This window comes from Ylistrum balloti, unplaced genomic scaffold (assembly GCF_031769215.1).
Source record: "Ylistrum balloti isolate Yb309-2 unplaced genomic scaffold, AGI_CSIRO_Ybal_v1 Utg369622, whole genome shotgun sequence".
Classification (NCBI taxonomy): domain Eukaryota; kingdom Metazoa; phylum Mollusca; class Bivalvia; order Pectinida; family Pectinidae; genus Ylistrum; species Ylistrum balloti.
Genome location: NW_026781892.1, coordinates 251,991 through 324,079, shown reverse-complemented (window position 1 = coordinate 324,079; position 72,089 = coordinate 251,991). Strand labels below are relative to the sequence as shown.

The 72,089-nt window shown below is 37.1% G+C and overlaps 4 protein-coding genes across 5 annotated transcripts; 2 read left to right on the top strand and 2 right to left on the bottom strand.

Moving 5' to 3' along the window:
• Window positions 1–18,974: 18,974 nt before the first annotated feature.
• LOC132549906 (nucleoside hydrolase-like) lies at window positions 18,975–27,357 on the top strand. Its single transcript, XM_060213885.1, has 6 exons — window positions 18,975–19,010; window positions 22,764–22,971; window positions 23,675–23,849; window positions 24,475–24,591; window positions 25,598–25,734; window positions 26,866–27,357. Exons 2-6 carry the CDS (start codon window positions 22,783–22,785, stop codon window positions 27,199–27,201), a joined length of 954 nt encoding a protein of 317 aa, XP_060069868.1. The 5' UTR covers window positions 18,975–19,010; window positions 22,764–22,782; the 3' UTR covers window positions 27,202–27,357.
• A 1,033-nt stretch (window positions 27,358–28,390) lies between these two features.
• Window positions 28,391–37,095, bottom strand: LOC132550161 (L-proline trans-4-hydroxylase-like). Its single transcript, XM_060214179.1, has 9 exons — window positions 37,042–37,095; window positions 36,429–36,507; window positions 35,499–35,577; window positions 34,666–34,773; window positions 33,655–33,746; window positions 33,266–33,356; window positions 32,802–32,931; window positions 32,355–32,506; window positions 28,391–28,689 (listed from the first exon to the last, which is right to left on the bottom strand). Exons 1-9 carry the CDS (start codon window positions 37,055–37,057, stop codon window positions 28,570–28,572), a joined length of 867 nt encoding a protein of 288 aa, XP_060070162.1. The 5' UTR covers window positions 37,058–37,095; the 3' UTR covers window positions 28,391–28,569.
• Window positions 37,096–42,000: 4,905 nt separating this feature from the next.
• On the bottom strand, window positions 42,001–49,394 carry LOC132549981 (L-proline trans-4-hydroxylase-like). The gene is made up of 9 exons (XM_060213979.1): window positions 49,379–49,394; window positions 48,198–48,276; window positions 46,178–46,259; window positions 45,814–45,924; window positions 45,489–45,580; window positions 44,944–45,034; window positions 44,254–44,383; window positions 43,437–43,588; window positions 42,001–42,123 (listed from the first exon to the last, which is right to left on the bottom strand). Exons 1-9 carry the CDS (start codon window positions 49,392–49,394, stop codon window positions 42,001–42,003), a joined length of 876 nt encoding a protein of 291 aa, XP_060069962.1.
• Window positions 49,395–51,834: 2,440 nt separating this feature from the next.
• On the top strand, window positions 51,835–71,143 carry LOC132549937 (actin-related protein 5-like). 2 transcript variants are annotated; one of them, XM_060213925.1, is made up of 20 exons: window positions 51,835–51,845; window positions 53,663–53,789; window positions 55,523–55,617; window positions 55,784–55,888; window positions 57,675–57,786; window positions 58,245–58,340; window positions 58,526–58,719; window positions 59,782–59,898; window positions 60,170–60,274; window positions 60,470–60,550; window positions 61,442–61,567; window positions 61,740–61,895; window positions 62,440–62,523; window positions 63,833–63,941; window positions 64,521–64,594; window positions 66,720–66,814; window positions 67,565–67,648; window positions 68,068–68,185; window positions 68,839–68,950; window positions 69,947–71,143. In XM_060213925.1, exons 2-20 carry the CDS (start codon window positions 53,666–53,668, stop codon window positions 70,117–70,119), a joined length of 2,160 nt encoding a protein of 719 aa, XP_060069908.1. In that variant the 5' UTR covers window positions 51,835–51,845; window positions 53,663–53,665; the 3' UTR covers window positions 70,120–71,143. The 2 variants fall into 2 exon arrangements, with proteins under 2 accessions (XP_060069908.1, XP_060069916.1); XM_060213933.1 differs by lacking the exons at window positions 68,068–68,185; window positions 69,947–71,143 and having other exon boundaries at window positions 68,839–68,888.
• The last annotated feature ends 946 nt before the right edge of the window (window positions 71,144–72,089 follow it).

Genomic DNA, 72,089 nt, shown 5'->3' with positions numbered 1-72,089 from the left:
GACTGATAAAGAGCGGACATGCTTGCTCTGACCTTTTCTGTTTTTGACGTCACTATTAGATGTGTGTTTATGACGTCACCGGTTGTGCTGTGTGATCAAATGTAACGCTGATATGTTTATCTTTCGTTTGAATGTAAGAAAATCTGTTCTGATTTTTAAATTATACATGAGGGTTGGCGAGATAACAGCTTTTCATAATACTGCACAAGTGAACAAATAAAACGAGAGTTTGAAACTCGTACATAACACCATAATGATGTTATCTGTACCCGCACGGTTTGTCTGTGGTTTGTGGTACTGAGGAGTGATGTATTAACATTCAATATACGACCCCGTCGCTACAGTCGGAGTTAATCAACCGCTTCAATGTCAGCACGTTCTCTCCTACATCTAGTAGTTTATCTAATAAAAAACGTTTAAAATGATATATACATTTTCTATATTATCTGCCACAAAATATTTAAAGTTTATTTTACAAACAAAAATTTATTCATATTTACAAATCATAAAACATAAACGTATCTTAATTTTGTTTTATATATATATATATATATAGTTTATCCTCTTAATATGTAAACAAACCTATTGCTTACATTGTAAAATTAACCTGCATCATATAACACTGTAAAACTATAATACATATCTTTGGTAACATTGTCTTAATATAAAACAGTTACAATATTATTGTCTTACTATCAAACACATCTATGGTATTATTGTCTTACTATCAAACACATCTATGGTGATATTGTCTATACTATCAAACACATATATGGTATTATTGTCTTACTATCAAACACATCTATGGTATTATTGTCTTACTATCAAACACATCTATGGTATTATTGTCTTACTATCAAACACATCTATGGTATTATTGTCTTACTATCAAACACATCTAAGGTGATATTGTTTTACTATCAAACACATCTATGGTATTATTGTCTTACTATCAAACACATCTATGGTATTATTGTCTTACTATCAATCACATCTATGGTATTATTGTCTTACTATCAAACACATCTATGGTATTATTGTCTTACTATCAAACACATCTAAGGTGATATTGTCTTACTATCAAACACATCTATGGTATTACTGTCTTACTATCAAACACATCTATGGTATTATTGTCTTACTATCAAACATATCTATGGTAATATTGTCTTACTATCAAACACATCTATGGTAATATTGTCTTACTATCAAACACATCTATGGTATTATTGTCTTACTATCAAACACATCTATGGTATTATTGTCTTACTATCAAACACATCTATGGTAATATTGTCTTACTATCAAACACATATATGGTATTATTGTCTAATTGGAAACCACGTCTATAATAATATTATCTTTCTGCAAAACAAATATATAATAATTTTATATTCTATAATTAATATACATTAATATATGTGTCTGGTTTTAAAATAGATCTACAATCATTTCTATGTCTGTAAAACAAACATAAATTAATTTCATATTTTATAATTGATATACATTAATATATTATCTGATTTTAAATGAAAATACATTAAAAGAGTTTCGCTGTAAAATAAATCTACAATTACATTATTTCTATAGATTTATCAATTAACATTGTCTAACATCGTTAAATCTACTTACACTACTTTGATAGTACGTAATATAAATCAGAAAAAGTGTTGTCTAATTAAGTTAACTTCTTGTAAATATTTCCACTTAGCATCATCTTAATGAAACATAGCCTTTGAGTCTTACATAAACAGCGCACCTGTTGTCTGTATGAAGTGTACGAGCTACTGTTAGTGAATGTTATCTCACTGTTGTTGTTGTTATTTACCTGTCGTATTTCGTAATGTCACTAATTATCGCTGTTATCGCGTGATCAGTGTATTTTCTACCTTTTCTATTTGATCTTCAAATTTCAGAAATAATAATAATAAATCGATTCATTTTTAAAAGATACTTTTACTAAACCCAAGTTTTTTCTGTTTAATGGTATCTGTATATCTGTTGTTATTTACGGCAACAGCCTGTCTACGTTCATTTAGACTTTCCGGTGCTGTCCAATTTTGGAATGACACAAATATACATGAACGCAACAATTAAAATAATCATACAAATTTTGTTTTAATATTTACCAACAACTATTTTTTACGAAGTTTATAATGCAAACAGGATGATCAGGGTATCTAAAATACATATATATATACCGGTAATCGATTTCACACAATAGGTGTAACATCCCTGATACAACATCTTCCTGATCCAACCTCTGAGTCACGTCGTTCCTATCAATATTACAATAATAGAAACAGCATTAAGCTGGGACGGTAATTAATTATACGGGTCCCTGTTAAGTGAAAAATAACAAGATAATGTTATCTGAATTAAGTATGGAACCTGTAGCTGATGGTGTTCACCTGGCATTCGTGCTTTTACAACGATCAAACAAGACCGTCCTTACCTAACTATTATCTAAAAGTTGGATATATCGAACTGTCTTACACCCTCACGAAAATGTGTCCCCAGATGATCAGAACAAGTCATTTTGCACACTTATTGGCATTTTTACGAATGATATTTATCAATATAGAGTTTCACTAACGCTGAGATCTGGATTATCCCAATATTATCAACTACCATTAATAACCTGTTAATCGAGGCGCCGATGTCAACTTTCTCCCCGGCTTTGTTAACGTGTTAACATCAAAGAGCACAAACCTTTTGACTTCCATGTAATTTTCACCATTTTTAAACAAGATTAAAATCTAAATGCACTGATACACGAAACGAGGACTTTAAAATGTCTCTATAAAGATTTCTCTTGCAATGCGAATATCACATGAGAAAGACATGCTTTAAAAAGACCCAAGTTTTGTTTTACAAATTTAAAACAAGTTTTTTTACATGATGTATAAAAGATATCTGCGAATTTTAAAATTTGTCCTCAGAGAAAAAAATCTACAAGTTTATTCTTTGTTTTGTTTTGAATGACTTTTTGCCGTTAGCTGACGTTAGTCCCGTTCCTTAGATCTCGCGATAAGATGAATATTAGTCGGCTTTCACACGCGATGTGAGGGGCTAGAGGGGTGGGAACAATCGATCATAATGGGCAGGATTATCGCTATTTTAGTTCAATATTTGAATTGTATATATGAGCTCCAAAAATAACATTATCTAAAATAACACTCATTAAAGTGGATTAGGACAGTGATAACCTGATTTTCGTTAGGTCGGATTAGGACAGTGATAACCTGGTATTCGTTAGGTCGGATTAGGACAGTGATAACCTGGTACTCGTTAGGTCGGATTAGGACAGTGATAACCTGGTATTCGTTAGGTCGGATTAGGACAGTGATAACCTGGTATTCGTTAGGTCAGATTAGGAGAGTGATAACCTGGTATTCGTTAGGTCGGATTAGGACAGGGATAAGCTGGTATTCGTTAGGTCGGATTAGGACAGTGATAACCTGGTATTCGTTAGGTCGGATTAGGACAGTGATAACCTGGTATTCGTTAGAGTGGGTTAGGACTGTGACATTCCAGTATTCGTGCATTAGAGTTTATAGGTAAACTATTGAGGATTCGCTTGATACCATTTTATCGATAAATTCCTTACTTGGCTCTACTGTATCTGGTCAGAAATTTGCATTTATAATTGATATGGACTTGTGTGTACCATTTTACCTTATTCTTCATTGGATAAACAATTCATTTGAAATCAAAAGAACATGAGTTAGTCATAGCGTAAAATTCAAAATGAAGTTGATAATTATGAACTCCTCCGTCAAGACCCTTCAGAATGACAAACCTACACATCTCCCCTACCAAGAGATCATATTTGTTCTCTCCTTATTTATTTGGCGACCAAAATTTTCCCTCTATATCAAAAGCCCATCAAATTGTCTCCAAGTCTTTTTTTATGAACCGTTTTGATAGACATTTTGTTTGGGAAAAGAGGGAGAGTTATGATCGCGTGTCACGCTATGTCTTACTATGGGATAGGTCAACTCATAGCGCCGGCATATTCACGGTACGGACCGACTCAGATTCATCGATAGCGTACTCGGAACATGTATTCATCGTTTATAAATATTGTTGCACAGTTTTCACACAAAAGAAAAATCATGAAATGTAATTACACTGACAAACGCTGACATGCTGTGTACATGGACTTTATAGTCTAATATATACATTGTATTGGGGACATTGATAACCAATCAGGGTAGAATCACCATTATTTCGTGTTTAGTTTATAATACATGTGACACAAATTCCAGCAAAAACATAGCTTACGGGTCGTTATTTAATGTTTAGCGTTTTAATCAAACTTTATGCGAACTTATTTATGCATATAAATATCACGTTTTGGAATCGTCTCGGTAAGCATGCATCCCTAATATGCATTCATCTAGAGATAACACACTCCTATACAAAAAAACTTTCAATAAATTATCAATTCATGATGTTGCCCTGGTTTATTTTTAAAACTTAAAATGTTAAATATGTTTAAATGCTGGACACCAAAATAATCAGATTATGTTGATATTAACCGATCTATCTATGTTTATACTGATATCCTTTGATATGCTGTACTCGGTACTGTTTGTTATTGGATATTACCTATCTATAGCTTATATCGATGTTACTAGTATCGTGAAAAATCAATACACGTCATCATCAATAATCGATAGATAATTTCATCATTTTCTCTAAATATCAAACTAATAGAGACGTCCAGTTTAGTTATTTGTTCATTTAAGAACACAGTCGGATGTATGCCCCTCTCCATCATCATTGCAATAACGCTATTATTATCAATGCTGTAATTCCATTTCGTTTCTGTGGTTTCGAATATTTATTTATTTATTTATTTATTTATTTATTTATTTATCGCTCATTTATTCGTTCGTTCTTTCGTTTCTGTAGATAGCACATCCGAGTAATTTATTTATTTATTTATTTATCGTTCATTCGGCCAGTTGTCATTCGTTCATAACGGATCCAGTTGAGACACGTTGTTGATAATTATCTACTTAACAAAGACTGTTATCACTGAACATGTTTAAGATATGACGCCAAGAATTTCTAATTTGTTCATTCATGAAGTCAAAAAAACGCTAAGAAACCGAAGCGTGATATTTAACAGTTAGATGTGTTTGTTTCAGGGGTAAGGACTTGGCGACTATCAGGGTCGACAATTGTACTCCTGTCACTATCGATTTACTCTGGGCACCTTATCACTCAATCGCCATGTTTATTATTCCAAAGTCACTTTTTCCCTGTCACAGGTAGCAACATTTCTATATCGTCTTCAGACAGAGAAAACAGTATTATTGTCAGCCAAGATACACGTTTAAAACCAAATGGTAAGGAAAATTGTCTATAGTGAAGATACAAATTTAAATCCTTTACTACCGTAGACGCTTAACTAATTAAAATTTCAATTGGTGTTAACGGTGTCTCCAACACCGTCTGCTCTACAGATAGTTAAACAGTATTAAAGTGAAAATCTGTTGAGAGCTTTATTTTTTATCACTTTTCGTTATCTGGCATCATAAAAAACGAGATTGTTTTCTTTAAAAATGATTTTGAAAAACAATTTTATTCATGTGAATTTAGATTTAAGAAATTAGGTGCCGGGAAGACAAAAATGACCAGACTGTACTTTATACAAAAGAAAATAGTGATGAAATTAACAAACCGTAAACAGTAAGTAATCGAACGCTGAAAATGTGAATTTTCTAATAAAATCAAAATGTATGCAGGTATCAGTTGTTACTTTATCATGGAGTAATTCACCTATCGCTTGTATCTACACTCAACCAATCAGTGCATTCATTTTTACTGAGCAATTTTAGAACGTGTGATAATTGGAATAATCGGTGAAAGTAATGAAAGTAATCAGTAATAAAACTGCGTTGCTAATTACTAGGTTCGGTTGAAGACCCATTTAGAAGACTTCACTCTCGATGCCCCGTTTGTATGTGTCGAGATATACAAGATAAAAGTGGTTGGGGGTAATTTTACTGTAATCGCGTTTGTATTTCCCGTTATCGTCCATTATTAAATCTACATTATGTATAAAGCAGGTGAATGCTTCAGTGTTGGGGGTTTATGACATAATGTCAGTATGCAATTAAAATCATTATGTTCTTTTATATAAGGCACGAAAATATCCACTTTTAACGGTTTTTATTTCGTTTTTTTCACAAGGAGTTAAACGTCTTCCTTGAACCTAAACCAGATACTTTGTATTAAGTTTTTTGAGACAATCCAGTGCCTGTTTTGTCTTCTATACATAAAAGAAAGAAAACTTGAAAAAGAAAATTAACAGGAAAAAAATCCCTTAATCGCTAGCGTCATTACAGAAAATCTTGTATTTATATTATCTCTGTTTGTAACAGGTTGGTAAGCATCTAGTTCCGTTAACATAGTAATGACGTGTTGTAACTGATGACTACTTACCGAACCTAGTAATTAGTGGTCGGACACAATGCTTACCTCGATTACTTTTTCATGAATAGAATTTCGTAAAAAAAAATAATGATTAAATGAAAGAATCATAAATCATAATCGTTACCTTACTTTGTCATTTAAGTTTTCCATATTTTTACATCTCAACTGTTACAGATTCCTGATATAACAACCCTGTCACAGATTCCTGATATAACAACCCTGTTATACATTTCTGAAAAAACAACCCTGTCACAGATTCCTGATATAACAACCTTGTCACAGATTCCTGATATAACAACCGTGTTATAAATTCCTGATATAACAACCATGTTATAAATTCCTGATATAACAACCATGTTATAAATTCCTGATATAACAACCCTGTTATAAATTCCTGATATAAAAATCCCGTTATATATTTCTGATATAACAACCCTGTTACAGATTCCAGATATAACAACCCTGTCACAGATTCCTAATATAACAACCCTGTCACAGATTCCTGATATAACCTGATATAACAACCCTGTTATAAATTCCTGATATAAAAATCCTGTTATACATTCCTGATATAACAACCCTGTTATACATTCCTCATATAAAAATCCTGTTATACATTCCTGATATAACAACCCTGTTATAAATTCCTCATATAAAAATCCTGTTATACATTCCTGATATAACAACCCTGTTATAAATTCCTGATATAACAACCTTGTCACAGATTCCTGATATAACAACCATGTTATACATTTCATATATAACAACCTTGTCACAGATTCCTGATATAACAACCCTGTCACAGATTCCTGAAATAACAACCTTGTCACAGATTCCTGATATAACAACCCTGTCACAGATTCCTGATGTAACAACCCTGTTATGCATTCCTGATATAACAACCCTGTTATACATTTCTGATATAACAACCCTGTCACAGATTCCTGATATAACAACCATGTTATATATTTCTGATATAACAACCCTGTCACAGATTCCTGATATAACAACCTTGTCACAGATTCCTGATATAACAACCATGTTATACATTTCTGATATAACAACCTTGTCACAGATTCCTGATATAACAACCTTGTCACAGATTCCTGATATAACAACCCTGTCACAGATTCCTGAAATAACAACCTTGTCACAGATTCCTGATATAACAACCCTGTCACAGATTCCTGATGTAACAACCCTGTTATGCATTCCTGATATAACAACCCTGTTATACATTTCTGATATAACAACCCTGTCACAGATTCCTGATATAACAACCATGTTATATATTTCTGATATAACAACCCTGTCACAGATTCCTGATATAACAACCTTGTCACAGATTCCTGATATAACAACCATGTTATACATTTCTGATATAACAACCTTGTCACAGATTCCTGGTATAACAACCTTGTCACAGATTCCTGATATAACAACCCTGTCACAGATTCCTGAAATAACAACCTTGTCACAGATTCCTGATATAACAACCCTGTCACAGATTCCTGATATAACAACCCTGTTATGCATTCCTGATATAACAACCCTGTCACAGATTCCTAATATAACAATCCTGTCACAGATTCCTGATATAACAACCCTGTTATACATTTCTGATATGACAACCCTGTCATAGATTCCTTATAGAACAATCCTGTTATACATTTCTGAAATAACAACCCTGTCACAGATTCCTGATATAACAACCCTGTCACAGATTCCTGATATAACAACCCTGTTACAGATTCCTGAAATAACAACCCTGTCACAGATTCCTGATATAACAACCCTGTTATACATTCCTGATATAACAACCCTGTTATACATTCCTGATATAACAACCCTTTTATACATTCCTGATATAACAACCCTGTCACAGATTCCTGATATAACAACCCTGTCACTGATTCCTGATATAACAACCATGTTATACATTCCTGATATAACAACGCTGTCATAGATTCCTGATATAACAACCCTGTCACAGATTCCTGATATAACAACCCTGTCACAGATTTCTGATATAACAACCCTGTTATGCATTCCTGATATAACAACCCTGTTATACATTCCTGATATAACAACCCTGTTATACATTCCTGATATAACAACCCTGTCACAGATTCCTGATATAACAACCCTGTCACTGATTCCTGATATAACAACCATGTTATACATTCCTGATATAACAACCCTGTCATAGATTCCTGATATAACAACCCTGTCACAGATTCCTGATATAACAACCCTGTCACAGATTTCTGATATAACAACCCTGTTATGCATTCCTGATATAACAACCCTGTTATACTTCCGTGATATAACAACCCTGCTATGCATTCCTGATATAACAACCCTGTCACACATTCATGATATAACAACCCTGTCACATATTTCTGATATAACAATCCTGTTATGCATTCCTGATATAACAACCCTGTTATACTTCCCTGATTTAACAACCCTGTTATAAATTCCTGATATAACAACCCTGTTATGCATTCCTGATATAACAACCCTGTTATACATGTATGATATAACAACCCTGTCACAGATTCCTGATATAACAACCCTGTTATGCATTCCTGATATAACAACCCTGTCACAGATTCCTGATATAACAACCCTGTCACAGATTCCTGATATAACAACCCTGTTATACATTTCTGATATAACAACCCTGTCACAGATTCCTGATATAACAACCCTGTTATAGATTCCTGATATAACAACCCTGTCACAGATTCCTGATATAACAACCCTGTCACAGATTCCTGATATAACAACCCTGTCATAGATTCCTTATATAACAATCCTGTTATACTTCCCTGATATAACAACCCTGTTATAGATTCCTGATATAACAACCCTGTTATACATTTCTGATATAACAACCCTGTTATAGATAACAACCTTAGCTATAGTATTGTCAATATTCTATGTTTCATGGCATATTTCAATAATATGAGTCCTATTCTTATTTCAATATTCCATATTCTATTGTGATATGCAAATATTCTATGTCCTGTTGTAATATGTCCATATATTACGCCTTGTTGTCTATCCTTTGGTCGGACGTGAAGTTGACAGGAATCTGTTACAGAAGCGTAGAAGCATGCTAATTATAATGGTACCCAGTAGAAGCAATTTGTCTTATGTAAATATATCATCGCTATGCACAGAAAACTGCGTTGCATCAAATAAACTTTAGAAAATTATAGCGATACGTATAATATGCTCAGTGACGCCGCCCAGACAGGATAAAGTAATATACAGCGACCCGATCACCTCGCGTGTCTAAGCTTCATTCCAGTCAACCAATTATTATCATCATTATGAAATAAATGAAACATGAAATCTGAAATCTTTTACAAAACATTCCGATATTATTTTTTTACGATGGCCTCTGAGTTATGTCGTGTATGGAAGCTTGGAGATGACCCCGGTAAAAGTTATTTCGATATACTAAAACAACGACATTATTCTCAGGTAAATTGTGTACGCCGAATAATAAGTTACTGCATTATGTTTAGTTTAAGATATTTTTTAAAAGTTTGGTTTTTCAGACAGGTAAATTAGTGAATATTTATTCCTCAAAATAGGCTCAATAATCGGACATTTGTCATTGAATGAGGTAAGTTATCGAACACTTGTCATTGAATGAGGTAAGTTATCGGACACTTGTCATTAAATGAGGTAAGTTATCGAACACTTGTCATTGAATGAGGTAAGTTATCGAACACTTGTCATTGAATGAGGTAAGTTATCGAACACTTGTCATTAAATGAGGTAAGTTATCGGACACTTGTCATTGAATGAGGTAAGTTATCGAACACTTGTCATTGAATGAGGTAAGTTATCGGACATTTGTCATTGAATGAGGTAAGTTATCGGACACTTGTCATTAAATGAGGTAAGTTATCGAACACTTGTCATTGAATGAGGTAAGTTATCGAACACTTGTCATTGAATGAGGTAAGTTATCGAACACTTGTCATTAAATGAGGTAAGTTATCGGACACTTGTCATTGAATGAGGTAAGTTATCGAACACTTGTCATTGAATGAGGTAAGTTATCGGACATTTATTGTCAGTAAAATAAATGGAAACTTATTTTCATTTAATCTGGTGTTGGTGTTATATAAGGTGGGCGATTCTCAGTGGAAATATTTAATGCAGCTTATAAAGCGAACGATAAAGATATTTTATCGCGTAAATTACTGGACATTGATGACGCTTTGACAGAGAAAATTACTGGACACTGAGACGCTATGAGTGGTTGGAATCAGATAACGCCATGAACACAGTCAGCAGTACTGAACTGGGATGTTAGTTAAAACCGAGAATACATTAATTAGGTTAACCTAAAATGGAGAGAATTTAGTTTTAACGACAATGTAAGGAATTAACAGTTGAAATATTTCTCTGTAGATATCAAGTTTACGATGGCGTTTACGTCAGGGAATTAATGTCTTAATAGTGATAACAGGTAATATGTGTTCCACAGGTGTGATACACGGTATGAAATATTTAACTTGCATGACTTGACAGAATTCTGGTTCAATAGATTATTTTACATATTGGAACACAGAAAGTTTTAAAACATAATTATTCAAGAACAAAAGTTTAAAACCAAAGAAAAAAGGGGACATACAGAAGTTAACAAATATGTTGACGTTTTGTTACATGATACTAGAAACATGAGAACAAAATTGACAATTTAAACGATCTCCCAATAAAAACACAAATCTCCAGGTTGGGCTACACGTTCTTATCAGCAAAATACCAAAAATATTATTTGATACATATTAAGCCGATCTATTATATCGCTGTTTGAGTCAAGCCAACATCCAGGTATTCAAAAGCTATGTAATTATATGTATCATATGTCATGTTTTCAAATAATAATGACTGGGCGATAATTTTAATTTACTTCTAACAAATTAAGTTTTCGTCCTCAAAGACAGTTTGATTTTTGTCCAGTCCATTCATGGATAAGTATATCCGATATCCTCCTTCTTGTTCTATTGTGTTTCCTTAGCAGACCATTATCATAATTTATCAAACATTTCGGAATATTTCCGTGGTAAATTTCATGTGACACGCTAAGGACACGGGTGTGTGATTATCAATGCAGATCAATGACTTTCTGTAGTCAGTGAAACCTTTCATAACTTTAGTCAGACTAGGAAACCTTCACAAGGTGATTATAGTCGAGGTATTCATAGCGAGTTTCGAAGTCTCAATATACAGTTATTTATCAATAAAACAATACAAAAAAAAAAAAAAAAAAAGACAGCACAGAGTTACGCAGGGGTAGTTGTGGAAGTTCAAAGAAATCAGGTGAAGGTGTCGATGAAAATAATTCTGATCAAAACAAAATTATTTTTAAATATCTTTTTTTAATTTCTGGAGAAATATGTGGTGTCTAATTCTAACTTAGAACCACTGCAACTTAGAGTTTCTGTTACTGTATAAGGTAGTTTATAGATTTTTGACCACTTTTCCATATCAATATCAAAATCCTTGTTCCTTGTTCCAGTAGGTATTGACACTGCTGTAATAACACAGTTATAAAGTCATTGAAACCTCTTCTTTTCTTGAAAAATATTTTTAAAAAATAAGCGGTATAACATGTTGTGAAGGTCTGAATGAAACTCAACTTAAAATAAAAACCGTTTCACTGCTGTCGCTAGCCTATGGGCAAATCAAAATAATGCCGTGTTCTCAAAGTGGGAACAGTTAGAAAGTCAATAAAGCGTGTGGAGGGTGTACCTACGAAAATCTTAAAGAAACTGTAGATCTCATACTTCGGAAGTAAACCATATCCCAATTGAAGTCATGATGATGACATAGAGAATTCTGAAACAAACGTTGTCGTCTCCAGGCTTTCGACACCTATCACAGTAATTGCGATACTCGCACTAAATCATTAAAAATTGCGTCTACTAAATAACGTACAAATACAAGGGAAAACCGGGAAAGCAACAAACAATGTAGGGGATATAAACATCATGTCTGCAACGAAACTACGTTTCTGAACTGACCTGGTTTACAGTATATTTACAGTCCAAGGGAAGTAACTCGGAGAAACTCGAAGCATTTTTTTCTGAATATGAAATGTTTTTCGGAACACTCATTTGGAGTCGGACTTCAATGCTACTGAGAATATGAAAGGCGAGAAATAACAAAAGATAATGTTTCCAAACTGATTTTGCTATTTCACTGAACTTACTAGTCCATTGGCATATTTAATTAATTTCGTACTTCTTGGATTTAAACATCATGTCCTGAAATACATTTAAGTATCTGTTGAAACATATATCGAATTGAAAATGATAAAGAAAAAAAAAATAAGAACATTAGTTTTGTGACATAAGGACAGACACATGTTCTTCCTTCTCCGCCTGACACCCAGTGATATAGAGATCGTGACATGAGGACAGACACATGTTCGTCCTTCTCCGCCTGACACCTAGTGATATAGAGATCGTGACATGAGGACAGACACATGTTCGTCCTTCTCCGCCTGACACCTAGTGATATAGAGATCGTGACATGAGGACAGACACATGTTCGTCCTTCTCCGCCTGACACCTAGTGATATAGAGATCGTGACATGAGGGCAGACACATGTTCTTCCTCCTCCGCCTGACACCCAGTGATATAGAGATCGTGACATGAGGACAGACACATGTTCGTCCTTCTCCGCCTGACACCTAGTGATATAGAGATCGTGACATGAGGACAGATTCATGTTCGTCCTCCTCCGCCTGACACCCAGAGATACAGAGATCGTGACATGAGGACAGACACGTGTTCTTCCTCCTCCGCCTGACACCTAGTGATATAGAGATCGTGACATGAGGACAGATACGTGTTCTTCCTCCTCCGCCTGACACCTAGTGATATAGAGATCGTAACATGAGGACAGATACATGTTCTTCCTCCTCCGCCTGACACCCAGTAATATAGAGATTGTGACATGAGGACAGACACATGTTCTTCCTCCTCCGCCTGACACCCAGTAATATAGAGATGTTCGTCCTCCTCCGCCTGACACTCAGTGATATAGAGGACAGACACATGTTCTTCCTCCTCCGCCTGACACCCAGTGATATAGAGATCGTGACATGAGGACAGACACATGTTCTTCCTCCTCCGCCTGACACCCAGTGATATAGAAATCGTGACATGAGGACAGACACATGTTCTTCCTTCTCCGCCTGACACCTAGTGATATAGAGATCGTGACATGAGGACAGATTCATGTTCGTCCTCCTCCGCCTGACACCCAGTGATATAGAGATCGGGATATGAGGACAGATTCATGTTCGTCCTCCTCCGCCTGACACCCAGAGATACAGAGATCGTGACATGAGGACAGACACATGTTCGTCCTTCTCCGCCTGACACCCAGTGATATAGAGATCGTGACATGAGGACAGACACATGTTCTTCCTTCTCCGCCTGACACCTAGTGATATAGAGATCGTGACATGAGAACAGACACATGTTCTTCCTCCTCCGCCTGACACCCAGTGATATAGAGATCGTGACATGAGGACAGATTCATGTTCGTCCTCCTCCGCCTGACACCCAGTGATATAGAGATCGTGACATGAGGACAGATTCATGTTCGTCCTCCTCCGCCTGACACCCAGAGATACAGAGATCGTGACATGAGGACAGACACATGTTCTTCCTCCTCCGCCTGACACCCAGTGATATAGAGATCGTGACATGAGGACAGACACATGTTCGTCCTTCTCCGCCTGACACCTAGTGATATAGAGATCGTGACATGAGGACAGATTCATGTTCGTCCTCCTCCGCCTGACACCCAGAGATACAGAGATCGTGACATGAGGACAGACACGTGTTCTTCCTCCTCCGCCTGACACCTAGTGATATAGAGATCGTAACATGAGGACAGATACATGTTCTTCCTCCTCCGCCTGACACCCAGTGATATAGAGATCGTGACATGAGGACAGACACATGTTCGTCCTTCTCCGCCTGACACCCAGTGATATAGAGATCGTGACATGAGGACAGACACATGTTCTTCCTTCTCCGCCTGACACCTAGTGATATAGAGATCGTGACATGAGAACAGACACATGTTCTTCCTCCTCCGCCTGACACCCAGTGATATAGAGATCGTGACATGAGGACAGATTCATGTTCGTCCTCCTCCGCCTGACACCCAGTGATATAGAGATCGTGACATGAGGACAGATTCATGTTCGTCCTCCTCCGCCTGACACCCAGTGATACAGAGACCGTAACAGGATCACAGATACATGTTCTTCCTCCTCCGCCTGACACCCAGTGATATAGAGATCGTGACATGAGGACAGACACATGTTCTTCCTCCTCCGCCTGACACCCAGTGATATAGAGATCGTGACATGAGGACAGACACATGTTCTTCCTCCTCCGCCTGACACCCAGTGATATAGAGATCGTGACATGAGGACAGACACATGTTCGTCCTTCTCCGCCTGACACCTAGTGATATAGAGATCGTGACATGAGGACAGATTCATGTTCGTCCTCCTCCGCCTGACACCCAGAGATACAGAGATCGTGACATGAGGACAGACACGTGTTCTTCCTCCTCCGCCTGACACCTAGTGATATAGAGATCGTGACATGAGGACAGATACATGTTCTTCCTCCTCCGCCTGACACCCAGTGATATAGAGATCGTGACATGGGGACAGACACATGTTCTTCCTTCTCCGCCTGACACCCAGTGATATAGAGATCGTGACATGAGGACAGACACATGTTCGTCCTTCTCCGCCTGACACCCAGTGATATAGAGATCGTGACATGAGGACAGACACATGTTCTTCCTTCTCCGCCTGACACCTAGTGATATAGAGATCGTGACATGAGAACAGACACATGTTCTTCCTCCTCCGCCTGACACCCAGTGATATAGAGATCGTGACATGAAGACAGACACATGTTCGTCCTTCTCCGCCTGACACCCAGTGATATAGAGATCGTGACATGAGGACAGATTCATGTTCGTCCTCCTCCGCCTGACACCCAGTGATATAGAGATCGTGACATGAGGACAGATACATGTTCTTCCTCCTCCGCCTGACACCCAGTGATATAGAGATCGTGACATGAGGACAGATACATGTTCGTCCTCCTCCGCCTGACACCCAGTGATATAGAGACCGTAACAGGATCACAGATACATGTTCGTCCTCCTCCGCCTGACACCCAGTGATATAGAGATCGTGACATGAGAACAGACACTTGTTCGTCCTCCTCCGCCTGACACCTAGAGATATAGTGATCGTGACAAGAGTACAGATACATACAAATCACGTTCACGCTCGGTTTATTAAGAAGAAGAAGAAAACCGAGTGGGTCACATGGCTTGTCACGTGGATTGAAAGTGTAAACAAACACACATGTCTTTTGTTGGTTGCCGTAAATGATTCTATAGTGACATGATATATAATTTTAACAATCAATCTTAGTAATTCGGTTTGTTTTGGCTTGTCGTGCGAGAATTATCTATGTTAATCGCGGGCGCTATACTAGTGGGGTCCCAAAGGGGGTAATTACAATAGGAAAAGAAAAAAAAAACTCATTGTGCAGAAATGCACAGTAATCGATACTTTGTCTGTACACATTAATATATATTGTTTACCATTCAAGATGTGTCTATGTTTTTATTATGAATGTTATGTTTATCACCACGGTTGTTATTCTCACAGTAACACCAGTACCGTCATATTTTTACTCTTAGAACGAATACCCCCAATTTGGTCCCAACTTGCAGTTAACAACAAACACACGTTGTCGATAGTAAATTTAAGCGAATAACACAACTAATTTCATTCAGCATTTATCAGATAACACTTTTAGTAGTGCTGTTCATAATATATTCACGCGTCAAACACTGGATATTGGATTATAATCAATGACAGACGGATACGTTTTAATTATAGGGCTGACGTTACGCTAATCAGTCAAGCAACAGCTTCGCAGATCCTCCTTCATATTTCGCCATCTAACGATCTCTTGTCTAAAATAAATTCTTGTCTGTCCTCTTTTCTGGTCTGTCTCCTTCCTCTTACACTTTCTGTCACTTTCTGTAAGCTAACTTTTAGGTCCTCATCGCCTTTTCGTATTTGCGTCCGCCATATTGCTTCTTTTTAGGCTTATACGCATGCGCACTGTTTACATTCTTTATATTTTAGATATCGATAAAAAATCAAAGATGAAAAAAAGAATGATTGCAGTCACTTTTAATTTTAGTAATTAACAGAAAGTCTTAGTTTTGTAACATTCTATTGGAAAATAGAACGTTTTATATCGTTTTCTCGTAGTGTTTTTAACATTATAGTCGCTTTAAGGACCAAATGTTCTATTTTATCCAATTAACTTCATTATGTGGAAACACTCCCTGGTTTGTATTCGTTCCATTTCACTCAGACGATTGTTCTTTATAGAAAAGGTTTTGGATATTGAGTTAAGATTTAGAGGTTGGTATCTTACGGAACTAGAAATACACGTTTGTAACACTAGAACTGCAAACCTCCATCTGGTTTGCCTTGGATAAACAAGTCCAGTGTTCATTCATTATTGATTAATTCATTCTCTTCCAACATTTATGATAATATTACCGTTGACAGCGCACTCTCTCGATCTTCGTCAGACGATTAGGTTTTCATTGACTGTTTAAAGGGAAGTAACTCTCGATTGCACTGCTTGTAATGGGTTCGTCCCACGACCAGCTGATTTAATTAAAATTACTTATTTAATGTGTAAAACAACAGCCGTCGTAGTTTGTTTTTCCATACAGGTGACTACTTGGCAGGACGTGAATACAATAATTTACAAAATAATCCGAAGAACATAAAATCAGAGTTTAATTTAAAATGTTTACATATTCATTGTTAAAAATCGACACTAAAGTAGACGAAGAGGGAATTAATATTTGATTAAGCAACGCTTGACAAATCGACGACGATTGGGTAAAAATGTCCTCAGGACAACACTGTAATAGAAATGAATCAGTACCTGCAGAATTGCAAGAAAAGTCTTGAGTAGTGTTAATATTCTCTCCCTGTATTCAACATAGATAAGAGAAAATCATTTACTCCTTTCGTACGGACTTTTGTTTTTTGTTTTTCTTTGTTTTTTTTTCATTGTTTTTTTTTTGTTATTATTATTATTATTTTTTAACCTTGAATATTTTTTTTCATAAATGATATAAAAATGAAAAAAGACATACCACAAAACGGAAATCGGCCACGACTTCTACTTTTATTCTGTAATGTTATTTTCCTAATGAGACTAACGACCTTAAAGAATCCCAATTATTTCAAGACTTAAGGATTCGTGCCTTTCGGCATGATACAGCAAAGTCTCGGAAATTTGACATTGTAACATCAAGATTAAGTTTGACTGAAGCTCCAGTCAGTGTTGTATAGGGTACAATTTGTACATCCCTTGTCCTCTTTACTATTTTTTTCTCTATACCGGGTGTGTAAAATTGAAAAATACGCAGCATTAAAACGAGAAAATACGAGATGTGATCGGTATTTCTTGTATTTCTTCACTTTCATTAGTATCTGTTTTATCACCCATTACCACATATCATATTATAACTTTCAGACATGAAGAAATTATATACAAAACTCACAACAACCTTTTTTTTAATTTTCTTGACCGAGTGTTTGGTCCATTTGATTTGTTCTTGTGTCTACAAGGTAGTTTTAACCAAACAATGACCTTCAAACTGACCAACACATGAGGTATTATCTGCAAAGTACATAGTCGGAAACCTTACAATGCCGAGGAGTTAGGACAGGTGGTATACATACGCAATTCTGTCATGTCAGGTGAAAATAATCGTTCCTTATTTTTCTCAAACTGGATAACTTTAATGATAATGTTAGACCTGTTAGGAAATGTCCTATCTATAGATACTGTTGTGCTTGACTGACATTTGTGATAAAGAAAATGATGAAAAGAAAAAAAAAGTATGGATATGATCATATGAGTTGTTGTAGAAAATGTGTAAACGCTTTAGTATCTCAATTTCAACCAGATTTAGATTGTTAATTGTTTTAAAATATCAGTTTTTGTCAGAAAAATCGGTATAACAATTAGTTGTATCATTCATTAATGATGAGTTTTTTTTTATTTGTTGTCGTGATATCTATAGAGTGTTTGGTATGCGGTGGAATGGCATGGTACTATTTAAACAAGATTGTCGAACTGATGATGAATTCCAAAATCTGCACCCATAACATTACCCTTGGGTAAAGATACGCTAAAATGTAAGACCACACATTATTCGGTTAAATGTTGAAGCCTTGTATATTTGGATTGTGTATAAATATATTATGCCTTCGTAGCATGATCCGATTTACGGATCGTATATGGCAAAATGGTGAATGTGGGATACTGTCCAATGACATTCGTTGTACTAAAATAGTACGGAAATTCCAGTTTTGCTAAGGAAATACCCAGTACAGCAAACATGGCTGCCTGCATACGATAGGGAGCCGGTAAGTAAAAGACAACAACATTACAGGAGTGCTTACTTTTCGACAGGTATTTGTAGACTACAACACGAGCTGGGTATAAATTCCAGTTCCAAGGATAATGACACATGCTGTCACACACAGACTTAAAGTTAGGAACTGACCGTAAAACACCTTGGCCTGTACATGTGTCGGTATTTATGTATAGAACATGTTGATAACGTGTACAGCCTACCGTACGAGTGTTGTACAAAGTTTATATTAAAGGTCAGGTACAGGGCTGTCGTCTCGTGGCAAGTATGTAGGTCGTGGTTTCATCAGTTTTTCCTATTCAATTCCAGTCTGATCGCTGGAGTTCTAGATAGGCGTGCTTTCTATTCCCTAATTTTCTTTCTATAAATATCATTTAGTCAAGACTATAATATTAGGAATTCCTAAAACAGGAAACTGTTCTTTTAACCGGAAATTCCACCGTGAAGCCTTTTATGATGCATATACATGTACAGAGTGTGGATACAGTGTCCCAAAACTTCACACCTCTCAGAATCCAGCTACATGTACGGGTGAATTTGGCGTGTACTTGGATTGTATTATGCATGAGAATTGGCAATATTTATTCGGGTAAAATACTCAGCAGTCGTAGGTCACATTACAAAATAAATAAATAAATCACAGATCATGAGTAATTGATAAAGAACTTGTATGCATTAAGATATCATAAATTTAAAATTTGAATGACATATACAACTAGAACAGAGAAGAAAGAATACATACCAAGTTGATAACTACGATAACCCATAAGGCCAGTATGTGGTTTACTTCAAGCCCTAAAAAGCGGCTCCATAGTTGATAACCAACCACAACATAAAATTAAAAAAAAAACAGTATGTGTCTTTATATCGCACGTAAAATGACAGGAATAATTTTACATGTATTTACTTTATCAAAGTTACAAAACAAAAACAACAAACAAACAAAAAACAAAGAAAACAAAACAAAACAAAAAAACACATAAAAGAGATAAAAAGCACACAACAAAAGAGATTTAAGATCTTAATTTTTATATCGGACAGATATTTTTTTCTGGATTAAGTATTTTGTAATGAATGCCTAGTGAATACAAAGAATATTTACACTAAACTGAAACAATGCATTTATGTCAAGAAGTCTGCACAGATGAAATATTCCATTATTATTGTTACAAGTTAATGTGTAATACGTATTTACATGTATATATAAATGTGTGTTACTGGAATGCATTGATCGGGATGTAACATTTTATAAAGATAAAAATACTTAAAAATGTGTGCCAGGAAACGATTTTTGGTACATGTTTTGTGTGTATGTATGTTCCAGCTAAGCTTCAATTCTTTAGTCGTAACCGGTCGTCTTTTCCAGGCTTTTAACGCTTCGCCACTTCTGTCTGAATTATGCCTTCATTTTGTGATTTCTTACTCTTGTCATTGATACACGTGCCATGAATACCGTGCGTAAAGGTTATGTAACAGATTTATAAGTTCTATGAACTGAAAATACCTTTGATCAACAAACATTTGTTGCCCATTCACTATATCTAAATCGACGCCGCCATCTTGTTACCGCGAGCCAGGAAGCAGACCACGTTTTAACGTGATTTTGGAACTAAAACGTTATTTCCCCTAAAATCTGATTTCGTATTGAACGAGTTTTTTAGGAATTAAGTTAAGTATGAGAGCGACAAAGAGTAGTAGATAATCGATATTGAATTTATGGTTAGAGAGTTCATCTTTTTGAGCATGATGGTTAAGAAGCTTTGTTGATGAAGGAACCAGACGACATATGAACTGGACATTAAATAACGTATCTTGCGGCAAGTAAACTTGTACAATGTCCGCGTGTGGTCAAATTATCTAATTTACTCGTGATGTATTCAGAGCAGGTTTTGTTAAGTCGCCACGGTCATTAACATAAAAACTCGGATTATTATTTAAATACTTATCTAATCATTATTTTTCAGGTGTAGATAAGAATCATCTTCACATGTAACGGTAAACATGTCCGGCTGTTGGACACATACTTTTTTATCAGTCCGATTCAAACACTTTGAAGTAACTACTACCCCTATTACTACGGAGTTTCTGACTAATGCACCAGCATAATATTACCCACTATATATACTGGACAAAATAAGTTAAGGATCATAAATTGTGACCATAATATCTTTAAAAATTCAAATCATGTATTGCCGGTAATTGCACTCGTAGTTTCTCCAATATGTACCTAAAGTCATGTCAAAGGTGAAAGCACGTGCATCTGAAGGTCTTGCCGTTCCCCTCTAGTTAACTATGGTGGTGTGAAAAACTGACTGGTCTATTACTACAGAGGAATCTTGCAGGTTTTGATTCTGTTACTTCTAAGCTAAAAAAAGTTGAATTTGGAAACATTTAATCAATTTGTAACGAAAACTTGAAAAACTAATCATGCGAAGACATTTAAATGATATGGAAGCCGCGCGAGCTAGAGGGCTCCTTCAAGCTGGTCAAACTCAACGAAATGTGGCGGCACAGCTTCATGTTTCTCAGAGCGTGATTAGTAGGCTATGGAATCGCTATCAACAGACAAATAACGTCCGTCAACGCCCCAGATCTGGACGACCACGCTGTACGACAGCCCGACAGGACAGATTCATTTGCATCACGGCACGACGTCAGCGGTTTTTGAGTGCTCCTGTCTTGAATCTTCAGTTTCAGCGTGCTACAAATCTAAGGATTTCATCCCAGACAATCAGAAACAGACTCCATGCCTCTAATTTACGAGCTAGAAGACCAGCAGTCCGATCAATTTTATCCAGAGGTCATCGACAATCCAGACATCAATGGGCCACTCATCATTTGAATTGGCAATTACGTCATTGGAGAAATGTTATGTTCACAGATGAGTCTAGGTTTTGTGTTGACTTCCATGACGGTAGGAGGAGGGTATGGAGAACCCAAGGAGAGCGCTATGCAGACTGCTGTGTTGTCCAGCATGATCGCTTTGGTGGTGGGTCAGTGATGGTTTGGGCAGGGATCAGTGTTGACTTCCATACAGACCTCTACATCATAGACAATGGATCTTTAACAGCTGTTCGATACAGGGACGAGATTCTACACCCTATAGTAAGGCCCATTGCAGGAGTTGTTGGCCATGATTTTATTTTGATGGATGATAATGCTCGTCCTCACCGTGCTCGTGTGGTCAACGACTATCTTCAACGTGAAGCAATCGTTCGCATGAACTGGCCAAGTCGTTCTCCTGATCTGAACCCTATCGAGCATGCTTGGGACACCTTGCAACGCCGGGTTTCAGCTCGACCTAATCCGCCACAGAACCGCCAACAGCTTATGATTGCTCTGCAAGAGGAATGGCAGCGCATCCCACAGATCAGCCACCGACGACTAATAAGGAGCATGTGCAGACGTTGCAGGGCAGTTATTGATGTCAACGGAGGTCATACTGCCTATTAAACTGCCAATTGCAGTTTGATGAGTTTTCCTTGTCTACATGATTAACTTGCTCTACTTCCTCTTACACTTTGATTTCAAGGGTGCTGTTACTCAGGGTTATCTGCTCTTGGTAGCAATTACCACAAATGAATTTGTTTTGTGTAATTAAAGACTAAAATGAATGTTCTGTCATTAAAATTTAAAATATAATCATATTATTATTTGTATGTAAAACTGCACTGTTTCAAGTTTATGATCCTTAACTTATTTTGTTCAGTATATATGACCCACATTCATTCGTTGCGGTTCACAGACACGCCTAGTAAACGAAAATGGCTACACAAAAGAAAAAGCTGGTCATAGATACCGATGGCGGTATAGACGATGCACAAGCAATCTTCATCATGTTGGACTCGAACGTGTATGACGTCATTGGTATCACGTGCGTCAGGGGCAACAGCGGCGTGGAGCAGGTTGCACGCAATGTTCTGAAAATTCTCCGAGCAGCTAACAGACTGAATGTAAGTAAAAGCGATGTTAACGTTTACTTTGTCACACGTTTAACATCAATTATAAGTTTTTTTTCTCTCTTTGACACTCATATCCAAACCTTTAGATGGATAATATTTTCTTACCTCACATATTTCACATGGTGACCCCCGTGGTTGCTAGGGATGGGATATCTCACACGGGGTAGGGAAAGACGCATGGCACGTGCTGCGATGCTTTCCGTAATAGCTTCATCGGTTTATGCAGTGTAGCCATGTCACAAACTGATAACGTCATCAACTTAGACGCACATTTCATGGGGCGTTTATGGTGAGTCGATGAATATGTTAAACAACAATACTTACAATTTGTTACTGTTGATTTCAGTGAGAAAATTAACAAAACAAGAGTCTATTACGTGGACTGGGAACTCTCGAATGAGAGTTTGTATTGTCAACACCGGGCTTTGTCCAGTCACAGAAATAAATTTATATCAAACACATAAAGGTAACAGAATCTGTTCGGCATAACCTGAGGAATTCTTCTGCTGTTGGTACAATGGTATGACGTCACATCAACAATTCACTGACGTGACGTCAACAATGCCAAGCATTGAGAAAATCTCATTATTTGTATAGATACCTAGAAGGATAAAAGAAGATAAATAAGGTAAAATTCTACTCAATGTTTCTTAGACTATTAAAGATGATTTAACATTGTTACTGTTGTGATCAGGTCCCAGTTTTTTCCGGAGGTCCTTTCTCCATTCTTGGCGAAAAAGCAATAAAAAATTCTTACCAAGGAGACGACGGCTTGGGAGATTGTCCATCAATACAGGAACCAGATGTTAGTGTCCTACAGACAGAAACAGCGACGGACGCGATGATCCGGCTAACGAAGGAACTTCCAGGTAAATTGGCACTACACGTATAGCGTTTTAATCTGCAACAGCTAAGGTTCCCCCCATCGATCGTTTCTTAGTTAACAAGTCTACAGACATTCCACCGGAAATAGAAAACGTTGGATAATTCCACATATTGTGTTTCAATCTGTACTTCGTGTTACTCGACTCATTTCTTACAGAATGTTGAGGATACATTGAAACAAGATGTTAACGTTATATATAAAATTGATGTCCCTGACGTATGGAAACTGTAAAGGTAAATTAAAACAAAAACAAATGAAGGTTTACCGTTTTGAAATGAAGAATTCGGTTTAAATAGAATACATTCTCTGCTCGTTAAGAACCCAAGGAACGTTTCTTTCGAAAGTTTGATTATAAAAAGGTATTGTTTTTAAAATGATTTTAAAAAATCTATCATAATGGTTCCGATTCTGCCCGCTGCACGGTTTCCTAGCTTCACGTTACCTTCCGAGTCGGCATCTGTTGCCAGGTTAAAACAAAGTGCATTGCTTTCTATTTATAGAAGAATCTTTCTCTTCTTACAGGGTTGATAAAACACTTTCGAACATATTTAAGAACACCAAACATGAATTATCATAGAAATATACTCACGTCTTTTTTTTTATTACAGGGGAGATAACTCTTATGTGTATTGGTCCACTTACCAACCTTGCGACAGCCCTGAAAGTGGACCCAGACTTCGGTAGCCGATTGAGAGACTGTTTTATTATGGGAGGCAACTATTATGGTAACCTGAACTTTTGTTATGTAATTGCTCTTACATTTTCATTCCTCATTAATACGTTTGGAACTTCTAAATACTATGGTAACTTTTTTATTTGGACGCTAAAATACTGTGGTAACCTAACCTTTAATTTCCACACTAAATACTATGGTAACCAAACTTTTAATTTCCACACTAAATACTATGGTAACCTAACCTTTAATTTCCACTCTAAATTTTCCACAATAAATTCTATGGTAACCTAACCTATAATTTCCACGCTAAATTCTATGGTAACCTAACCTTTAATTTCCACACTAAATACTATGGTAACCAAACCTTTAATTTCCACACTAAATACTATGGTAACCAAACCTTTAATTTCCACACGAAATACTATGGTAACCAAACCTTTAATTTCCACACTAAATACTATGGTAACCAAACCTTTAATTTCCACACGAAATACTATGGTAACCAAACCTTTACTTTCCACAATAAATTCTATGGTAACCAAACCTTTAATTTCCACACTAAATACTATGGTAACCTAACCTTTAATTTCCACGCTAAATTCTATGGTAACCTAACCTTTAATTTCCACACGAAATACTATGGTAACCTAACCTTTAATTTCCACACGAAATACTATGGTAACCAAACCTTTAATTTCCACACTAAATACTATGGTAACCAAACCTTTAATTTCCACACTAAATTCTATGGTAACCTAACCTTTAATTTTCACTCTAAATTCTATGGTAACCAAACCTTTAATTTCCACACTAAATACTATGGTAACCAAACCTTTAATTTCCACACTAAATACTATGGTAACCAAACCTTTAATTTCCACACTAAATTCTATGGTAACCAAACCTTTAATTTCCACACTAAATACTATGGTAACCAAACCTTTTGTTTTGACAGTGTTCCTCAATTTTACTGAATTGTTGATATATTGTTCCTGGTGAATATCCTGAAATAACAAATTCGTATTTTTGTAAAACAATTTTTCTTTGATTGAAAGGAAAAGGTAACATAACAGTGAGTGCAGAATTCAACTTTCACGCTGACCCAGAGGCAGCTTACATAGCTCTGGAACAAGTGGGATGTCCCACCACACTAGTTGGCTGGGAAGTTTGTGAGGAAAACGGACCCACCTGGGTATGTTTGTCAATTATCGTTGGTCAGGTAGAAAGTAAAAATATATTATGTATTTATTTTGTCTATATATTATGTATGTATATATGAGAGAGAGAGAGAGAGAGAGAGAGAGGGGGGGGGGGGGGAGAGAGAGAGAGAGAGAGAGAATCAAAATCTTCCCGACCTACTTCAAAACATTTTTACGGCTGTGGCAAATTAAGTTTTAAATGATCATCTAAAGAAATATTAAGAGTTACCATTACAGAGTGTATTTACATCGAAAGCACCATTGTACCAGGCTTATTCTGTGTATAATATTCTACACAAGTCCTGATATAGGGTACAGATAATGGAAAAATATGTATATAAGAATTTTCACAGGGATACCCACTTCGATACTCTGCTAAATCAGTTGGGTTAGCTATAAACAGGTCATAATCATGATGCTCGGTTTCCTAGACAACAGGGATGAACATTTAACTTTCTGTGTCAATAACTATGTTTGTATTACTTTTGACATGGAAGAGGATGAATTTCTAACATCGTTATTAAGATTGTTGTTGGATTTAGACCTACCTTTTCGAGAGGTGTATACTGCGGATGATGGTGTTCCTTAGTTGGGTTGTTGGTCGCCTTGTTGCAAGAAAAAACATTATTACATAGAGTTTCCAGGGATGCGGGTTTTTGTAAGTTATGGGAAAGTTTAATGGCCGTGGTATTGATCTCATAGGGAAATATTCTAATTTCTTGTCCGATCTGAAATTGGACGTATTTGATACTCAGAAGTGTGCCATTGTCTTATTCGAGAGCGTGACATTACTTACCAGAACACCTTGTACCAATGTGGCGAATTGAAACTATTAAAACAGTGAAGACGATTTCAAACCGTTCAGTAACAGTAACAGGTGATACATCTTGAGAGTAACAGGGTTCATCGATATATATCTAACTTTCATCCTATATCCTTCCTGTAGGCCTGGGGATTTCTCTCTGTTGACCACGATATTATTAAATGTACTGTCAGACTGGTAGAGATAATAGAATTTCTATATTGTCTACCTGGGGTGCTGTAGGACTGGGGATTTATCTTAGAAATTTTGCGTATTGTATACCAAGTACAGTGTATATACAGATTGTTTTTCTTCATTTCAGGATCAGTATCACCAACTACGGAGTTTCCCTGGGAAGCGAAATCAATTCCTGAAGGCTATTGAAGATAAACCTGTCGCCTTTTCTATCAAGCAGGGATGGAACTATTCGCCAGCTGACGAGTTTTTAGCAGCATGTATGGTGGACCCTTCACATGTTGTCATGGAAACGAAACGTGTGTACGCAACAGTAGAACTTGGCGGAAAATTTACATACGGACAAATGGTGGTAGACTGGAACAAAGTTCTCAAGAGAGACCCAAATTTAACTATAGTTACTAAAATCGATAAAAACGAATTCTTTAATATTCTTCTGAATAGTGCAAAGAACGACATTTAAAGTTTTTAAAACACCAATATGGTATTATCTATAGTTTTCGCGATAACTACATCAGTTTTACACCAAAAAGAACTTTTTTGTGTACCTAGCAAAATGTAATGATACGGCCTAACATTTTTAAACCCTGAACAATAAAAAAAAGTTCAAAACTTAAAATTTCTTCGGCAATATGTATTATTGAATTGTATTCTTGATTATGACAATGGATCCTAAAAACGGGTCTAGGTCCATATTTCACCATGTGCCATCACGTTTTCCAAAACCGACCTAACAAACAGACGTAACAGCGAAGGGAGATACTGTTTTCTCAACAGCAACATTATCATTTACCATTTTATAGCACCACAACTTATAACCGGGACACTACAAGTCCCTTATGCTGTAAAGCCCTACATTTTCGTGGGACGGTTTTCGCGTCTTTTTTTTTATCGTATTTCTTCAACACTTGATTTCGTAAATAATCATAGCTCAATAAATCTGCTTAAAACTTGCTTGAATCAGTAGTCACGTAATCAATGAAAATAAATCAACCACGAAAATTAAGAATTTTACAATTTATTTACAATAAGCTGGCTATAAATCCATTAGTGTTAAATCTATATCTAATCAGACGATATATCCATATCATTGTAAGAGCTACCTCAATCTTAATGATACAGGATGGGTAGCCATGAAAGTGAAAATCAGTAGTGGCACGGGATTTCTTGTCTTTTTTTTTCAACGAGAAGATAAATTTCAAGAAGACGCCTGAGTGAGTAAAAACCATCATAAAATTTACATCGATATGCTAACGAAAAGTTTTAATGATAAAAAGTCCTCTTATTTGTGCTGTGTGTCGGAAGGTAACAATCATATAACAGTGAAACGTCATATCACGTAAAAACACCTGTTGCAATATGCATTTTACATCTTTCATGTAGTTGCTAGTACAACTAAAACGATAGATGAAAATTCTATATATATGTATATATATACAATATCTAAGTAAAGACATGGATACTTTCAAAAGATATTTAAGTATTCAAGTTGTAAAACGACAAACCATACGTCCTCTAGTGACGAGTAGACAAAATATGTGACCAAATATAGGTCATCTGAGTAGATAGGTATATACACAAGACCGTATAGGATCGTGGTATGGTTTAAAACAACGAATGCTGTCGTATTACCACACTTTCTCCATGCAATCATTTATCTAGAGGCTGTACATCAAAAAGAAAATGTACACTGTGTCATTGATTTCACAAAACCAATTACACGTTGTCCAAATTGCTAAATGTTTTAATTCTATCAAACTTCTTAGATTGATATTGCCACAAATTTTATATAACGTATACAACTACTGATCAGTGTATATCAGCAGCGATCTTAGGATTGATTCAGGTTCATAAAGTTGCCTTTATACGTCAGGTCTCTGGCTGGATCCACGAAGATTTTACCTGTCATGTCCGTGAAGTTCTTACAAGTTTTGATAGCAGAGTTGGGCACCTATCAAACGAAAATGAAGATTAAAGTGAATTCTATTTCCAAAATATGATATTTTTTTCGTCAATATGTACCGGTTTTTATTTGCTATTGTGAATGTTTCTTTTCTAGACAGCAGCATCCCTGCTTATCAACAACGGTGAAGTGAAATTCAAAGGTTTGATTTAAATATTACGATTTTCGTGCTGATAGATAAATAAAACGTTGTTTTGAGGGATGCAGTTTAATGAAGCCTAAGGGGGAAACTACGACCTTTTCGAGAAGGTCATAGTTCATATTTGTTGTTGGATTGAGATCTACCTTCTCGAGAAGGTCATAGTTCATATTTGTTGTTGGATTGAGATCTACCTTCTCGAAAAGGTCATAGTTCATATTTGTTGTTGGATTGAGATCTACCTTCTCGAAAAGGTCATAGTTCATATTTGTTGTTGGATTGAGATCTACCTTCTCGAAAAGGTCATAGTTCATATTTGTTGTTGGATTGAGATCTACCTTCTTGAAAAGGTCATAGTTCATATTTGTTGTTGGATTGAGATCTACCTTCTCGAGAAGGTCATAGTTCATATTTGTTGTTGGATTGAGATCTACCTTCTCGAGAAGGTCCTAGTTCATATTTGTTGTTGGATTGAGATCTACCTTCTCGAGAAGGTCATAGTTCATATTTGTTGTTGGATTGAGATCTACCTTCTCGAGAAGGTCATAGTTCATATTTGTTGTTGGATTGAGATCTACCTTCTCGAGAAGGTCATAGTTCATATTTGTTGTTGGATTGATATTTGTTGTTGGATCTACCTTCTCGAGGGTCATAGTTCATATTTGTTGTTGGATTGAGATCTACCTTCTCGAAAAGGTCATAGTTCATATTTGTTGTTGGATTGAGATCTACCTTCTCGAGAAGGTCCTAGTTCATATTTGTTGTTGGATTGAGATCTACCTTCTCGAAAAGGTCATAGTTCATATTTGTTGTTGGATTGAGATCTACCTTCTCGATCATAGTTCATATTTGTTGTTGGATTGAGATCTACCTTCTCGAGGTCATAGTTCATATTTGTTGTTGGATTGAGATCTACCTTCTCGAAAAGGTCATAGTTCATATTTGTTGTTGGATTGAGATCTACCTTCTCGAGAAGGTCCTAGTTCATATTTGTTGTTGGATTGAGATCTACCTTCTCGAAAAGGTCATAGTTCATATTTGTTGTTGGATTGAGATCTACCTTCTCGAGAAGGTCCTAGTTCAACTTTGTTGTTGGATTGAGATCTACCTTCTCGACAAGGTCATAGTTCATATTTGTTGTTGGATTGAGATCTACCTTCTCGAAAAGGTCATAGTTCATATTTGTTGTTGGATTGAGATCTACCTTCTCGAAAAGGTCATAGTTCATATTTGTTGTTGGATTGAGATCTACCTTCTCGAAAAGGTCATAGTTCATATTTGTTGTTGGATTGAGATCTACCTTCTCGAGAAGGTCATAGTTCATATTTGTTGTTGGATTGAGATCTACCTTCTCGAGAAGGTCATAGTTCATATTTGTTGTTGGATTGAGATCTACCTTCTCGAAAAGGTCATAGTTCATATTTGTTGTTGGATTGAGATCTACCTTCTCGAGAAGGTCCTAGTTCATATTTGTTGTTGGATTGAGATCTACCTTCTCGAGAAGGTCATAGTTCATATTTGTTGTTGGATTGAGATCTACCTTCTCGAGGTCATAGTTCATATTTGTTGTTGGATTGAGATCTACCTTCTCGAGGTCATAGTTCATATTTGTTGTTGGATTGAGATCTACCTTCTCGAGAAGGTCATAGTTCATATTTGTTGTTGGATTGAGATCTACCTTCTCGAGGTCATAGTTCATATTTGTTGTTGGATTGAGATCTACCTTCTCGAAAAGGTCATAGTTCATATTTGTTGTTGGATTGAGATCTACCTTCTCGAGAAGGTCATAGTTCATATTTGTTGTTGGATTGAGATCTACCTTCTCGAGGTCATAGTTCATATTTGTTGTTGGATTGAGATCTACCTTCTCGAGGTCATAGTTCATATTTGTTGTTGGATTGAGATCTACCTTCTCGAGAAGGTCCTAGTTCATATTTGTTGTTGGATTGAGATCTACCTTCTCGAGGTCATAGTTCATATTTGTTGTTGGATTGAGATCTACCTTCTCGAGGTCATAGTTCATATTTGTTGTTGGATTGAGATCTACCTTCTCGAGAAGGTCATAGTTCATATTTGTTGTTGGATTGAGATCTACCTTCTCGAAAAGGTCATAGTTCATATTTGTTGTTGGATTGAGATCTACCTTCTCGAGAAGGTCATAGTTCATATTTGTTGTTGGATTGAGATCTACCTTCTCGAAAAGGTCATAGTTCATATTTGTTGTTGGATTGAGATCTACCTTCTCGAGAAGGTCATAGTTCATATTTGTTGTTGGATTGAGATCTACCTTCTCGAGAAGGTCATAGTTCATATTTGTTGTTGGATTGAGATCTACCTTCTCGAGAAGGTCATAGTTCATATTTGTTGTTGGATTGAGATCTACCTTCTCGAGAAGGTCATAGTTCATATTTGTTGTTGGATTGAGATCTACCTTCTCGAGAAGGTCATAGTTCATATTTGTTGTTGGATTGAGATCTACCTTCTCGAAAAGGTCATAGTTCATATTTGTTGTTGGATTGAGATCTACCTTCTCGAAAAGGTCATAGTTCATATTTGTTGTTGGATTGAGATCTACCTTCTCGAGAAGGTCATAGTTCATATTTGTTGTTGGATTGAGATCTACCTACTCGAGGTCATAGTTCATATTTGTTGTTGGATTGAGATCTACCTTCTCGAGGTCATAGTTCATATTTGTTGTTGGATTGAGATCTACCTTCTCGAGAAGGTCCTAGTTCATATTTGTTGTTGGATTGAGATCTACCTTCTCGAGGTCATAGTTCATATTTGTTGTTGGATTGAGATCTACCTTCTCGAAAAGGTCATAGTTCATATTTGTTGTTGGATTGAGATCTACCTTCTCGAGAAGGTCATAGTTCATATTTGTTGTTGGATTGAGATCTACCTTCTCGAGGTCATAGTTCATATTTGTTGTTGGATTGAGATCTACCTTCTCGAGGTCATAGTTCATATTTGTTGTTGGATTGAGATCTACCTTCTCGAGAAGGTCCTAGTTCATATTTGTTGTTGGATTGAGATCTACCTTCTCGAGGTCATAGTTCATATTTGTTGTTGGATTGAGATCTACCTTCTCGAGGTCATAGTTCATATTTGTTGTTGGATTGAGATCTACCTTCTCGAGAAGGTCATAGTTCATATTTGTTGTTGGATTGAGATCTACCTTCTCGAAAAGGTCATAGTTCATATTTGTTGTTGGATTGAGATCTACCTTCTCGAGAAGGTCATAGTTCATATTTGTTGTTGGATTGAGATCTACCTTCTCGAAAAGGTCATAGTTCATATTTGTTGTTGGATTGAGATCTACCTTCTCGAGAAGGTCATAGTTCATATTTGTTGTTGGATTGAGATCTACCTTCTCGAGAAGGTCATAGTTCATATTTGTTGTTGGATTGAGATCTACCTTCTCGAGAAGGTCATAGTTCATATTTGTTGTTGGATTGAGATCTACCTTCTCGAGAAGGTCATAGTTCATATTTGTTGTTGGATTGAGACCTACCTTTTCGAGAGGTGTATACTGCGGATGATGGTGTTCCTTAGTTGGGTTGTTGGTCGCCTTGTTAAATGCTGTTAGAAACGCCCACCTTCTCTTGTCACTGTCATTGTCACTACTAGAGTGGATGATGTTACAATGGAAAAATATCGCATCTCCTAAATGAAAAAAAGGAATTCCAAAAAACCGACAGCATTACAGGACCATATCGTCTATTGGTTTGATATTCATGTACAAGCTTAGTTGAGGCTTGGTTTGATGGCGCTAAAGGCCTCTGATTCCGTGTAAAGACAGTGTAGATAAACAAAACAAAAATACCAATGTGTTCAGTGTTAACTGAATCTTAATTCTGTTCTTATGAATTATTACCGCTTTCACTTTTATCGGATAGTGCAGATTGTTGTTTTGGTTTGATTTACTTATTTATTCATTTTACATTAACTTAATAGTTACCAGGGTCCATTTCCATGAACTGATGAGGGCACACCTCCATGATCTCCTTTACTCGGTCTACGTCACATCCATTCTGTTCTCCTATTGGCTTATGTTCGATCCTGCCACATTTATGGGAACCCCGTAGTAACTAGTGCAAAGATGTCATTATATGTCTTATACTTTGCTATCTTTTTTTTTACTCCAAATGCAACATGTAAACATCATATTCAATATTAAATATTACATTTTACTATATTGTACACGGGCAGTCTCCAGGTACCTGCCGCAGGTCAGTGACAAAGTGAAACGAATGGCATTGACTCTGGGAAACCACAATGCCCTAACCTGGCACGTACTTAAATCACCCTGGCTGTTAATAGGACGTTAAGCAACAATAAAATAAGCATTATGACAGATACCAATTATCTATACAAGTATTGAATAAAATCCTTGTGAAACAAAAACAGTGTGTAGGTACAAACCTGAAGACAGCTGTTTTCTTTCCTACAATAGTCCAATGGAATAAATACGGTCAGCATGTCAGGGAATAGACAGCCATTCCAGTACCAGTACCTAAAACAATACGTAAGCATTCAGTACTTAATGTCACTCGATGTAAAGAAGAATCCACACGTCTTTCAATACAAATTTAGAATTAAATACAGTAGAGCGAAACAATGAATTATACAACACCAGGCTATCAAATATGTTATTAAGATATCTGGTAACATTAAGACATTTTAAGATTTGCATTATAAAACATCCTACCCATGGTACTGATGGCACACATGACTAAGAATTGCATTATAAAACATACTTCCCAGAGTATTGATGCCACACGTGACTAAGAATTGAATAAAAAAAATCCTACCCATAGTCCTGATGCCACACGTGTCTTGCTCCCCGTCCACCTTCCTTCATCATCAGTTTTGTGTGGTAATGGTATACCTCTCCTCCTAGAAGCTGAACATCGCAATTTATCAAACAGAAATACTAAAATTATCTTTCTGATTTACAAGATGGCAGAGTAAAAGTAGTATATATGTTTATGTCTGATTGGTACAACGTATGGCCCTGAATTCTCGCCTCAGGAATTCGGGGATTCTTGTTGCCTGGATGTATGAGTAATTTGTGTATTTAATTGGTTATCAGTATCGAGTTTGATAAAGACTTTAATATAATATGGCGAGTGTGTATCGCTCATCTTTAAAAAATAGTTGCATAGTATTTCTACAAATGTGTATGAGTGGGTCTCAGCATATATAAAAATATCCAATTCATCATTTCAACATCTTAATTTATTCTCAGCCACATTTTCAGGAAGTTCATTGTCTGCTTGCCGGCACCTTATGCTGATAGCCAGGTGTTAGCTACATAGTCGTAACAATATTGTGGCATATTATGTTGATAGCCAGGTGTTAGCTACATAGTTGTAACAATATTGTGGCACTTAATGTTGATAGCCAGGTGTTAGCTACATAGTTGTAACAATATTGTGGCACTTAATGTTAATAGCCAGGTGTTAGCTACATAGTTGTAACAATATTGTGGCACCTTATGCTGATAGCCAGGTGTTAGCTACATAGTTGTAACAATATTGTGGCACTTACTGTTAATAGCCAGGTGTTAGCTACATAGTTGTAACAATATTGTGGCATCTTATGCTGATAGCCAGGTGTTAGCTACATAGTTGTAACAATATTGTGGCACTTTATGTTAATAGCCAGGTGTTAGCTACATAGTTGTAACAATATTGTGGCACTTTATGTTAATAGCCAGGTGTTAGCTACATAGTTGTAACAATATTGTGGCATCTTGTACTGATAGCCAGGTGTTAGCTACATAGTTGTAACAATATTGTGGCACTTTCTGTTGGCCGTACCTGCTCAGTTATACCTGCAACTTTCTCACTCCGTGCCAACATTCCCGTAATGTCATTTCCGGGGTGTTTCCATAAAACCTTATCGGTTTTCTTACCATATTCCTGATCCTGAAAGTTAACAAAGGTGATTGTATTTAACTGTACCAAGAACATAAATAGGGGATATTCTCATAATAATTGGTCTTCTATTTAACTGTAATATATATTAAAGTCTTAGCGATTAGTTCAAAGGTTTATTCAACCATGGAGTTAATACGACATATTTAAATAATACTGAATATTAATTCTAGTTCCGCGAGGTGATACAACGTACGCCCTTCTATTGCCTATGCAAAATACATTCTTGTTGGAAATATCACAATCGTTTGATAAAACATCGACAAGTCGCAATTTTTTGTCTTAAGGAGGTCTGTCCGAAATATAGAGACAGGATCTCAAGACAAGATCTAAATACTGAAAACCTTAAATGGCAATGTCTCTTCAGAACACTGTAAAACTAAAATGTCACTCAAAACGATTTGCCATTTTGATAAAGCTTTTCAAGCTGCTGAGGTAAGCCAAAAAAAAATTCAGAGATCTTACGAAAAAAATAGTTAAAGAAATACGGAGGGATAATTCTATTCTAACCAACCACAGAACCAAAATGGCACTGCAGTGCCATTGCATAGTATTAAATGTAATAAATGTTTGAAGGTGAAATAAGAAAAAAAATTCACGATGTTCGGACAACAAAATCACAGCTTTTTTGACTGGCATATTAAAACGTAATTAATTAGTCATGTAAGATCAGTTCATCTGATAAGTCATAGAAATTGAAAAATATTTTTACTCGCCCCGTAAATGTTCTCGGTGAAACCCGGTCCTTTGATGGCACTTTCTATCAATGACACTTCTTCTTTGTCCAATAATCCTCTTTAGCGCAAAATCGAAGAAACACAATATCAATTTGAGGGTATTATCATTAACAGATATCAACAATTGTACACCTTAATTCAAAATCTTACCCTAAGAATCACTGACGAGTCCTTAAAGTATGAAACAGCTGTATGGTGCACTTTAATTCATTACTTGGCTCTTCTTTTGTATCCAATTTTAAATTTGTATTGAAAGACGTTTCTTTTGTACAACCTTCGAGATAGCAGGGTGTAGACACTAATCTGATTTGCCTCGGTCATATCTTATTTTTGCCCAAAACAGTTGTTTGGTGGAGTTTGATTAATTATCTAACCCTTTAGCATCTATTTTGGAAATTGTACGTAAATGAATTGTGTATTTTGGTGACTTTTTGTACAATGTTTAAACATCAGAATAAAATCAAGATTACACAGATGTGTAAGTTTACATGATTTCTAATGCCTGTGGGAGAAGGAATAGCCACACATATGTGTCATAATTGTCACACTGTACTTTATAAGGCATTAAGTACCGCCATTTTAAACCGAAGGCCGTGTAAGGTGACGCATCATAGCGGATATACTGTTTTATAATCAAGACGTTCGATGAGAGAATCGCCTAAATATTTTGTGAAGATGAAGTTTAATAAACATAACTACAACAGAAACAAAACAGAAATGTCCAGATTGTCAGAACTTCTCTTCCTGTGAGAAAACTCAGCTTGTAACCCCAAGCTTAGATGTTGTTATTACATATAATACACGATAGTGGTAATGTATGGTATATAATACATACATATAGATAATACAGAAACCAGAAATGTAAGAATATTGTCAAGTAACTGCAGTGTAAATAAGAGAATTGTATACTTAAGAATAACAAAGCCATGCTCTTCAAAATCCCTTTTAACGTCTTCGGTCACTTTAAAGTCTTCACTGAAGTTATAAACTGTAAAACCAAAATCGTTGTCAATGATATGCTTGATCCAGTATTTGTTCTGTTTATTGCCTATGATAGATGATAAGTGGCCTATTTATCATATTGTTGATGATGGTTTCTTAAAGAAGATATATTAGTAAGTTTATATATTTGTAGCAGATTAACACTCTATCAGGAAATTCACAGACGATGGGACGTTAGAGTTCAAACAAGATAATCCAGAGCTGGGCTATCGCAACTTGTCACATCAGTCCGGCCTTGTAGTCGTACCTGAACTTATTTATTATGTAGGGAAATAACGTGAGTTGAATATGCTATCTGTGCTTCAATATTCAAATAGTATCTATAAATCTTTTGATGACAACGTGGATGCATAACAAGCAGATAACACCATTCATATTATGTCATGTTATTCCAGACTAAAAGCAAAATAGAAGTATGGAATACTGGGCGTTTTGCTGATCACCCAGCATGTAAGAGGATCGAACACATCAACATAGTATTTTTCAATGTACATTATACAGACATACAATGATAACTTACCGCCTACATCCGCCATTTTCGACAAGGACTTTTATAAAAGTGGTAGGCTTGACACCTGAAACAATGTTATAACTTAAGAACTTAACAGTTTATTTCTTGCAATATAGGGTTTAAAACAAGAATTTCTAGTGGTAAAGCGTCATAATTAGATATATAGAACCGATATCAATAAATAATTGTAAAAATGCTTAAACATGAACTACTATACCTACCTGTAACTAGCTGGTCTGAAGTGATAAACAGATGTGTGATTTAGATGATAACACTTGTTTACACACACACACATGTATATTTATACACACGTACAGAGACAGTATCGTAAACAAAATCAGATACAAAACTAGGTAAAGGTGAAGGATAATATCGTGTGCACAACTAGGTGAAGGTGAAGGATAATATCGTGTACACAACTAAGTGAAGGTGAAGGATAATATCGTGTGCACAACTAGGTGAAGGAATATATCGTGTACACAACTAGGTGAAGATTAAGGATAATATCGTGTACACAACTAGGTGAAGGATAATATCGTGTACACAACTAGGTAAAGATTACGGATAATATCGTGTACACAACTAGGTGAAGTGAAGGATAATATCATGTACACAACTAGGTGAAGGTGAAGGATAATATCGTGTACACAACTAGGTGAAGGTGACGGATAATATCGTGTACACAACTAGGTAAAGGATAATATCGTGTACACAACTAGGTGAAGGATAATATCGTGTACACAACTAGGTGACGGATAATATCGTGTACACAACTAGGTGAAGGATAATATCGTGTACACAACTAGGTGAAGGTGAAGAATAATATCGTGTACACAACTAGGTGAAGGATAATATCGTGTACACAACTAGGTGATGGTGAAGGATAATATCGTGTACACAACTAGGTGAAGGATAATATCGTGTACACAACTAGGTGAAGATTAAGGATAATATCGTGTACACAACTAGGTAAAGATTACGGATAATATCGTATACACAACTAAGTGAAGGTGAAGAATAATATCGTGTACACAACTAGGTGAAGGTAAAGGATAATGTCGTGTACACAACTAGGTGAAGGTGAAGAATAATATCGTGTACACAACTAGGTGAAGGTGACGGATAATATCGTGTACACAACTAGGTGAAGGATAATATCATGTACACAACTAGGTGAAGATTAAGGATAATTTCGTGTACACAACTAGGTGAAGGTGTAGGATAATATCGTGTGCACAACTAGGTGAAGGTGAAGGATAATATCGTGTACACAACTAAGTGAAGGTGAAGGATAATATCGTGTTCACAACTAGGTGAAGGAATATATCGTGTACACAACTAGGTGAAGATTAAGGATAATATCGTGTACACAACTAGGTGAAGGATAATATCGTGTACACAACTAGGTGAAGTGAAGGATAATATCATGTACACAACTAGGTGAAGGTGAAGGATAATATCGTGTACACAACTAGGTGAAGGTGACAGATAATATCGTGTACACAACTAGGTGAAGGTAAAGGATAATATCGTGTACACAACTAGGTGAAGGATAATATCGTGTACACAACTAGGTGAAGGTGACGGATAATATCGTGTACACAACTTGGTGAAGGTGAAGGATAATATCGTGTACACAACTAGGTGAAGATTAAGGATATTATCGTGTACACAACTAGGTGAAGGATAATATCGTGTACACAACTAGGTGAAGGTGAAGAATAATATCGTGTACACAACTAGGTGAAGGTGACGGATAATATCATGTACACAACTAGGTGAAGGATAATATCGTGTACACAACTAGGTGATGGTGAAGGATAATATCGTGTACACAACTAGGTGAAGGATAATATCGTGTACACAACTAGGTGAAGATTAAGGATAATATCGTGTACACAACTAGGTAAAGATTACGGATAATATCGTATACACAACTAAGTGAAGGTGAAGAATAATATCGTGTACACAACTTGGTGAAGGATAATATCATGTACACAACTAGGTGAAGCATAATATCGTGTACACAACTAGGTGATGGTGAAGGATAATATCGTGTACACAACTAGGTGAAGGATAATATCATGTACACAACTAGGTGAAGGATAATATCGTGTACACAACTAGGTGAAGGATGATATCGTGTACACAACTAGGTGAAGGATAATATCGTGTACACAACTAGGTAAAGGATAATATCGTGTACACAACTAGGTGAAGGATAGTATCGTGTACACAACTAGGTGAAGATTAAGGATAATATTGTGTACAACACTAGGTGAAGGTGACGGATAATATCGTGTACACAACTAGGTGAAGAATAATATCGTGTACACAACTAGGTGAAGATTAAGGATAATATCGTGTACACAACTAGGTGAAGGTGAAGGATAATATCGTGTACACAACTAGGTGAAGGATAATATCGTGTACACAACTAGGTGAAGGATAATATCGTGTACACAACTAGGTGAAGGATGATATCGTGTACACAACTAGGTGAAGGATAATATCGTGTACACAACTAGGTGAAGGATAATATCGTGTACACAACTAGGTGAAGGATAGTATCGTGTACACAACTAGGTGGAGGATAATATCGCGTACACAACTAAGTGAAGGTGAATGATAATATCGTGTACAAAACTAGGTGAATGTAAAGGATAATATCGTGTACACAACTAGGTGAAGGTGAAGGATAATATCGTGTACACAACTAGGTGAAGGTGAAGGATAATATCGTGTACACAACTAGGTGAAGATTAAGGATAATATCGTGTACACAACTAGGTGAAGGTGAAGGATAATATCGTGTACACAACTAGGTGAAGGATAATATCGTGTACACAACTAGGTGAAGGATAATATCATGTACACAACTAGGTGAAGGATGATATCGTGTACACAACTAGGTGAAGGATAATATCGTGTACACAACTAGGTGAAGGATAATATCGTGTACACAACTAGGTGAAGGATAGTATCGTGTACACAACTAGGTGGAGGATAATATCGCGTACACAACTAAGTGAAGGTGAATGATAATATCGTGTACACAACTAGCTGAAAGTAAAGGATAATATCGTGTACACAACTAGGTGAAGGTGAAGGATAATATCGTGTACACAACTAGGTGAAGATTAAGGATAATATCGTGTACACAACTAGCTGAAAGTAAAGGATAATATCGTGTACACAACTAGGTGAAGGATAATATCATGTACACAACTAGGTGAAGGTGAATGATAATATCGTGTACACTAGGTGAAGGTGAAGGATAATATCGTGTACAGAACTAGCTGAAGGTGAAGGATAATATCGTGCACACAACTAGGTGAAGGTGAAGAATAATATCGTGTACACAACTAGATGAAGATTAAGGATAAAATCGTGTACACAACTAGCTGAAGGTGAAGGATAATATCGTGTACACAACTAGCTGAAGGTAAAGGATTATATCGTGTACACAACTAGCTGAAGGTGAAGGATAATATCATGTACACAACGAGCTGAAGGTAAAGGATTATATCGTGTACACAACTAGGTGAAGGATAATATCATGTACACAACTAGGCGAAGGTGAAGGATAATATCGTGTACACTAGGTGAAGGTGAAGAATAATATCGTGTACACAACTAGCTGAAGGTGAAGGATAATATCGTGTACACAACTAAGTGAAGGTGAAGGATAATATCGTGTACATAACTAGGTGAAGGTGAAGGATAATATCGTGTACACAACTAGGTGAAGGTGAAGGGTAATATCGTGTACACAACTAGATGAAGATTAAGGATAATATCATGTACACATCTAGGTGAATGTTTAGTATATGTCGTCGATAACAAGCTACAAATTTGTTTTTAAAGATACCTTGTTGACGGTACATTGTTCGAGTGACAGAAATGTAGGGGACTTCAACTGGGTGAAAAGGTCGGACAATAACGTAGAAAGTTAGGGTTCTAAAAGGTAAGATTGGGAACTACAATTAGATGGCCTGATAATATCGTACAAAGCTTGAGTTTTGATGAGAAAATAGGGGGACTACAATTCAGTGAATAGGTCGGACAATATCGTACAAAGATTAGGTTCTAATGATAATTGAAGGGAATTAAAACTACAAGAGAACTCCGGTTTGCTTCACTTCCTACTGATGATGATAATGACAGGTACTCTCACTTTTCCACAATAAATCATAGTATTACATAAATGATAGGATATTTGAAGTTCCGCTTCTTTGTTGACTTTTGACTGTGTCTTGACTTGCTGAAGATAATGCGCTAAAATAAGACTGAGGTAATTGCAGTTTCTGTAATCGTTAAAATAGCAATTACAGCGAATGTGCTTATTTATCAAAAACTGAAATTGCGCTCAAATTTTTTGCGGCAAAATTTACATCTACAAAATTTCAAAAGACTATTGTGACTTTGAGTCTGAATTATTACTATGTTGACATGTTGGTATTTTCTTGTTTTCTGCATCAATTTTTTCCCTTCAAGCTACAGCATGAATTTTGTCTAGTCAGCAACTGAAAATTGACCTTCTGTATAAATGCCCTTACACAAACGGTAGTTGTATTTGTATCTGCAATAGTACAGGAACACTATCTGGACAATATCTTAATATTGAATTTGATATTTGTATTCGAGTATTGGAAATAATTATCTTATATTCATTAAAATCGATAGTGACAATAACAACCTTTTTTTTATATTTTCACAGTCTTTATTTTCAAATAGAAATAGTATTAACGTAACCTTCAATCTTAAAGCTCACTCTCTTTATTCTATATTTCCATATTTTGAAAACGCCCTTTACCGATCAAATATATCGGTATGAAATTATTACTTATAGATATGGTAAACAAACTTGTGGTTTTCCTATATTGTAATACGTCCATGATTGTCATAAAAGATGTAATATCGTTATCTATTCCGTTCTTTTGATATCCCTTTTTGTTATCAAATATATCAGCGGGCGCTGTTGCCGTCCTTGAAAAACGATTTGTATGTTGTGTCTACAGTAGGGTCTACAAACGCCTTGCCACTGACGTCAGTGAAGTTCTTACACTCCTTGATGGCTACATTCGGCACCTGTAACGCAGTCAAAAACCAATTATACACATTAAAAGTTTAACCCCTAATTTAAAACCAAAAACTGATAATCAAATGACTTTACAAGGCTGATGCATGCTTGTAAGTGGAAACGTCAGATTTCATATTCACGAAATATGTAAAAAGTAATATCGCTTAAATTTTGTGCCAAGATATGTATAAACAACTAAACTAAAGGCAGTTTCTGTATGTTTATGATCATTAGTTACAATGTTTAGAATCCACTCACCTTGTGGTGTATTGAGGGTGATGGTGCACTTTGGTAGGGTTGTTAGTGACACGGAGTTAGAATCCACTCACCTTGTGGTGAAGGGTGTATTGAGGGTGATGGTGTACTTTGGTAGGGTTGTTAGTGACACGGAGTTAGAATCCACTCACCTTGTGGTGAAGGGTGTATTGAGGGTGATGGTGTACTTTGGTAGGGTTGTTAGTGACACGGAGTTAGAATCCACTCACCTTGTGGAGAGGGGTGTGAGGGTGATGGTGTACTTTGGTAGGGTTGTTAGTGACACGGAGTTAGAATCCACTCACCTTGTGGAGAGGGGTGTGAGGGTGATGGTGTACTTTGGTAGGGTTGTTGGTGACACAGATTAAGAATCCACTCACCTTGTGGAGAGGGGTGTGAGGGTGATGGTGTACTTTGGTAGTGTTGTTAGTGACACGGAGTTAGAATCCACTCACCTTGTGGAGAGGGGTGTATTGAGGGTGATGGTGTACTTTGGTAGGGTTGTTGGTGACACGGAGTTAGAATCCACTCACCTTGTGGAGAGGGGTGTATTGAGGGTGATTGTGTACTTTGGTAGGGTTGTTAGTGACACGGAGTTAGAATCCACTCACCTTGTGGAGAGGGGTTTGAGGGTGCTTGTGTACTTTGGTAGGGTTGTTGGTGACTCAGATTTAGAATCCACTCACCTTGTGGAGAGGGGTGTATTGAGGGTGATGGTGTACTTTGGTAGGGTTGTTGGTGACTCAGATTTAGAATCCACTCACCTTGTGGAGAGGGGTGTGAGGGTGATGGTGTACTTTGGTAGGGTTGTTGGTGACACGGAGTTAGAATCCACTCACCTTGTGGAGAGGGGTGTGAGGGTGATGGTGTACTTTGGTAGGGTTGTTGGTGACACGGATTTAGAATCCACTCACCTTGTGGAGAGGGGTGTATTGAGGGTGATGGTGTACTTTGGTAGGGTTGTTGGTGACACGGATTTAGAATCCACTCACCTTGTGGAGAGGGGTGTATTGAGGGTGATGGTGTACTTTGGTAGGGTTGTTGGTGACACTTAGAATCCACTCACCTTGTGGAGAGGGGTGTATTGAGGGTGATGGTGTACTTTGGTAGGGTTGTTAGAAGCCCTGTTGTAGGCCGTCAGGAAAGCCCACCTCCTCCTATCACTGTTGTTTTGACTGCTACAGTGGATCAAGTTACAGTGGAAGAAGATAGCATCTCCTTTGATAGTGAAAAACAGAACATTTCCTTAAAACTTAGTCAAACTGATACATAATATCCTAAATATAATTTTATGATTTATTCCTATTTTCACGATTTTCGTGCATGAACTCGTCAACTGGCGTACAAACTCGTAATACAGGGGTTCAAAAGATGCAGGTTGATGAAAATTATGGGGAAGTTTTATGGTTGTCATAGTGGTCTATTTCTTTGTGTGATATGAAGGTGGACGTGCTTGACGCTCGTTAGTTTGCCTGTGGATTGCGATTCTGTATGCTTTGTTTCCATTTTAGAACGTGACATTGCTTTCTTGGATTGACAAAGGTTTACATGGCGGTTGTGGGCGGTGAAGCAGGAGACGCTTATTATTCCGGAACATCTGGTCTTATTCTCCTTGTATTTTTCCAAGAGTCTTTTGTTTATATTTTGCTTTAATTTTATTGATTTGAGTTTGGATTATGATGATGATGATATGTTGATATTGTTTTTATCCATGAAGCAATACAGAAAACTTGAGAAGAGTGTAAATAGTGTATTAAGAGATCCACGAAAACTTTCACAAAAATATATTATATCACAACAGTATACCATATTTGTTTAAAATCGTAAAAAAAACCTATCTCCCATCTAATGCACACTTTGTATTTTAATGATGCTTTACATACCGGCATCAATCTCCATGAAATCGTGAGGACAAACGGCCTTTAGCTCCTCAATCCTCTCCGCGTCACATGCGTTCTGTTCTCCCGCTGTTTTATGGAATATTCTGCCACATTTATGTGAGCCTCGCAGAACCTACATTGAATTGGATAACTGTTATATACAGAGATGTTATACCTTAGTTTCGCTGTTACACCACTGGTTCTCATCTGAGATTGTGACATTACTTTCCTGGATTCTCCGAGATTTACATAACAGATGCCGTCGTATTGATAAAAACATTTTCATGATCAAGCATTAAACACGTGACCCAACCTTCTTTAAACTTGTTTAAATCATACAGTAGTTTTAAAAAATAAAACCTTAACATTGAAAATAACATCTCACCTGTACTTTTTTTTCGAAATTCCTTCAATGCTATGAAAAATAATAGTTCAGATATCAGAGTTATTATCATATGTCTATAAATGTGTTTTTGAGCAATAGTTCGGTTTCATGAATACAGGCTCTCCCAACACTCTCCCAACTTTTTTCATGGATTTTTGACCTAGTTTCACCGAGCTAAAATTTAGACATTAAAAACTTAACGGTATTTCTTATTGTTTTGTAGAAATCTCTCAAAACTTGCATTTAACAAGTTCAGTTATATTCGGTTTATTTGTGTTTGTAACGTACGTTTTACAATATACATGTACCTGGAGACAGCTGTTGTCTTTCCTACAGTCGTCTAACGGGATAAAAACAGTCAGCATTTCAGGGAACAGACAACCGTTCCAGTACCAGTACCTGATAAAGTAAAGGATACGTTACCTCGATAGTAATATCCAGAGTGACGGACAACGGCGTATATCTAATAACCAGTGGACAAATATCATTACAGGTAAATTAGTGGAAGACTCCGTGAAGATACAATAATACCGCGTAGTGTAGCATAAGGGGTATGGCTCTTTCGGTAAAAAAGATACAGAGATGCTACAACAGGGTAATTAAGGTAGTGAATCACTGATACAAACTACAGAGATGTTACAATAAGGTTATAACGGTAGAGAATCACTGATACAACATACAGAGATGTTACAATAAGGTTATAACGGTAGAGAGTCACTGATACAACATACAGAGATGTTACAATAAGGTTATAACGGTAGAGAGTCACTGATACAACATACAGAGATGTTACAATAAGGTTATAACGGTAGAGAGTCACTGATACAACATACAGAGATGTTAATCGACTTACGAGTAATCCTGATGCCAGACATGCTTAGCTCCCCTGCCTCCTTCTTTCAGCATCAATTTGGTATGGTAGTGGTAAACTTCTCCTCCAAGCAGCTTTACATTGATACATGTTTTAGATATTTCCAACATAATATTATAAAGGTACGGAAAGGTTCGTTTAGGGGTTCTAATTGTTTTACAGATTACTGTAATGAAATCGTCCAGAGGACATACCAATACCTACTTAGCATTTCACTTTGATTAAGCCTCTAGGCCAGTAAGAACACTGTAAAACCTAACAATTTTTTGTTTTTGACACGAATTACAGCTTTTTGCGATTTTTTTACCTGTTCACTGATGCCTGCAACTTTCTCACTCCGAACGACCATTCCAGTGACGTCATTTCCGGGGTGTTTCCACAACACTGTATCAGTCTTCCTTCCGCCGTCGACAACATCCTACCAAACAAAAGCAAGTAAATCTAAGAGCTTTTAAATGTATATCTGGACATCTGGCCAGGAATTAAGATGGCTGATTAATACGTATCGTAATATATCTCCCGAATTTATAGATACATTCCGTTGTACTTGTACTATACTCACAGTCAAGTGGTAATTGCTCATCGCACTTTACTCAAGGAAGAATGGTTTTATTTATTTCGACCAAATGATTTGATTTTATCGTTTTATTGACACTGTTAAGCTGTCTTACCCCAAACTTGTGTTTGGTGATGGCGTCAGATCCACCAATAGCCATTTCTACGATTGCTACTTCCTCCTTATCCAGTAGACCTCTAGACAGAAGAGACGATGTATATCACTCGAACATCGCTCACATGTAAAAAGTGTAAATATATGATAAAAAATCACACAAATATACATTCCTGACACAATCAATTGTCGATTTAGGGATACTTGAAAGACCTTCCGCAGGTTGACATTTCATTTTATTAGTTTTTTTTTTTATAATTTTTAGGATTTTACACGGTAGATATGATATACACACACACATACACCCTCACACGCGCCCTCACACACACACACACACACGCCCTCACACACGCCCTCACATACCCTCACACACACCTTCACACGCACTTTCACACACCCTCACACGCACCTCACACACACCCTCACACGCACCCTCACACACACTCACACACACTCTCACACACCCTCACACACCCTCACACGCGCCCTCACACACACACACACTCACACACACCCTCACACACGCCCTCACATACCCTCACACACACCCTCACACGCACCCTCACACACCCTCACACGCACCTCACACACACCCTCACACGCACCCTCACACACACCCTCACACACACACACACACACACACACACACACACACACACACACACACACACACACGCCCCTCACACACACACACACACTCACACACACCCTCACACACACCCTCACACGCACCCTCACACACCCTCACACGCACCTCACACACACCCTCACACGCACCCTCACACACACCCTCACACACACCCTCACACACACACACACACACCCTCACGCACCCTCACACACACCCTCACACGCAACCTCACACACACACTCACCCTCACACACACACCTCACACACACCCTCACACACACCTCACACACACCCTCACACACACCCACCTCACACACACCCTCACACACCCTCACACACACCACACACACAAATTAAACACCCTCCCACACACATGCTCTTATACACCTCACACACACCCTCACACACATCTCACACAAACCTCACACACACACCTCACACGCTTACCTCACACAAACCTTACACATACACATCACACACACCTCACACACACCCTCACACACACCCTCACACACACCACACACAACACTCCCTCAGCCACACGCACCCTCACACACACCCTCACACACACCCTCACACACACACACACACACACCCTCACGCACCCTCACACACACCCTCACACGCAACCTCACACACACACTCACCCTCACACACACCCTCACACACACACACACACACACCCTCACACACACCCTCACGCACCCTCACACGCACCCTCACACACACCCTCACACACACCCTCACACACACACTCACACACTCTCACACACCCTCACACACCCTCACACGCACCTCACACACAACCTCACACGCGCCCTCACACACACACTCACACACCCTCACACACACTCACACACGCCCTCACAAGCGCCCTCACACACACTCACACACACCCTTACACACCCTCACACGCACCCTCACACAAACCCTCACACACACCCTCACACTCGCCCTCACACACACACTCACACACACCCTCACACGCACACACACACACCCTCACACACACCCTCACACAAACCCTCACACACGCCCTCATACACATTCTCACACCTCAACACACTGGTACACATATGTATTTGGTCATTGCATGTCTTACAAATCAAGATTATTTGTAATCATACACTCAGCAATCTTTGACATCATCATCATCGTCGTCGTCGTCGTCGTCGTCGTCATTCATGATAATCATTCTCACCATTCACATCATCATATACCGTGATCACCATTAATATCATGGTCATCATACACAATAACATCCTAATCATCTTCAACATCTTCATCATCCACATCATAACATACAAAAGCCAGCATTATCATCATCATCATCATCATCATCATCATCATCATCATCATCATCATCCACATCAACAGTATAATCGCTTACTTGAGAACTATGTAACCATGTTGTTCAAAATCCCGTCTGACTTCATCTGTGACCTTAAATGCCTCAGTGTATTGATAGACTTACGGAGATAACAGAAAATGTAAAATACACAAGTTTATCGCACTGGTCAAGGATATTGAAACATACATGCATACATATAAAAAAAATAATATAGATTATATCAAACTTCACAAGTGCAAATTCAAACCCCGTGAATAAATATATCGTTTATCCCGATAATTACAGACTGGCGTGTGTTCTTTACTTGAATACAAATCAAACAATATGAATCTAAACAATTTTGGTCTTCATATTATTACAAACTTACTGTGCCCTTTCCTAAATTTACATGGACATTTACTGCCTACATGGGTATAGACAACGTTTGATATAAGTACAGTCAGTCTCGCTGATATCAGTTAACTTGATTTAAATATTGAAGTATGTTGTGTCTCTCATAAATTGAGGACAAGTGTGCAGTGCTTCAGCATAAGTAGTGCCTCTGCTCCAACTTTTGGCAGAGGGAACATAGTTTTCAAGAACTCTGTTTTGCACCTTGTTAGTTAATTGTTAGCTGTGTCTATCGGTTACACAGATAAGACGGAGACTTCTGTGAGGTAGTTTTCTGGTGTTATTCCTATGGGATTTGTTCACGTCAATAGAATGCAGCCAGTTTATGTATGAAATGCCTCACATGAGTCCACAGACAGACCAGACGGGAGTCACGTGGCTTCTAACTTAACTATTCACAGTTTCTATATAAAGTGCCTCACATGAATTCATTAATCAAACTTTTTTATATATAGAAGTTAAACTTATAGATCGATGCGCGAGGCTTTATTAAATTAATAAATCTTTATATATAAGTTAAACTTATAGATCGTTGAGCTAGACTGAAGTAAATTAACTGCACATAGGTAACGAAAGATACAAGTATATATGACGCTAAATACATCGAGGTGTTAGATTTGCATCACTACGGTAAAACGGTCGATCATTGACTTACAAAGACTGGACATGTCCCACTGATTTTAACCTTTTACCGGGACCGAGTAAACGTAGTTTTGATAGCAAAAAAAAAAAAAAAAACGTTGTAGCGCATAGTTCAACCCTCTTCTATATTGGCTTTAATTAACCAGCAAACAATCTAATTCAAAGGGTTAAGATAAATAATTACTTACCAGAAACGGCTTCCATTCCTAGTCCCAGTATTGACGAACTACGGCCTGAAATAGCTAACAGTTGTTAGCGCGACTTATCATTTATTCGCACTGTACCATAAATGAGGTCTGCGTAAAAATTTCTTCAAAATGTTATTGAAGTGAAAATATTTGTCTCTTAGAAGAGGGGAGTTCTGTTTTCTGAAATGTTTAGATTGCTATCTTACCTGACGTATTCCCCAGCCGACTGTCGCGTAAGACTGTGTAATCAGAACAGGATTGTGTACAGATTCGGGTGACAGATATACATACAGATACAGAAGTATTTATCAGTCTCATGCTTTACATCCACACACATGTACAATAATTCTAACACCATAAAATGACAAATATCACAACTCTAAAAGGGGTTATAGTAATATTTATATGAAACAAAACTGTCGGACTAGAACATTTTACTATAAAACGATCGGTTCAACAACAAAGCTCGTTGTTTGAATTACACAATTTCCGTGTGATATTCTTCATTGATTGATGAATTAAACCAAGTGAACTTCTCGTTGTTTCTTATGTATGACACTATTAAAAAGACTGTTCTTTATGTCATCGTATATCTGGCACCAGACAACTACCTGGTAACCTCATCTTCCACATGGTTCCTTACAAAAATCACAGAATCTGTCCATGTCTCCAGACGTAATGGTATTACATTTGACCATACCATAAGCTCAATACTCTGTGTCGTGCTGTCAATTGACGTTACGTAATAGTTGATGTCAAATATTGTAACCATCATGACCTCATGAACTACATTATGAGCAACATGTTTAGTGTCAAGGACGCCGCAGAGACCGATGTTCCCCTATGTCTTGAAAACTCTTACAAGCCAGGTATTGCAACATAGTACTGTTAGCGATGCCTCGAGACCATGAAAAAGGACAACCAATTGATATGTGTCCTTTTGGACAAAAAATGACCTTGACTACACTTTGGTTAAGATATTTTATCTCGCTCTGACAAAAGTGAAAGAAATTGACATTGGAAAGATTCAGGGTGCCAGATTTGACACTGGATAGATTCAGGGTGCCATATTTGACATTGGAGAGATTTAGGGTGTGGAACTTGACTCTGGATATTGGTTTTGGAGGTGATATTTGATCTTGGCTAAATTTGGGATGTTGGATTTGACTTTGGTTGTACTTTTAGTGAGATTTGGGTAGATTAAAGGTATGACACTTGACCGTGGACCTTAGGTAGAGATTTAGGGCATGATATCTTACCTGTGGTAGATTTAGAGTTATTCACATTTCCTGCCTATGGCTGACATTTATTTCACTGCCACTGTAACATCGGGAGTATACGACCTCTGATATGTATGGAGATTAACGTGTTCCCTTACATGAATTTGTCCCCGTGTTGATGGTAATCCTTACCTTAAATCGCAGAGTTTTATGAAAATTTAACTGTATAAAGAAATATTTCTGATAAAACAAGGCACAGGTATCTGTGTCTATTACGCTTTGATGGTTCATGGATGAGGGAACTTCAGCCGCACAGTCCAGTAACACATTCAGTTAGCCCAGTTCTGTAGTGTCGTGTCCTTGTTCCAAAACTAAGCGACGTCCACTATGGTCTGTGGTGGTTTTGAGAGCTGGGGAGCCAGAATTAGGAAATGCACTACTTTCGCTTCACTTCCATGTCAATTCGTCCGAGACGGACCTGTTTGACGCTTTGGTTGATGACTTTACATGGCGTTTCCAGCATATGCTTTGTGAGCGACAGACATTTTTTACTCTTTCCTGTACATAATTATGTTGTGCCATCGACCACTCAAATGTTTGGAGCTAAATGAGAAGCTTTCTGGGATAAAAAGAACCCTAGATTGTGGTTATCTTCGGGGTATGTGCAAGAAGGAGTTGTAAAACCTAGAAAGGACAGGCAGCCTGGATATGATACATGCAGTGTCCATTCATCCAGTACAACACAATACCCTTCTCCAAGTTTGGATGGATATGTGTGTATGTGATTGCGCAAAGTGTCCTATTTATAACATAACTGGTATTTCTAAAAAAAAAAAAAAAAATGAGCGAAATTACTTCCACCACTGTACAAGATAGACTTATTTCGTGCAAACTGTAAGTTTTTCACTTCTGAGTAAATTATATGACGTCATGAAGACGTATTCATCACGTCACAGTAGAGTTGTTCACATAACACAGCATGCCAATGATTTCTATTATATCTATCTAAGTATTTTATGAAATATTTTATTTGCGAAAAAAACAAAGATGAGGTCCATCTGTTCTTTATGACAAGTTTAGCCACTTCCTACAGTCATATTTGTTCATCTGTCCGGAACTGCCGGCTTGTCATTTAGATTTTGAGAACTCTCCTCAGAAGAGGTAATAATAGTATATGAGTCGGGGGAAAAACAATGTGTACTTCTTAGACAATTTCCTCGCCATTTGATATTTCTAAATTTTTCTACGTAAGTATCGAAGTATATCAGTCGGTTATAGAAGAAATATTGATGGAACGATGTGTTGGTCATACACATGCAGAAGTTCGTTAAAAAATACAAACCTACCACCATGCCGGTAGCATTGATTCCGTGTCCTAATTATATACAGTTACGAGGTAGGCCTAAGCTCCGACTGTCGATCCTGTATGCTTACAGTATCTGTCTTAGATTCGCAGCTTGGCTATGATATTATATATCATCTAATGAGTGTATTGACATAGTCAGTGCCTATACTAAAGAGAGATGTTTTTCATGAAAGTTTCCGACCACTTTGTGTTGCAAACGCTTATTCACTAAACGTCAAATTTCTCTTTACAAATACTATCTAGTCTACAATTTTAGTTGTATGTTGTTTAAAAGTCCTATCAACACTTGTAGTCATTTAAGGACGGCATGTAGAATGGGGTAACTATGGAAATTTGCATTTTACTTCCAAAAATGTAAGGTTCTTTATGTGCTGAAAGTTAAAAAAAACAGAAATTTTAATTATTACCAACACAGTTTTGCACTTTGCTAAATTCCTGGGTTTAACCATATAACAAGATATAAATATTGCCGACATAAGCAGCACATGGGAGGGGTTATAGCTTCATTTTGCTTATATTTTGCAATGATTTAAAAATGACAAAAGAAAAAACCTGAAAGTCAAATCAGTATTGTGTCTTTCTTTGAAATATTCTTGTTCTGTGGCAGACACTTACCAAGAAGGTGACATTCATAAATAGATACATGATGAAACAAAGAGTGATCTGTTTCGTCGCTAACAAATACCATAATAATTCACATGTTGCTCGGAAAATTTAGCTCTATTCTGGTTAAGCCTATCAGAAAGATGTAAAAACACACCACTAAGTCTGATGTTCAAAATCTCCTACAACATTGCTGCTATAAATGAAGGAATCTGCCTAAAACCAGAGATTGGTTAGACTTGACTCCCACATCTTTATCTTAGCAAATGGGTTATTGTAGAACTGAAAGTCAAAAGTATATTATTTCTTTCCAAGAATTATATCACAAATAATAGATTTCCACAAGTCATAACAACAGTATGCATCCTGCATCTGGATTATTGTAGAATACATCCCCAGGCATTCTCACAAAGAGCTTTTTTCCTTTTTAGGTCTGAACTTGCCCCAAAAATCTTTAAAATCCTCATTCTTCTGTAGGAATAATAGGTATTTGTCAAAATTTTGTCTGAAAAATTCTTAGGTGAAGGGAACTCAATTTTGTTTCAGTGGTAAAATAAATCAAATTCTTTAAAATCCTATTTCCTCTGTGGCAACACGAGGATTCTCTCTCAATTCAACTGAAACATCCCTTGGTGAAAGGGACTTGATTTTGTATCAATTGCAGGTCTTGGCCCTTCATGCGCAAGGGATTTGGCCTAATAGGGGCAACATCATAAGATGGTGGGCTTTTCAAATTGCCCTACATCCTTGGTCCATTCATCTATCAGTTCATTGTCCTTCCATTTTTAAACAATACTTGTTATCAATATTTTTTGAAAAGTACTGGTTGAATTTTCAAACTTCATGTATATGTACGTGTGCCCTTTGGTCCCTAATTCTCCCCTCTTGATTTTAGAACACTTTTCTTTAGAAGCACTGGATAGGTCTTTCTCAAAGTTCATATGTAGTTTCCCCCTTGGTCTGTAGTTGTCTTTCCATTTATTCAAGTTATCTTTTTTTTTAATTTTTGGAAAACTCACCCTTCACACAGGTTAATTGGCCTCTGATTTAAAAAAAATGTTCATGTTTAATTTACCATGTCTTTGTATTTTGCAGAATATGGCTCAGGGAAAAGGATCAAATAATATTTTCTCTTTCAAAGATGAAAGATGCAGTCCTGATCCTGTGTTTGATTATTCCACCACATTATTTGACAGCAGTGTACCACTGGTTATAGACAATGGTAAGGGTTTATCTATTCCTCAACTTTAGCTATATACCACTTGTCATAGACAATGGTAAGGGTTTATCTATTCCACAACCTTAGCTGTATACCACTGGTCATAGACAATGGTAAGGGTTTATCTATTCCATGTTCTTAGCTGTATACCACTGGTCATAGACAGTGGTAAGGATTTATCTATTCCATGTTCTTAGCTATATACCACTGGTCATAGACAATGGTAAGGGTTTTTCTATTCCACAACCTTAGCTGTATACCACTGGTCATAGACAATGGTAAGGGTTTATCTATTCCATGTTCTTAGCTATATACCACTGGTCATAGACAATGGTAAGGGTTTATCTATTCCATGTTCTTAGCTATATACCACTGGTCATAGACAATGGTAAGGGTTTATCTATTCCACAACCTTAGCTATATACCACTGGTCATAGACAATGGTAAGGGTTTTTCTATTCCACAACCATAGCTGTATACCACTGGTCATAGACAATGGTAAGGGTTTATCTATTCCACAACCTTAGCTGTATACCACTGGTCATAGACAATGGTAAGGGTTTATCTATTCCATGTTCTTAGCTATATACCACTGGTCATAGACAATGGTAAGGGTTTATCTATTCCACAACCTTAGCTATATACCACTGGTCATAGACAATGGTAAGGGTTTATCTATTCCACAACCTTAGCTGTATACCACTGGTCATAGACAATGGTAAGGGTTTATCTATTCCACAACCTTAGCTATATACCACTGGTCATAGACAATGGTAAGGGTTTATCTATTCCACAACCTTAGCTATATACCACTGGTCATAGACAATGGTAAGGGTTTATCTATTCCACAACCTTAGCTGTATACCACTGGTCATAGACAATGGTAAGGGTTTATCTATTCCACAACCTTAGCTGTATACCACTGATCATAGACAATGGTAAGGGTTTATCTATTCCATGTTCTTAGCTATATACCACTGGTCATAGACAATGGTAAGGGTTTATCTATTCCACAACCTTAGCTATATACCACTGGTCATAGACAATGGTAAGGGTTTATCTATTCCACAACCTTAGCTGTATACCACTGGTCATAGACAATGGTAAGGATTTATCTATTCCACGATCCTTTATGACAGAGTTGTACCACTGGCAAAACACAATTGCACTTACTTAAGGTATTTATTTATCTGAATAAATATTTTAGTTAATTCTTTGTAAATAATTTGTCACATTATATGTAGAATATTGAAATCCTTGTGATTTTAGTTAAAAATAATCTACAGTGTATATTAAATTTTACTTCATGAAAAAAATTTGGTATCAATTTCTTAATCAATAGAGTAAATACATACCTTTTAATTTGTGTATAGTCTTCACCTGTAAAATGGTAAATACAACTACTGGGCATCAATTACTCTAAAAGTAAATATGTACATACTTGCTGTCTCTCAGTTTGGGAAACATGAATTCTATACTGGTTGATTGGTTGGTTGGTTTTCTGTCTCTTTGACTCCTCCCGTTGCCGGGTATTGTCTCACCAATAAACGTCAATTGACGTGAGAGGGCGACCTGCATCCCCCTCATAGGGATGGAACCGTCTGTAGCGGTGAATGTTTGATCATGTTAGTCTTAGAAGAGGCTATAGGATCTAATAATGCCTTATCATAACTGTAACAGTCTGAAACATGTCCAGAAATGGAGAGGACAAATTCTACCTTCTGTTTCTATTTAAGGGTCTTACCAGTGTCGAGCAGGCTGGGCAACAACAAAAAAACACCAACCACAATTAATCTTCAAAAACATCACAGCCAAACAAAGAGGCAAAAAGGTATCATCAGCTTCAATTTCCAACTTTCTTTTCATGTGATGATTTCCATTTGTTTTGTATCAATATTTACCATTTAAAATGTACATAATGATGAATCTAACAACAGATCAGATCTAAGATATCCCAGGTTATAGTTTGTTTTTAATGATTCTGTCTATGTTTTTAGGAGTCTGATCTACAGGTTGGGAATGAGATTAACAATATTGAAGTTGTTCGATGGATTCTCCGCACACAATTTGACAGGAATTTGGTGACTCTCTATGATGTCCAGGTAAAGGAATATAGAGTTAGCTCCCCTACCATAGAATAAATTGGCATAAAACCACACCATGATACTTTCTTTAATAATAAATCATGTGTGATTGTTGATGTGTGAGTTGATGAGAGAAAAGTCCTGTTTGTTGATGTGTGAGTGATAAGAGAAAAGTCCTGTTTGTTGATGTGTGAGTGATAAGAGGAATGTCCTGTTTGTTGATGTGTGAGTTGATAGGAGAAAAGTCCTGTTTGTTGATGTGTGAGTTGATAGGAGAAAAGTCCTGTTTGTTGATGTGTGAATTGATAGGAGAAATGTCCTGTTTGTTGATGTGTGAGTGATAAGAGAAAAGTCCTGTTTGTTGATGTGTGAGTTGATAGGAGAAAAGTCCTGTTTGTTGATGTGTGAGTGATAAGAGAAAAGTCCTGTTTGTTGATGTGTGAATTGATAGGAGAAAAGTCCTGTTTGTTGATGTGTGAGTGATAAGAGAAAAGTCCTGTTTGTTGATGTGTGAGTGATAAGAGAAAAGTCCTGTTTGTTGATGTGTGAGTGATAAGAGAAAAGTCCTGTTTGTTGATGTGTGAGTGATAAGAGAAAAGTCCTGTTTGTTGATGTGTGAGTGATAAGAGAAAAGTCCTGTTTGTTGATGTGTGAGTTGATAGGAGAAAAGTCCTGTTTGTTGATGTGTGAGTTGATAGGAGAAAAGTCCTGTTTGTTGATGTGTGAGTGATAGGAGAAAAGTCCTGTTTGTTGATGTGTGAGTGATAAGAGAAAAGTCCTGTTTGTTGATGTGTGAGTGATAAGAGAAAAGTCCTGTTTGTTGATGTGTGAGTGATAAGAGAAAAGTCCTGTTTGTTGATGTGTGAGTGATAAGAGAAAAGTCCTGTTTGTTGATGTGTGAGTGATAAGAGAAAAGTCCTGTTTGTTGATGTGTGAGTGATAAGAGAAAAGTCCTGTTTGTTGATGTGTGAGTTGATAGGATAAAAGTCCTGTTTGTTGATGTGTGAGTGATAAGAGAAAAGTCCTGTTTGTTGATGTGTGAGTGATAAGAGAAAAGTCCTGTTTGTTGATGTGTGAGTGATAAGAGAAAAGTCCTGTTTGTTGATGTGTGAGTGATAAGAGAAAAGTCCAGTTTGTTGATGTGTGAGTGATAAGAGGAATGTCCTGTTTGTTGATGTGTGAGTTGATAGGAGAAAAGTCCTGTTTGTTGATGTGTGAGTTGATAGGAGAAAAGTCCTGTTTGTTGATGTGTGAGTTGATAGGAGAAAAGTCCTGTTTGTTGATGTGAGAGTGATAGGAGAAAAGTCCTGTTTGTTGATGTGTGAGTGATAGAAGAAAAGTCCTGTTTGTTGATGTGTGAGTGATAAGAGAAAAGTCCTGTTTGTTGATGTGTGAGTGATAAGAGAAAAGTCCTGTTTGTTGATGTGTGAGTTGATAAGAGAAAAGTCCTGTTTGTTGATGTGTGAGTGATAAGAGAAAAGTCCTGTTTGTTGATGTGTGAGTGATAAGAGAAAAGTCCTGTTTGTTGATGTGTGAGTGATAAGAGAAAAGTCCTGTTTGTTGATGTGTGAGTGATAAGAGAAAAGTCCTGTTTGTTGATGTGTGAGTTGATAAGAGAAAAGTCCTGTTTGTTGATGTGTGAGTTGGTAAGAGAAAAGTCCTGTTTGTTGATGTGTGAGTGATAAGAGAAAAGTCCTGTTTGTTGATGTGTGAGTGGTAAGAGGAGAGTCCTGAAGTGATTATTAAATATTTGTAATGACGAATGAAATAATCAGTAGTAACAAGTATACTTTGATTTGAACAGGAACAGATCTTTGACTACATATTCACCCACATGGGCATTAACACAGAAAGTGTTGTTGATCATCCTGTCCTAATGACTGAACCTGTGTGTAACCCAAATTACTGTCGCCAACGTAAGTTATAGTAACAAACTGTTGTTGTCATTGTAAAACATAGTATCAAACTACTGTTGTCAATGTAAAACATAGTATCAAACTACTGTTGTCAATGTAAAACATAGTATCAAACTACTGTTGTCAATGTAAAACATAGTAACAAACTGCTGTTGTCAATGTAAAACATAGTAACAAACTACTGTTGTTAATGTAAAACATAGTAACAAACTGCTGGTGTCATTGGTAGAATACAGTGAAAATCACAGCAAAGGTCTATTTTCATTGCATTATCAGCATTATATTTCTATGCATTGGTGAAAATGTTAATAATATATAATTTATAGATCACTGGAGATAAAGTGTGAGCCTTAGGCAAATTCTTTACAGTTTAACATGTTTATAAGCAGATCTGTTCCTTCATGATTCTTGGTATGAAAACAATTCATTAATGCTATTTTGTATATTTGTTGTTTCAGAGATGTCAGAACTCCTGTTTGAGTGCTATCATGTACCACGTGTAGCTTATGGTGTGGATGCCATGTTTAGCTTGTACCAGAATCAGCCTAAATTAGGTAAAATGTCTACTCTGTTCTCTACCATGTACCACGTGTAGCTTACAGTGTAGATGTCATATTTAGTCTGTACCAGAATCAGTCTAAATTACTTATATTTACATATAATCAGACCGGGACGGTGTTTGAAAGCTAGTTTCCTGTGTTGGGAATATCAATGATAGCCCTGGTTTTATTTAAATCAGACAGGGGTGATGCTTTAGTGGTGGACTGCGGTTACCAGGCGACACACGTCCTACCTATCTTAGAGGGACGCATGGACAGTGCCACTTGTCGTCGCATCAATTTGGGAGGATCTCATCTGGATGGATTTATGCAACGTCTCCTGCAGCTTAAATACCCTGGCCACTACGCTTCAGTCACGCTGAGTAGGGCAGAGGTAATCATGTATTCTGGACAAATTTTATCAGTGAATTCGGTAACTCTAATTTATAATGAGATTAACTGTTCTATTTATAAATCCTTATCAGTCATGTATGGATAAAGATATTGTCTTGATTAATTACGAAACTTTGCAGTCAGCTGGTTTTATTCAACATTAAAGAATGTTGGGGTAAATTTTAAATGGAACACCATTAGTAACAGGTAAGATGACTGTACGTAGGGTAAACAGCTTTGCAACATTGCTGCATGAAAATCAAAACCAGGAGATATATTGTTCTATTCAACATTATGGCAGGTAACCCTGCAAGTTTGATGACTGGTTTTTCTCTCACGTGTTGCCTATAAACATCCCAAACATATTCAATTGATGACAAATTATGTGATTTTGATGGCCTGCATCTTTTTCTGTTGTATGAAAGTTCTGTCGACGTAACTTGTGTGTACTGGCATATTACCTTGTTACTATTATATTATAAAATACAACATCACTGCTCTTAAGATTTTGTCCCAATCGTGAATGTCGGTTAATATGTCCTTTTACTAATCAAGTTAGGTATGTTGACCCTCTCCCTTCACCCACACCCTCAGTTCCATTATGCCAGGTAGCAGTTGGTTTAACAGTCACATCACTGCCTTCCATCATCACTTTTTACACAATATTAGGGCTCAGTTGATAAAAGAACATTGTTACTTTGTTGTAACAAGATTGGTGAATTCAAAGTCTTTAGAATCTTTTGAACAAGTGTCAGTTAGGTTTTTATGAAATTCAAGCAAATATGCATCATAGAATACCTGTTCCATTGATACAGGTTTTCACACTTGAATGATTTTGTTTCTCCGTACGATTTTGTAGCAGTAACTATTGCCTTTTTTGTTATACTGCATTTTGTTTTCACTTACTTATTTGAGTTTGTAGAGTACACTAGCAATAACGGTAATTATTCTTGTTGTTGTGGATTTTTTATATTGGAGAATCCTCTTATAATTCTATAGAATAAAATACCAACAGTGTTAACAGAATCAGTCTGTTGTAACCCCCTTTCTTTTCTTTCAACAGGAATTGGTGAGAGATCACTGTTATATGGCTGCAGACTATGCTACAGATTTGGACAACTGGGTCTCCAATGACTACTACGATGATAATGTCCACAAAATACAGTTGCCATTTGTCAGTGTAAGTACGCCTTTCCACACAAAATACAGTTGCCATTTGTCAGTGTAAGTACGCCTTTCCACACAAAATACAGTTGCCATTTGTCAGTGTAAGTACGCCTTTCCACACAAAATACCACAGGAGGATTTTCATTTTAAATGTGTTCAATATGGACCTTTTGACTGTAGAGCTATTATTTTTCTTGTACGGATTAATATCAAGGCACTAAACACTCTATCAATGAAATACTAAGGACACTGTTAATGTCAGTACTGTACTGTCTCTCTCTCAGGCTCCAGGAAATCAGCAGACAGTTTCTGCCAAACAGGCGAAGGAACGCCGTGACCAGCAGATACGCAGGCTTAAAGAAGTCAATGCTAAGAAACGTGTAGAAAAGGTGAGAAAACATTAGTTTGTTAGTGTTGATGCCATCTTTTACTGGATGGATCTTTTTATTAACGATTTCATTTCTCAAAGTCAGAGATCATGGCTGTTTTCATATGAAATTGTATTTATCAAAAATAAATGTCAAATTTTTGTAAGATTTTTCACCTATCACCCACTAACATTGTTGGACATTCTTTTTCTACAGCTGAGGAACGATGAGGAACAATTGCAGGAGTTGATGAGTCTGCAGGAATTGTTGGAAGATGAAGACGATGAAGAATTCAATGTAATTATGTGAATTTTTAATTGATGTCATGTTGTCTCTGTTGAAGTCAATACTGTTTTTAGGTTAAAGTTATAAGTAAAAGAAGAATCATGTGCGAAAATGATTAGAGTTCTGTGAAAGTAGCTAATTGATATGGTTTTAATAGCTCACCTTGTCCAAAGGACCAAAGTGGGCTTATGCTGCACAGTGGTGTCCGGGATTAGTTTAAGATGCTTTAAAAAACTACTTGTCATGAACAACTGAGTGGATTTTGACCAAAATTGGTCAGAAGCATCTTTGGGGGAAGGGTACTCAGTTTTGTAAAAATGGTAGGTCTCGGCTCCGCTGGGCTAGAAGGGCAGAGCACAATAGAGGAAATGGTGCAAATTAATTGAAATCCTTCTTCTTTTGTAGGAATATTATCACAATTTGGTGTGAAATATTCTGTGGTGAAGCATTTAACAGTGGGTCTTGGCCAGGGCCCAGTAGGGATAATAGAGTAAATTCTATAAAATCCTTCTTCTTCATTATCGTATAAATGATGAGTCTCAACAAACATGGGCAAGAAGGTGAGGTCCAATGGGAAAATGGGGCAAATTCTTTAAAATTCTTCTGCTGTGGGATTGTGTGGATTCTGTCCTAAATTGGTCGGAAGTATGATTGGATGAAGGAGAAACAGTTTTGTATACGAAGTGGGTCTCTGCCCCAGGATGGGAGGGGCAGGGCCTAATGTGGGAAATATAGCAAATTCTTTATGAACCTTCTACTGAAAGAATGACTGGATTTTTGTCCGAATTTGGTCTGAAGAATTCTTGGCTCAGTTCAAAAGAAAGACAGAGTGGTAATTTTGAAGTAGGAGAAGTGCTGACAAGTTTTGTTACAGCATATTAACATTACATTTTCATTCTATAGCGAGCCTTACAAGGATCAGAGTTTGATTCAGCAGAGGAACTGCAGACAGCAATCAACAAACTGACTGGAAATATCCAGAGAGCTAAGGCGAAGATCCTGGGTATAGACCCACCACCAGAGGAAGAGGTAAGGGTATTGTAAAGGTCAAGATTCTGGGTATTTCCTCACCACTAGAGGAAACCTAGTGACAACTGCTGAGAGAATGAGTTGATAGCTTTCATACTTCATTGATATTTGAGACAAATTTAAACAAAAGGATTGACTTAATTGTGAAATTATTAATCTACTGTTGTTATAGCAGCAGGCCAAGGCTCCTGTGTATGACCTTCTGGACATTCCTGATGACCAGTTGACCCCTGATCAGTTGTCTGTCAAGAAACGTCAGAGGATGCTGAAGAATGCCCGAGAGGGAAGAATGAAAGCACAGGCTCTTCAGAGAGCAAAACGTCAAAAGGTTGGTGAACATACTGGTATCAAAAGATTATCAGGCATTTACTGGTTCATTTACAATAGATTTTCTGTATAAGTCATTTGTTGGTACTTAAATAACCAGATACAGAAAACGTAACATATCCCAGTTAATTAAATACAAAGTTACAACCAGCATCTTGCTTCACTTTTAAACAGTCCTAAACCAGGCTGAAGCTTGGTCCTCTTTGGGAAGTCAATGTTGTTTTTTTACAAACTGCGGAATTGAATTAATTTTCAACTACACAGTATACATACTATGGTTAAATATACTTTTTGTGACTCTTTCCAGAAATCTACTCCATTATATGGTATTAGTTGTATTTACTTTTGCATTTATGATGTAAATGCTAAATTTTGTCCCATTTTGTATCACAAGTTGGATGGGGAAGATTGAGGAAGTTCACCTTCTTGTGTAAAATTTTCATTTGTTGTAATTTATTTCTTTTTCGACTGTTATATAGAGTAATATCTAATCCTGTATTTAACAAAGAGGACTTTAAGATCGAGTGCTGCTTTTATATCCACAGGAAATTGAAGAAGATAAAAAGTTGGAAATTAAAAGACTGATGAACTTTGATGGCTGGTTACAGGAAGTGAGATCAAAGAGACAGGTAATAGATATCAGTAGGAAGTAACATCAGGCTGACAGCCACTGGTAAGGGAGGTAATCGAGGTAATCAATGGTAAGGGAGGGAATCATTGGTAAGGGAGGTAATCGAGGTAATCAATGGTAAGGGAGGGAATCATTGGTAAGGGAGGGAATGGATGGTAAGGGAGGGAATCGTTGGTAAGGGAGGTAATCAAGGGAATTGATGGTAAGGGAGGTAAATGATGGTAAGGGAGGGAATGGATGGTAAGGGAGGGAATGGATGATAAGAGAGGAAATTGATGATAAGGGAGGGAATGGACGGTAAGAGAGGAAATGGATGATAAGAGAGGAAATGGATGGTAAGGGAGGGAATGGATGATAAGAGAGGAAATTGATGATAAGGGAGGGAATGGACGGTAAGAGAGGAAATGGATGATAAGAGAGGAAATTGATGATAAGGGAGGGAATGGAAGGTAAGAGAGGAAATTGATGATAAGGGAGGGAATGGAGGATAAGAGAGGAAATTGATGATAAGGGAGGGAATGGACGGTAAGAGAGGAAATGGATGATAAGGGAGGGAATGGATGATAAGGGAGGGAATGGATGATAAGGGAGGGAATGGACGGTAAGGGAGGGAATGGACGGTAAGAGAGGAAATGGATGATAAGAGAGGAAATTGATGATAAGGGAGGGAATGGAAGGTAAGAGAGGAAATTGATGATAAGGGAGGGAATGGATGATAAGGGAGGGAATGGATGATAAGGGAGGGAATGGACGGTAAGGGAGAGAATTGATGGTAAGGGAGGGAATGGATGATAAGGGAGGGAATGGACGGTAAGGGAGGGAATGGATGGTAAGGGAGGGAATCGTTGGTAAGGGAAGGAATGGATGGTAAAGGAGGGAAGTGATGGTAAGGGAGGGAATGGACGGTAAGGGAAGGAATGGATGGTAAAGGAGGGAAGTGATGATAAGGGAGGGAATGGACGGTAAGGGAGGGAGGGAATGGATGATAAGGGAGGGAATGGATGGTAAGTGAGGGAATGGATGGTAAAGGAGGGAAGTGATGGTAAGGGAGGGAATGGACGGTAAGGGAAGGAATGGATGGTAAGGGAGAGAATTGACGGTAAGGGAGGGAATGGATGGTAAGGGAGGGAATGGATGGTAAAGGAGGGAAGTGATGGTAAGGGAGGGGAGAGGTATCTGTGTCGGCCCTTGCTCAAGTGCACTAATATTTGTGTTTTGTTTTTCAAGAAATAAATGTGATAATTGTATACATTGTTTTATATAATTTGACAATCAAATTCCATCAAGACACCGGTCTGTTTATTTAGAAATTGTTAGATGCCCGTGCAAAGAGAAAGCAGAGGAAATCTGACATGGCTAAACGTCGGACACTGGCCTCACAACAGAGGATGAAAATCATCACACAGCTTGCTGGAGGTAAATACAGTCATATGTAATTGACCGAGAGATTTTTCCTCAATTTTCCTGAAATTTTAATTTGGTATATAAATGATTACATTTTTAGTCCACCACCATGAGATTGTAAGTAGTAGATCATCTTTCGTCTAAGTTCTGATGTTAACGTTATTTCCTGAGAAGCACTGGATGGATCAAATTTCATATGTATACTCCTTAAGGTCCTTAACTTTACAAGTTTATCTTTGAAACTGACCAAAAAAACAGAATTGCTTCAGGCAGGTGGGGGGATGGGGCACACTGAATGTTGAAGTTCGGAGTTAAATATTTCTTGGATGGACTCATTTTCAAATTTGATATTACATAGACTCCCCTTGGTCCCGAGTTGTGCTTTTTAAAATTGTGGATAGATAAGAACAAAATAAGGCAAATGATCCAACTTCCCACCAAGATTGTTTAAATAAAGGTCATATAGATGGCAATTGTTGCAATGAATTGGGGAAAAGAAATAGTGAGTTTTGTGTCTATTTGCATTTAATTTCATCTGCTGATTAAAAAAACCTTGTATATTAAGTGTACCTATTTAACCCTGCAACTTAGGTGGATCTAAGAAGAAAAAGAAGGAAGACACCTTTGGTCAGAATGATGCGGACTGGGAAGTTTACAAAGAAATTGTGAGTAACGATAGTAAAGATGGAGCAGACCTTATGATAGTGAAGATTTCTGAATGCTAATGAGTGAATTTGTTATATTGTTAATTAGGAGAACTTGTTTTCAGTGTTGATAATCAAAATATGTTATGGTTCCTGTATTTGTGTTATGTTTTGTCTTCATCTTGTCTTCCGTGATTCTGTTTCCATGTTGTAGTTTCATTCAATACAATTTTGTTATAAATAAAATTTGAATGACGAAGTGTTGAATTACACAGGGATTAAAAAATTACATTTTTGTGATATCTGACATCAGTTTAGTTTAAGTAATATGGCTTGCACTATTTACATTATTGTATTATGATCTCAATTTTTTCATGTCATATTAGTTGTCAGGTAAGAATAACAATACAACCATAGTTATCTCCATGGTATAAATTCCTATTGTCTCTATAGCTTAACTTTCTATTGTCTCCATAGCGTACAGTATTTTTGTCTCCAGGACCCACAATCCTATTGTCTCCATAGCGTACAGTATTTTTGTCTCCAGGACCCACAATCCTATTGTCTCCATAGCGTACAGTATTTTTGTCTCCAGGACCCACAATCCTATTGTCTCCATAGCGTACAGTATTTTTGTCTCCAGGACCCACAATCCTATTGTCTCCATAGCGTACAGTATTTTTGTCTCCAGGACCCACAATCCTATTGTCTCCATAGCGTACAGTATTTTTGTCTCCAGGACCCACAATCCTATTGTCTCCATAGCGTACAGTATTTTTGTCTCCAGGACCCACAATCCTATTGTCTCCATAGCGTACAGTATTTTTGTCTCCAGGACCCACAATCCTATTGTCTCCATAGCGTACAGTATTTTTGCCTCAAGATCTCACAATCTTTTTGTCTCCAGGACCCCTATTCCTGTTGTCTCCAGGACCTCTTTTCCTGTTGTCTCCAGGACCCCTATTTCTGTTGTCTCCAGGACCCCAATTCCTGTTGTCTCCAGGACCTCTTTTCCTGTTGTCTCCAGAACCTCTTTTCCTGTTGTCTCCAGGATCTCTTTTCCTGTTGTCTCCAGGGCCCCTATTCCTGTTGTCTCCAGGACCCCAATTCCTGTTGTCTCCAGGACCTCTTTTCCTGTTGTCTCCAGGACCTCTTTTCCTGTTGTCTCCAGGATCTCTTTTCCTGTTGTCTCCAGGGCCCCTATTCCTGTTGTCTCCAGGACCCCAATTCCTGTTGTCTCCAGGACCTCTTTTCCTGTTGTCTCCAGGACCTCTTTTCCTGTTGTCTCCAGGATCTCTTTTCCTGTTGTCTCCAGGACCCCTATTCCTGTTGTCTCCAGGACCCCTATTTCTGTTGTCTCTAGGACCCCACTTCCTGTTGTCTCCAGGACCCCTATTTCTGTTGTCTCCAGGACCTCTTTTCCTGTTGTCTCCAGGACCCCACTTCCTGTTGTCTCGAGGACCCCTATTCCTGTTGTCTCCAGGACCTCAATTCCTGTTGTCTCCAGGACCTCTTTTCCTGTTGTCTCCAGGACCTCTTTTCCTGTTGTCTCTAGGACCTCTTTTCCTGTTGTCTCCAGGACCCCTATTCCTGTTGTCTCAAGGACCTCTTTTCCTGTTGTCTCCAGGACCCCTATTTCTGTTGTCTCCAGGACCTCTTTTCCTGTTGTCTCCAGGACCCCACTTCCTGTTGTCTCGAGGACCCCTATTCCTGTTGTCTCCAGGACCCCTATTTCTGTTGTCTCCAGGACCTCAATTCCTGTTGTCTCCAGGACCTCTTTTCCTGTTGTCTCCAGGACCTCTTTTCCTGTTGTCTCCAGGACCTCTTTTCCTGTTGTCTTCCAGGCCCCTATTCCTGTTGTCTTTAGGACCCCTATTCCTGTTGTCTCCAGGGCCCCTTTTCCTGTTGTCATCAGGACCCCTATTCCTGTTGTCTTCAGGACCCCTATTCCTGTTGTCTCCAGGACCCCTATTTCTGTTGTCTCCAGGACCCCTATTCCTGTTGTCTCCAGGGCCTAAAGTCCTATTGTCTCCAGGGCCAACAGTCCATTGTTTCCATAACCCACAGTCCTATTGTCTCCATAGCTCATGTCCTGTTGTGTTGATATCTCACAGTCCTGTTGATAATTTATTTGTTATATTGACAGCACCCAGAAAATGCTGACAGTGATTCAGAGGCTGAAGAAGAAACACTAGAGGAACTTGAGACACAGTTACGGGAACATGATCCAGAATTTCAAAAGTAAGGCATGTTTGGAGTGCTTTCTTTAAGCACTAGATCTATTAGGAATTTGCAGAGTAAAAACTGTTGGACAAAGAAGTGTGATGTCCTAGAGAATGCTTTTTTTTAATGGCTTACAGATCTTATCTCATGTAGAATGACACTGTATTAATATTGTTTTATACATTCCATTACAATTTTGAGCTATCTGTTGTCTTCCTCTTTTCTTTGCTCTTTTTCTGTCCTTTTTTTCCTTTTCCTTTTTTTTCCTCATATCTTTATGATGTTACCTTTAGTTAATACTCTTGCTTCTAAACTGGAGTTTCATATATTAGGGAGCTGTCCTATGCTAGAGTTGAAAAAAATTACTGAATTGTCTTTTATTGTGAAACCTAGGATTTACCATGGATGAATGCAGCTCATTACTGGTCAAAATGCAGAAATCATCTGTTGAACACCATTTTTATTTCTTTCTTTTTGGAAATTCTAGAAATTTGAATTTAAGATTCAATTAAAATTTGGTCCCAAATTCTTAGATATATTAATTATCCTTAATTGTCTGTTTTACCCTATATGGTAAAGTTATTGAGGTTTAGTCAAGAGAAGTTGTGAATTAACAAATAGGGAGTCTGTTTTATCTAACCCAAAAGTAACACTGAATGTTGAATAGTTGCTATCAGGATTGGTATGTTACACTACAGCTACACTACTAAAATATTCTGTTATAATTATCCCATAAATCATATCATTCAATATTCCACATTACCACAGGGAGCTTGATAAGAGCATAGATCCTCAGGGAGAGTTTGATATTGCTGAATATTATAGACTACACCTGGCCATCGAGAGAATCAGGTTAGTGATACAGAGTACTACAGACCACACCTGGCCATCGAGAGAATCAGGTCAGTGATACAGAGTACTACAGACCACACCTGGCCATCGAGAGAATCAGGTTAGTGATACAGAGTACTACAGACCACACCTGGCCATCGAGAGAATCAGGTTAGTGATACAGAGTACTACAGACCACACCTGGTCATCCAGAGAATCAGGTTAGTAATACAGAGTACTACAGACCACACCTGGTCATCCAGAGAATCAGGTTAGTAATACAGAGTACTACAGACCACACCTGGCCATTCATATATACATATATCTGTAGAGGACGATAATTTCACTATTTTGTTAATATTTACATCAGTAGAGATTTTTCTCATTATATCTGCAGTGTGCCATGAGTGGACTATTATTTTCATTATCTTACATATCAGGGTACCAGAGCTGTTATTCCAGCCCTCCATGCTGGGTTTGGAACAAGCTGGTATAGCAGAAACCATGAACTATGTCCTGAAAAAACATGATGCTGAACGACAGAATAGACTGGCCCAGGTATTATATTTACGCATTATATAGAGAATACATGGTCAGTGTCATGGAATATAAGCTGTTTTATGGCAAAGTTGAAGAAAGACAAAAATGGCTGGCCACTATTGTCTTTCTGTCCTGACAAATCAAAGCAATAAAAAATCAACAGTTTTGTTGTTCAATCTTTATTTAGCTGTCATTATGCTGAACTTTGCCTGATGAAAGGACACCAAAATAATTGCTCCTAGCAGACCTATGGTTTCAAACTTTAACAAACATAAGTGATTTCATGATTTTCCGTAAATAAACTTGTTCATTACAACCTATAAAATCACTTATTTCAACAGTTATTCTTATCGTTAAACGTAATTTCAGAAAGTAATTCTGTCAAATTAACTCACATGCTTAAATACAGCTGTTTTCCGTCACTTCTGAATACAGCAAAAATTTATGTGGCAGGTGTACTGCAACAATGGGAGTGCCAGTTGTGGGATAACACTTTGAATGAGCATTGCTATTGATTGGATGTTAAGAAATACAAAAACAGTTTACTTGAGATTGTTAAGATGGTTTTTACCTTCAACGAAACAATATGATTATAAAAATGTAGGTCGTCACTCAAATGAAGTCTTGAGATACTATGTAATGTCTTTGTTCGTCTTTTAATTGTCTTACAGAATGTGTTCTTAACTGGTGGTAATGCAATGTTCAGGAACTTCCAGCAGAGACTGGAAACAGAATTGTTAGAAATGAGGCCCTTTCACTCCTTATTCAACGTCTCATGTGCAGGTAGGATACTTCATTTCCTGTAGCAATTATGATAGGTCAAGAGGTTTTAATGCACGACAGAGTGAATATTTGAGCAATGGATGTGAACAGATATATTAGTGTTAGGTAAGAGGTTTGGTTGAAGGTCTAAGATAAACATTATAAAACCAGAATTTTTCCAGAAGAGGAAAAATTCCTCATTTTGTTGTGTATTTGTAGCATTTCACTCATGTGAATCTGAGTTAATACTGATGCATTTAGCCCTATAATCACGAAAGCATAAATTAACGCTGTTGTATTTTCTCACATATGAGGTAGTATTTTTGTATGGATCCCGGAAAACCAACGGAATTTATATTTTGGATGGATTTTTGTGCTTGTTTATGAGATCAGTCCTGAAAATTATACTTATCAAAAATTATTTTGAGATTGATCCCAAAAATACTCTAAAAGTCAATCCAACATGTGAATTCTGTTGGCTTTTTTGGGGGGGATCAATACCGAAAACAGTACCTCATATGTGAGAAAATCCAATAGTGTTAATTCAGGGTTTTGTTAATAGGGGGCTAAATACACAGGTATAAGGCCAAATTCACAAGAGTGAGTTGCTAAAAATGCACGACGTAAAGAGGACCACCATGATTTTTTGCTCTTCTGGAAAAACTGAAAAAAATAGTTTCATGTATGAACTTAAACCACTGCTTGTCATCCAGTTGCAACATTAGAAACAGTTCTAGATAATGATGTAAATGAAAAGTTAGCTTAGGTGATAAAGTATTGAAGGACATAACTACTGGCACTTTTTGATATCTGATGTTTATAGTAATACAGCAAGGCATTTGTCCAGGCTGATCATTTTGTTGTAATCAGAAACTTTATATGGTCACCTTAAAAAATATGAACATGAAAACCACTTATGTTTATCTCATAAAATATACTGATGTCAGGATTGTCTTTGTTTTTCATCCTGTTCAAAACTGAATTGGACGAACATGTGTGTTTGTATACTTTCTCCAGCTAACCCCATTTTGGATACATGGTATGGAGCTAGGAAATGGGCGTTGTCTCCCCATTTTGTAGCCCACAGTATATCACGGCAAGACTATGAAGAGAAGGGAGGAGAGTATTTGAAAGAACACAGACAATCTAACCAGTATTTCCAGACCCCTACAGTGGTGCCAACATCTTAGCCTTTCCATCACGATTTCAGTGTTTTAGGTACTGACTTGTGTAGAATTGACTGATATGTCAGTAATAGTTTGCTGTCAGAAGTGCTTTGACTGAGATGTACACAGTCGTTTGTCACCTAATGTTGCCTGAATATAGGTATATCTGTCAGCAAAGTCTTGTTAAATATCAAGTCTACTGGTCATAATCAGGAGGATTTAATGCTCAACACAGTGAATAAATAAGTATCTGATGGATGTCAGGTGTCAGGTAAGAGATAAGGTGGTAGTCCTATGAAAACAACTTACAGATATACGAGATTAGGTGGTAGTCCTATGAAAACAACTTACAGATATACGAGATTAGGTGGTAGTCCTATGAAAACAACTTACAGATATACGATAAGAAGATTTTATAGTAATGGATATTTCAATTTATAAATACCATTTTTACGTCATGATAGAATACTTCTACAGAAAGGATAGAGTCTAGGTATACTGGTACAATGGGATCAGTTCTGAAAACTTATGACCAGGTGTATGTACCAAACATCTCAGTGAAACATTATTGAAATCCATACAGCAGACATGTTGTGTTAAGTTTAAATATATATTCAGTCCTGTTGTTTAAAGTTGAAATACATATTAAAAAAATTCTGCTGTGGCAGCCATGTTTGATACCTGACTATTCTACGAAGGCTTCGTAACCACTGTTTACAGAACTTCACTAAGTTTTATTGAAATCATATTTAGCAGTATTATTTGACTGAAAGTTTAAATTGTTAAGGGATAGTGACCTACAACAATGTTTTTAGTTGTTCACTAGAGTTAAAGGGACGTAAAAATGTGAATAGTGTGGAAGTCACAGCCATTTGAGGTGAATCACTGAAGAATTGTTTCAAATCTTGATTGTAACTGTTTGACAAATATTGTAAAATATATGATGTATATATTTTAGAAATAATGAAAACAAATCTGACTGGAATTTCTGGTGATGATACATGTAACAAGCTAGTAAACAGCTTCAACACAAAGGTGCCAACTTATTTGTGACAACACAATAAAGAGATCTTAATTCAAATGCAACATTGTTATATCTCATCCTGCCATGGTTTCACTAAGTTTACTTCAACACTGCTGTTGGACTTTGTAATTCGCGAGATTTGCAGTAACCTGCATGTCACGTTTTTATTCATTCGAATAGTGGCCTGGTTCAGAATATACACATGTACTTAATGCTGTTCAAAAATTATCTGATTTATGAAAATTACAAAATTTATTTTTTAATTTGGCTGCTGGTCCTCCCTGTCCTGTTTTTGACTGATCAGTTTGGATTTGCCTCACTTGCCTCCTACTCTTCAAAATTTAGGCCCACTTTAGCTCACCGACGAATCCAAGAAGGACGAAACAGCTGTGTAATACAATTTAATTCATTGTTTGTGTCTTCTGTATCTAAAAGGTGTTTTTCACTTGTGTGTCAATCCTTCCTGTCTGTAAATACATACAGTAGTAAGGTGAAGGTGTGACTGGTATAGAAGTGAGATCACAGACTATATATGAAACTCATTCTCCATGACCTGTTGATAATAAAATTATGTCAGAGAACTTTAGAACTTAGTCACAAGTATGTACTGTAAAATATCTTATGTTCTTGTAATTGCAAAAGAAAAAACACACGTTTATCAAAAACTCCATCATTTAAAATCTTCATTATCAACTTTGTAAATCAACAGGTTGATTTAAGATTGTTGTTTGGTATCTATTCCTCTGATTAAAATGAGGAACTGGCAGTGTGGTAAGTTTCCACTCCAGTTTCTTACTTTGCAATATATTAAACGTAAATAACTTGTCAAATATTAATGTGTTCAAATAGAGAGGAGATTCATCGGAGGTGATTTCAAGAAACTCAACAAAATGGAAACATCACAGAAATCAACATGGTTTTAGGATGCATTGGTGTTTATTGTAGACTGCCTTTACAACTTTGTTCCACT

Coding starts and splice junctions, on each gene's coding strand:
- LOC132549906 (XM_060213885.1), top strand. CDS start 22,783: ATGGCTACACAAAAGAAAAAGCTGGTCATAGATACCGATGGCGGTATA. Junction 23,850..24,474: donor GCTAACGAAGGAACTTCCAG/GTAAATTGGCAC, acceptor TTTTTATTACAG/GGGAGATAACTCTTATGTGT. Junction 24,592..25,597: donor TATGGGAGGCAACTATTATG/GTAACCTGAACT, acceptor TTTGATTGAAAG/GAAAAGGTAACATAACAGTG.
- LOC132550161 (XM_060214179.1), bottom strand. Junction 34,774..35,498: donor TCACCGAGAACATTTACGGG/GCGAGTAAAAAT, acceptor GTTAACTTTCAG/GATCAGGAATATGGTAAGAA. Junction 32,932..33,265: donor AAGAAAACAGCTGTCTTCAG/GTTTGTACCTAC, acceptor TCTTTGCACTAG/TTACTACGGGGTTCCCATAA.
- LOC132549937 (XM_060213925.1), top strand. CDS start 53,666: ATGGCTCAGGGAAAAGGATCAAATAATATTTTCTCTTTCAAAGATGAA. Junction 53,790..55,522: donor ACCACTGGTTATAGACAATG/GTAAGGGTTTAT, acceptor TTTCTATTTAAG/GGTCTTACCAGTGTCGAGCA. Junction 55,618..55,783: donor CCAAACAAAGAGGCAAAAAG/GTATCATCAGCT, acceptor CTATGTTTTTAG/GAGTCTGATCTACAGGTTGG.
- LOC132549981 (XM_060213979.1), bottom strand. Junction 45,581..45,813: donor TTGCAGGCATCAGTGAACAG/GTAAAAAAATCG, acceptor ATCAATGTAAAG/CTGCTTGGAGGAGAAGTTTA. Junction 44,384..44,943: donor AAGACAACAGCTGTCTCCAG/GTACATGTATAT, acceptor AATTCAATGTAG/GTTCTGCGAGGCTCACATAA.